Here is a 72,089-nt window from a genome sequence, read left to right on the forward strand (position 1 = left end):
GGGAGATTTTCACAGAACGTTTGGCCCAGATAAAGTTCCTATTACAGTTTTTGCTTACTGGAGTCTCATAAAGGAACTTTTAGAACATACAACAAATGATTCTGATATAGCAGCAACAGTTACTCAGACAGAGGACATTTTAAGAGCAGCATCAAAACAGGATCTTCCGGGAGAGCCCTCCAAGGATAAAGAAGAGGGAGATCTTATTTCCCTTGAGAGTGAAGATGAGGAAGTTACAAGTCCTCTTCCAGATGCAGGCAGCACAGATGTTAACATCAGAACTAAGCTCCACCTAAATTTTATCCTTCATTGACTCGTTTTAAGGACCCTTCAAACGAGAATAAAATAGATGATGAGGAAGTTGATTTGGACCTCATAAATGAGGAAGCCTCAAAATATCATAATCCTGACTGCCCGCTTAAACAAGGACAGTCCGTTTTCTCATATCCACCTCCCTATTGCACACCCTCTGCTCCTATGGCAATGGCGGTGATAGATCCAAAGGAAGACCTTAAAGAAAAAATTAAACATTTGGAGGAACAAATAAATCTAGAGGAACAATACCAAGCTCTGATTACCAGGTTACAAAAATTAAAGACAGGCAATGAATCAGTGCCTAGTCCTGATGGATTTAAAAGGGATATTCACCCTCAAATTCTTTCTGGACAACAGTGTCCAAGAAGAGGAGTTTCCTTAATCAACAGGGATTTAAAACCCCCTACTCTAAGTGCTTTCCCTGTTACTGAGACAAGGGATAACCAGGGACAACCCTGGAGGCACCACACTGGCTTTGATTTTACTATCATAAAAGAATTAAAAACTGTTGTTTCTCAGTACGGAGCTACAGCACCATACACCCTTGCTATTTTAGACTCCATAGCAGGAAATTGGTTAACACCACAGGATTGGAATACTTTAGTTAGAGCCACCCTGACTGGAGGTGACTTCTTGCTTTGGAAGTCTGAATATTTTGAAAATTGCAAAGAGACAGCTAAAAGAAATCAACAAGCAGGAAATGGGTGGACTTTTGATATGCTCACTGGAGTAGGTGATTATGAAACCACAGACAATCAGATGCAATATGACCCTGAAGCATATGCTCAGATACAGGCGGCAGCCACTAAGGCCTGGAGAAGATTGCCTGTTAAGGGAGACATCAGCATGTCTCTTACAGGAGTCAAACAAGGCCCCGATGAGCCCTTTGCTGACTTTGTTCACAGACTTATAACAACGGCTGGTCATATTTTTGGCAGTTCTGATGCAGGTCTTGACTATGTCAAGCAACTTGCTTATGAAAATGCCAATCCTGCATTCCAAGCCACTATAAAACCTTACAGAAAGAAGACAGATTTAACAGGATATATTCATCTGTGCTCAGATATAGGACCTTCTTATCAGCAGGGCTTAGCAATGGTGGCTGCTTTTAGTGGACAGATAGTGAGGGACTTTCTTAATAATTAAGACAAAAACAAAAAGGCCTGTTTTAAATGTGGCAAGGGTGGACTCTTTGCCAAAGACTGCAGATCAGATTTACAAAAAACTCTTGATGCCAAAATACCTGGTCTCTGCACTAGGTGCAAAAGAGGGAAACATTGGACTAATGAATGCAAGTCCAAAAGCGACAATCAGGGAAATCCCCTTCCTCCACATCAGGGAAACGGGAAGGAGGGCCCACCTCAGGCCCCGAAACAAGCATATGGGGCAATCAGTTTCATTCCAGCCAACAGCAGCAACAACAATCCATTTCAGACCTCAGTAGAGCAACCACAGGGAGCGCAGGATTGGACCTCAGTTCCACCTCCCATGTTGTATTAACTCCTGACATGGGCCCTCAAGCCTTGAATACTGGAATTTTTGGCCCATTGCCTCAGGTTATTTTGGCTTAATTTTAGGAAGAAGTAGTTCTACCATGAAAGGTTTACAAGTACTCCCAGGAGTTGTAGATCAAGATTTCTTGGGAGAAATTAAGATCATGGCTAAAACAGATAACAACATTATTACTGTTACTCAGGGAGAAAGAATAGCACAGCTGATACTGTTACCATTAGTTCCAACCAAACACCCAGTTCAAAATCCTAGGAGAGGAAATGGAGGTTTTGGATTCTCTAATGTATATTGGGTACAACACAAAACTGAGCGAAAACCTTCTTTGACCTTATGGCTAGATGGCAAGTCCTTTACAGGTCTAATAGATACAGGAGCAGATGTGACCATAATTAAATAAGAGGATTGGCCTTCTTCTTGGCCTACTACAGAAGCTGTGACTAATCTTAAGGGTATTGTTCAAAATACAAATCCAAAGCAGAGTTCTAAATACCTCACTTGGAGAGACAAAGAAAACAACACAGGCCTCATTAAGCCTTATGTCATACCTCACTTGCCTGTTAATTTGTGGGGAAGAGACCTACTATCTCAGATGAAAGTAATCATGTCCAGCCCCAATGAAATTGCTGCTGCCCAAATGCTATCTCAGGGATATACACCAGGAAAAGGGCTAGGAAAGGCTAAAAATGGTATTTTACATCCCATTCCCAATGTAGGAGAGATAGACAGAAAAGGCTTGGGAAATTTTTTATTTCGGCCATTGACATGCCTGCACCCCAACTGTGTACAGATCCAATAACTTGGAAATCAGATGAACCAGTTTGGGTTGATCAATGGCCTCTAACTTCTGAAAAACTTGAAGCTGCTTGAATGTTAGTGCAGGAACAGCTAACAGCCAGACATATCATAGGGACTACTTCTCCTTGGAATACTCCTATATTTGTAATTAAGAAAAAATCTGGTAAATGGAGACTATTACAGGACTTAAGGGCTGTCGATGTCACTATGGTGCTCATGGGAGTCCTACAACCAGGGCTGCCATCTCCTGTAGCCATCCCTCAAGGATATTTTAAGGTAATTATTGACCTCAAAGACTGTTTTTTTTACTATCCCTCTACATGTAGATGATCAAAAAAGATTTGGTTTTAGACTACAATCAATAAATTTTAGAGAACCTATGAAAAGATATCAGTGGAAAGTATTGCCACAAGGAATGGCTAATAGTCCAACTTTATGCCAAAAATTCATTGCTCGTGCCTTAGAGCCTATTAGAGATTCTTGGAAACAAATGTATATTATTCATTACATGGATGATATACTCATAACAGGACAATCAGGAGAACAGGTATTACTATGTCTCACACAGCGTAAACAGCAGCTGACTATAGTAGGATTACAAATTGCTCCAGTAAAAGTTCAGCTACAAGACCCTTATACTTACCTAGGTTTCCTGCTCAATGGGCCTAGGATTATTAATCAAAAGGCAACAATCAGGAGAGATCATTTAAATACACTTAATGACTTCCAGAAGCTTCTAGGTGATATAAATTGGCTTTGGTCATATCTTAAATTAACCACAGGGGAGTTAAAACCATTGTTTGAGATATTAAAAAGAGACCCTAACCCACAATCATCCAGGACTATATCTCCTGATGCGTTAGCTGCTCTTAAAAAGGTGGAGGATGTTATTGCAGGTCAATTTGTTACCAATATTGATTATTCACATCCCTTAACGCTCATTATATTTAATACTTCCATCACTCCAATGGGTCTTCTGGCAAGATAATCCTATTATGTGGATTCATCTTCCTTCCTCACCCAAAAAAGTGCTATTGCCTTATTATGATGCAGTAGCTGATCTGATTATCATGGGGAGAGAAGATTCTAGAAAATATTTTGGAATAGAACCATATAAGATTATTCAACCCTACACCCGATCTCAGGTCAATTGGCTGTTACAAAATACTGACACCTGTCCTATAGCTTGTGCCTCATTCACGGGTTATATAAATAATCATTATCCAGCAAATAAATTGGTTCAGTTTTGCAAATTACATCCTTTTGTGTTCCCTCATATTATTAGAAGGGATCCCTTACATAATACTCTTGTTGTCTTTACTGATGGGTCATCCACAGGAAGAGCTGCTTACACCTTCCTTGATAGAACTGTCACTTTCCAGATGAAATGTACATCTGCCCAACTTGTTGAATTACAGGCTCTTATTGCAGTTTTATCTGCCTTTCCCAATCAACCCCTTAATATCTACACAGACAGTGCCTACTTAGCGCACTCGGTGCCACTCCTTGAAACTGTCTCTCAGATCAGACATGTTTCTAAAACAGCATCACTGTTCCTTCAATGTCAGACATTCATCCATAATAGAGGGGAACCTTTGTTTATTGGACACATCAGAGCTCACTCTGGCCTTCCGGGGCCATTAGTTAAGGGCAATAGAATTGCTGACACAGCTACCAAATTGGTTGCTGTAGCTTTGTCAGAGAATATTAAGCAAGCTGGATACACTCATAACCTACATCATTTAAATGCCCGCTCTCTTAGGTTATTCTATAAAATCACTAGGGAACAAGCAAGGCAAATAGTAAAAGGCTGTACCATGTGTGCTACTCATCTACCAGTTCCACATCTAGGAGTTAATCCTAAAGGCCTTGTTCCTAACATGGTATGGCAAATGGACGTTACCCATTTTTTAGAGTTTGGTAATCTAAAATATATTCATGTTTGCATAGATACATTTAGTGGATTTATATTGGCTACACTTCAGGCTGGAGAAGCAACGAAACACATAATTGCCCATCTATTACATTGTTTCTCAGTCTTGGGCATACCTAAACAAATTAAAACAGATAACTGCCCTGGATATACAGCAAAAACCCTCCAAACATTTTGTGAAAAATTACAAATTCAACATGTCACCAGAATTCCTTATAATCCTCAAGGCCAAGGAATGGTCAAGAGAGCACATCTCTCTCTTAAAACTACTATTGATAAAATAAAAAAGGGGGAATGGTACCCAATCAAGGGTTCTCCCATAATATACTTAATCATGCTTTACTCATTCTCAATTTTTTAAAAATGGATGATCATGGGAAATCTGCCGCTGATGATTTCTGGCACCCGTAATCTCAAAAGCATTTTGCCATGGTAAAATGGAAAGATTCATTGGATGGTTCATGGCATGGTCCAGACCCAGTCTTGATCTGGGGTTGAGGCTCAGTCTGCATCTTCTCTCAAAAAGCTCATGCAGCCAGATGGCTGCCAGAGTGCCTTGTACGCCAAGTTAATGAAGTTACCTCCTCCAGGGATAAAAATCATTCCTGAGAGTCCTTTCTTTTCCTTCCACAGGAATGAGCAAAACATTCCTTCTCTGGATGATGGCTGCCTGTTCACTGCTCTCCTACAGCCATGCAGGGTTTGAGGACCCTGCTAAGCCTCATGAGTATTTACTGGAGCTCAAAAACAAACCACGTGTGAGGGAGGATTTATAATGAGTACTGATGAGGCAAGTTACAAGCCGTCATACATCGGTAAACTCCTGAAACAACACATAGAGATAGATTGTGGCAGTCACATCGCATTTTGGACGACACATACACTGTGGTACTGTATCGAAAAGCCACAGATTATTCCCTCAGTTAATGGCAAATATGCACCTTGCTCGTGCACGACCTTTCACACTTCCTTCCATAGCTCTTGTTATTCCTCAGCTCAGACCTGTTATTCAGGGAACAAAACCTATTTTACTACTACCTTAATAAAGTCCCATCCAGGATCAACTGGAGGGGGTTGGTCTAATAACCCTGGAAAATTAAGTGTTGCCTCATGTCCTGCAGACCTAGTGGGGAAAACAGTTTGCTGGTCTACTATGGCACCCCTACCTGTGTCTGATGGAGGAGGCCCCCAATATTCTAATAGAGCCAAGCAAGTCCATGAAAAAATTCAACGGATGTACGAGGAACTGCATCCCAGTCTGTTATATCACCCACTAGCATTACCCAACCACAGACCTTCTAAGATAGAACCTGCCACTTATGATATCATTGAGGCCACTCACGCCTCGCTTAATCAGTCTAACTCTCCCTTGACTGTAGATTGTTGGCTTTGCCTTCAGCAAGGATATCCTGTTCCACTAGCTATACCAATTGATTATAGAAATAACTCTGCTACTGACCTCACAGTGATAAGTTATAAGACTATGACCAATCTTGATGCGTCTTAGTCCAGTTTTGCTGGTAGAAATGGCTTACCGACTCCACCATTTCTAGTACAGCCATTCATGTACTCCAATACTACTTGCTTTTTTTCATCTGGCTATAATAATACCTGGGATTTAGATGTAGAGACTATAACCTTTAGTGGTTGTTCTGAAACATTCAATCTTTTGCAGCTATTGTGCCCCCCCTAATGGCACTGTGTTCATTTGTGGAGGTAATAAGGCTTTTACTCAACTGCCTATCAACTGGACTGGACTATGTGTCTTAGCTGCCTTACTCCCAGATGTAGACATTATTCAAGGAGATGAGCCTGTCCCTATACCAACAATTGACTACATTACAGGGTGACCTAAACAAGCTGTCACTTTCATTCCTCTACTTGCAGGACTTGGAATAACTACAGCAGTGGCCTCAGGTACTGCTGGTTTGGGGGTCTCTCTTACTCAATATAATAAATTATCCAGACAATTGATTTCTGATGTACAGATACTCTCAAGCACCATACAAGATCTTCAAGATCAGGTAGATTCCTTGGCAGAAGTGGTCCTACAAAATAGAAGAGGTTTAGACCTTCTAACTGCCGAACAGGGAAGCATTTGTTTGGCTTTGCAGGAGAAGTGCTGTTTCTATGCCAACAAGTCAGGAATTGTTAAGGACAAGATCAAACAGCTGCAAGAAGACCTAGAAAAACGCCGACAAGCACTGGCTGATAATCCACTATGGACTGGATTCAGTGGACTCCTTCCATATCTCCTTCCTTTCTTAGGTCCCCTCCTTTGCTTGCTGCTAGTCATATCTATAGGTCCTTTGATATTCAACAAGATTATGGCTTTCATCAAAGCTCAAAGTGAGGCTATACAGGCAAAAACTATTCAGGTTCATTACCATCGACTGGAGATGATGGATTGTGATGGTGCAACATTTGATCAATATTAGATTGTAATAGACCATCACCCCTGTGCGCTGAACTGGTTAGCCAATGATGGGTAAGATTCGTGGGAGCGAATACCAACTTAAGACAGGAAAAGTGGGCTAGAGCCTCATTATCCAATGGCAGGTAAGGATGATGCTCTGCACGGACAACCTAAGACAGGCGCAGTTCCAGAGGGATTGACACTCCAGCTCTATAAAATAAAAAAGGGGGACCTGTCCGGAGCCGGCAGGTCACACGCCCTGCCTTGCCTCAAGGTCACGTGCCCTGCCTTGCCTCATGGTTATGCCCCCTGCGTCACCTCATGTTGAGCTAAGATGGCGTCTGCCAGATGCTGGTGGGGCTTGCCTCTACCTGTACACACAACTGTCAGACTATACCAGGTGCATCAGACTTGATTGCGTGGTGCTTCATGATTGGCCAACTTCACTTCCTTATTCCAGTTCTGGCACGAGGACTAGTCTTCCCTTCACGCGCTTTCCCCTGATTGGTTTTTGTACTTTATATTAACTGTGTTTACTCCCCTAATAAATGAGACTTGATCAGGCTTTTGTCTTGTCTCCATTTCCCGTGTCTCCCCCAATCCCCGCTCCCCCCTCCAGTTTCCCATTGAAGTCCTGCGGGTTGGGACAAGTCTCCTCCGTTAATTTGGTGAGGATTCGCCAGCACCATCAGCGGAAGAAGTCTCCTCATCTTCTTCCTGTTTTTGGATTTCTGTTGAGGCCTTGACCAAACTCTCTGGCACCCAAATTGGCGATTGTGTGTCCTGTAGGAAATCACAAACAGATCGTTGGTTCCAGATTAATACCAGATCTGGGCCTTTCCATTGTCCTGATAGAATGTCCTTCCAGGGCACTTGAGATAGATGCTTTTTATTAGGCTCTGAATGATGGTCAGCAGCCGATTGGCCCTCAGAATCAAGATTTAAAAAATTTAAAATGAACAAGACAACAGACAATTTGCCCTTTGGGGATCTGTATGATGCCCCTATTCCACCCTTTTGTTTATAAATTATGTTTTTAAGCGTTAAATGGGTACACTCAACAATGCTTTGTCCAGAATTCCCTTTGTCACAGGGAATTCCTGTGACATATTGAATATTAAAGGTGGAACAAAATTTTTTAAAGGCCTGGGACATATATCCAGGACCACTATCTGTTTTAATTTGTTTGGGAAATCCTAGGATGAAGAAAGAGTGTAAACAGTGTGTTATTACATCTTTGTTTTTTTCTCCAGTAAGAGCAGAGGCCATAATAAATCCTGAAAAGGTATCAATAGACACATGAATGAATTGTAGTTTTCCAAATTCTGAATAATGGGTTACATCCATTTGCCAAATATGATTAGGCTGAAGCTCTTTTGGATTTACTCCTAATGAGGGGTTAGGAATAAATATAACACATTTAGCACAAGACTTGACTATGTCTCGAGCTGTTGCCTTAGTAATTTTAAGCATGTGCATAGAGTGGAAGCATTTACATGAAATTTAGAATGAAAAGTTTTTGCATTTTCAAGCATATTAAAGATGTGTGGGTCTCTGGTGGCCATGTCTGTTAAATCATTGTGTAAACTTAAAGGACCTGGAAGGTCAGTATGAGCCCAAACATGCCCAATAAAAAAAGGATTTTTTCTGTCCCAAATAAGTTTTTGTAAACTATGCAAATATTTAGTAATAGTGGAGGTGAGGGAAATCATACCAGTTGATTCTAAATTTTGAACAGCATTAACAATGTATTTGCTATCAGAGAATAGGTTAAAAGTTTCATGGTGGGTTTTGATACTTCTATAGCTACTAATAGTTCCATTTGTTGTGCAGGTACTCTTATTAAACAACAATGTTTTTTTAACATTATCTATAGTAATAGCACTCGTACCATTTTTGATCCATCAGTAAATATAAGGGTAGCTCCTGTAATAGGTTCTTTTCTGGTGACTTTAAGAAAAATTATAGGATGTTGACTACAAAATTGGAGAAGAGGATCAGATGACAAATGATTGTCAAACACAGCAGAAGTACTAGGAAAGACTACTGCCCATGAATTTGAATTATTAATAAGATACTGTATCTGATCAGTAGTATATGGAATAGTGATAGTTGAGGGATGTGATCCAAAGGTGGAAAGGGATACTTTTAATGCCTTAAGGATTTATTCTGCCACAGATTCAGTAAACAAGGCTAAGACCTTGTTAGGGGCATAATTTATGTGAACCCATAGAATAGGACCCTTTGCCAAAACACTCCTGTGGGTAACTTATTTGTGGCCAAGACAATGAATGATAAATGCTTAGTTAGGTCAATATGATCAAGATGAGCCTTTTCCATACCTCTTTCAACAAGTTTGAGAGCTGTTCAAGCCTCGGGGTAAGCACTCGCTTAGAAAGAGGGTCAGAATCACCTTTAAGAATATCAAACGGAGAACAAACTTGAGGTGGGTAAATGAAGGTAAGGTCTAATCCAATTAATATGACCCAAAAGTTTTTGAAAATCATTTAATGTTCTAAGCTCGTCCACCTGAATGGTAATTTTTTACAGGTTTAACTATAGTTTGATTTATGATAGATCCTAGGAAGTTTTTGGTGTCTGTGATTTGTACTTTATTAATGGCAATATGTAAGCCCCATCTTTCAAGTGACTTTAGTAAGGAATTATAACATTGCTTTAAGATAGGTTTTTCCTTATGAGCTAGCAAAATATCATCCATATAAGGATAGATTAAAAGTTGAGGGTTAATTTGTTGATACACACCAGGGTGGAAATTAATCTGATTACCTTGCCCTTCATATGGTCCTTGGCCTGTCAGCATGTTTAGATTCCATTGAGGATTGCTCACAACTGCATTATGTTGGGCAGTATCAGATCATAACTCCTGGTCAGCCACCTTCCATTTTCATATGGCTATGCTTTTGTTAGAATTGGAAGCCATACCCAATCCCCTTAAAGTCTGATCTGCCTGCTGAAGTGGCCAGGCATTTGGCCATTCTGTAATTTTGATAATACTTTTGTCAGCCCCAGTATCTAATAAGCCCTCAAAATTTTGCCTTCTATCACTAACTTTGTCATAGTCCTATCTTTTTAACCCCATGTAAACATGACCATATTTTGGCCAGTAGAACCTTACCCTTTATTTCCCCTAATTATTTTTTTGATGGATATTGATCATAGCAACTGGGTAAGACCAACAATTGTGCTATGTGATCACCCTGAGCTATTATTGCTACAACTCTTGGTGAAGAACAAGGATTTTTATTTCTCCTGTAAAATCAGGTTCTATAACTCCACAGACAATATTTAATCCTTTTGAAGCAGAAGAACTCTTCCCCAGAATTAGTCCCACTGTTCCTGTAGGTAATCGCTGACAACTGAAGTTGGTATTGGCTGTACTTCCATCTCTGGAGTTAATACTGCTCTAGCAGAGGCATAGAGATCTAAACATCTACTTTCTCTTTCAGAAGCTTGACTTGATTATTCTTTTTCTACAGTTTTTAGTATCTTTTACCCTTCTCTTAACTGTTTTTGAAATTTTGATTTTTTGGAAGTCAGACAAAAATGAACTAATGTACACAATGCTATAAAAAACAACAACCAGAAACCAAACACGAAAAGGTAACACAAACCTTAATTTACACATATTTGTTATGGGACGTCCTTTGCTGTCTCTTGAGACAGTCTTTCAATATATTCTCTCTCTAGGAGAATCTTCTGTTAATAATCCCTCTCTAGGGGCCTCTTCTGTTAAAAACTTAAGGCCATCATTTCCTCAAATAGGGAAACCTTCACGTTAATTACACTAGCGAAACTGTATTTTTTTTTTTTTGTACCTGAGCGCTCACGAATTTCCAGTTCCATCCTCATCTGATCCCAGTCCGCGCCACAACATTCGGAACGACATGGCTTATTCCCCGGTCAGGCCACCACTTGCAGATATCCACGGCTGCTTGCCAACAGGGCTGCTCTAAGCAGCTCGCTGCCCAGCTTCTCTTAGGGGAAACTGCAGCTTCTTTGCCTTTTCGCTTACCAAAAACTGCCCCTCCTCACACTTATGGTCCTACCTGGGGGACAGAAGACACGTACTCTTCAGAAGTTCATGAAGCAGCTTCCCCTTTATTCTAATAACACCCTCAATATATATGCAGTCTCATGCATAAGCAATTGTAACCAGGTATGTCCATCAATTCTGTTAAAGGTCAACCAGTCACTCGCAAGAGCATACATGTATAGTATATATCTCATGGGATAGGCAGTTGAACTGATTATAATACAGCCAATTGTAAATGTGTTGTGCCTTTCTCCATCCATATTCAGAGGCCATTTACTCTCTGCCAGTCTCCTTCTTCGAATGGACCTGGTGTAACCCTGGGCCCGGGGTTCTGCTCTCCACAAGTATTCAGCTACAAACATTTTCATACATCAATAGACAGGGATCAACATTTCACCTCAGGATGCACCAATTGATTGTGTGTCTTGATGTACAGGAAAGGTTCCTTGCAGGATTTCTGTGGAAAGGAAGAAAACATTTTCTAACAAATTTGGTGGCTTTGTTTGTGGCTGGGTTGTCTGCAGTGGATATGACAGAGTCAGACCACTAGAGGGTCTAGAGGGTACCAAGAAGCAGTTCCTGGGAAACTGAAGAAATGGCTCCTCTTGGAGAGTGCTCACCTAGCATATGCAAAAACCAGGATTCGAGTCCCTCCGTAGAACCTTAGTGCGGGAAGTGATGGAAGAAATCTTGAACACGCCAAATCTCTCTCATATAATATTTTCCTTCTCTTTTCATCAACTCAATGGGCACAGTTGAAATAGAACAAGTTGGACATGCAAAGCCATTTCCAATCAGACTTTCAGCATGGAGTTGCACTCAAACTTAGCAGTGCTTTCCCGGTCACCTGCATTTCCGAGCAGGAGATGTTCCTTGACACCGTTCAACTCACAGCAACCCATGGGTTAGCCCCTTCTCATGACATGCTCATGGCGTTATATCATCAGCAAGCTTTTCAGGAAGAAGATGCTCACCATTTTGCAAATGGCAGGAACTTCAAAATGAAAACTGCAGTAGTCTTTGGGATTATCAGGCTTCTTGGGCACACTCCACATGCTGTGCAACTGAAGGGGACTTGCATTGCTCTGCAGCTTTCATGTCAACCTCAGGGTCATCTAGAAAAGAAAGAGATGAGGACCAAAGACAGCCGCCCATGCCCATGCCTTTTCTCACTCAGTATTCCTCGACATTGTGTTGCAAATGACTTGGAGCCCAATTGTATGATTTGGGGATGCATACGTATTAGCTGCTGCTGATAGCAATCAGGAGGAACTGGGGGAATGTGCAACCTAGTCTCCCAGTATCATTGGAGGTCCAGTCTCAAGGGAAATGAAGCCCTTTTGTAGACTATTGTTAATTAGGATGGAGGATCTGAAGAGTTGCAATGCAGACTTGGTTGAAGATGAAGGTGTGCTCATGTGCACCATGGTTCTGAAAGTGAGTGACTTGTGCTTTGCAGGCTTAAGAATGACACAAGAAGCCTTATAGGAAAGAAGTCACACTGAGAGAGGGAAAACAGAGACACAAGGCTGCTGATGGGATGGCAGTAGATATAGCCAGTCCTGGAAATAATAAAAATGCTCCAATTTGAAAATGCATGAGAATACACTCTTCCTGCTCACTAAGGACTATCACACTTTTGCATGTTCCCAAAGTGTCCTCTTTTGATATTCAGGTTTTGCACATTCCATTGGGTATTGACTTTTGCTTTTGAACAGGAGCATTTGAACCAAACCTATGATATTGAGGTGAACTCATGATTTCCAGAGCCATGGTTCTCTGCTGCATATCACAATGAAAATTCATTTCCATTGAAGGTCAATGGAGAAGAGTGTGTGGTATAAGGAAGGCCTGTCCTAAGAGGTCTTGTGCTGAAAAAATCTAAAAATCAGCATATACATCATCTGATGTCCCTTACAATCAACAGGAAAAAGCCAGGAATCAGCAAAGGGTATTAGGGTCAGTCATGATGCTTGCCCAGAGAATGTCCTCACACTGACTACAACCTGTACCTGAATGGTATATTGAAACTAAAGAAATGTCTGGGATTTGGGACACAGACCTTAAGCAATGCCCATTTATTTAGTGTCCCTTCACTGAAGTTACTTTTCAACACCAACACACTTCTACTTCTCATTCCCCTCAAAAGTCTTTACTCGTCCTTTTAGAGTATTCAGCCTTGAAGCTCTGTGTCATTCCTCTATCTGCCAGATGTCTCTTCACCTCTGCTATTCTGCCCTGTGAAAATGTGTTCATCATGCCAAGAGCAGGCTCTTGTTTCATCCACTGGCTTTTTCTCTGAATCTTATGAGGTCTGATAATAGGACTGTTGGCCATTTCTCAGTGGGCCTTGTGCCACAGAGACAGCAGTCTTGGCAAGGGAATGAACACATGGGTGAACAGAGAACGGCTGGATATTTCTGCCTCTGAAGGTCAGTTGCAAGACATGTGGAAAAATCATGGCAGGACAAATTCTGAGTGCAGCCCAATTGTAAGGCAGCAGCCAAGGTGGTTAGCAATGACATGTGGAGTGAGAACAGAACATCTCTGCTTGTGTGGCAGGTCTCTCCTTTCCTCCATACAACATGATGACTGAAAATCACCCTGGTCTCTTCATAGCCACTAGAGCAGCCACACACCTGCAGTTGGAAGAACAACACACCAAGTTCCAGCTGTCTCCTGTTAGGGCTATCTAACAAATGAGGGCAACCGACAAGACAAGCTGTATTGTTTCCAAATTCAAGGAGCACATAATTCAGGGAGCTGTGCCCCACGCTCCCCAGGCCTGAGCTGTCTGCAGCCATCATGCCCTGTGGCTGCTAGGACCCTAGGCGAGGTACCTGGCTCTGCCAAATCCTGGGTGTGCCCAGAAATGGAGGAGATTTTTCGGAGGGCAATGAGGATGGGGCTGGTGCTAAGCTGAGTGAACACGTGACCTCCTGCGGCCCTCTGCCCCTGCCTGGTCCCCCAGAGCTGGTGGGGGCTCCCTTCCCAGTGCAGGAGCTAGGTGACCTCACTGACATGATGCCTGGTGCGGCCAAACCATAACATCACCACCTAGCAGGCCTGAAGAGTGTGAATTTTCAGGTTTCAGCGGGGTACCCTGACCTGCTGGAACCGGAGACATTGTCAGCCCACTCGCCTTCACCCCATAAAATGCATAGATTCACATCACTGGGTCATCAGATTCGGATACCATTTCTTGAAATATCAGGTCTCTGACTCTGAATCACTTCCTCTATACTCTCACCATCACCATGCAGCTGGTGCTTTTTTCCAATCTTGTTCTGAAGCCACAGGATCAGAAGCATCTGTGGTTGCCATGGGAACCGTGATGACACCAAGCTCTCATGCAGCCCCTCTGTGACCTCAGGTGCTGTCTGAGGTGCAGGCAGGAGTTCACAGAAACCACTTCTCAAAATCTAGGAGACCCAATGCACGGAGAAAGCCTCTGCGGAAAGAGAGAAAGTGCATGATCCTAGGCAGCCTCGAAACTCTTGCTTCCTTCACACCTGCCATGCCCAAAGCCAGCCCTGTCCACTGAGAATAGAGTCGCTCTCCAATCCTTTTTTCTTAAGGAATGGGAACACTGGAACCAAAAGTGAGGCCATTTTCAGAGGGGAACAGACTGAAGTTGAAGGATTGAGAGGTCCAGTATATGACTTTCAGCCACTTATCTCACTCCATTTTACCTTGATAGAGCGAGCTACAAACCTAAGGAGCGGCAGTGGACATTGTATGAAGAATTTGTGTTTTCTTCCTGCCAGCAAATATTGATCCTGTGACCCCAGACTGGTGAGCCATCACCACTTCCCTTTTCCTCTTTAGTAGTACTAACAGGCCTGGCTGTGTTCCTGAGGAATTCCCTCAGTTGGGGAATAAGGGTTTGCCCAGGAGAAATAACTTTTCTTTCTCATCCATAAATCACATGGTACACAAGATCCAGCACCTCCACTTGGTTGTGCCTTTTGCCCTCATATCTCCTGGTAAGAAAATGTCCAAGGAAAATGCCAGAAGGAAAAAGAGGAGTGAGGAAGGCATCAGTGGTTTGTAATTTGAATGTCCAGGGATCCAGGTTTGAATGATCCCCGATATGAAAACTTTGTACTGACAAACTCTGCATATTCTGATTCTCCCATGTGCTTGCCTCTCCTTCAGCCTCGCCCCACCTGGCCTCCACGCTCACTGACATCATTCTCTGCTCAGTACTAAGCTACAAATCTTTTCCTCCATCAATAGACAGAGATAAACATTTCAACTCAAGATGCACCAATTGATTGTGTGTCTTGATGTACAGGAAAGGTTCCTTGCAGGATTTCTGTGGAAAGGAAGATGAATATTTTCTAAGGAATTTGGTGGCTTTGTTTGGGGCTGGGTTGTCTGCAGTGGATTTGACAGAGTCAGACCACTAGAGGATCTTGAGGGTACCAAAAAACAGTTCCTGTGAAGCTGAAGAGATGGCTCCTCTTGGAGAGCGCTCACCTAGCATATACAAGGACCAGGCTTCAAGTCCCTCCACAGTACCTCAGTCCGGGAAGGGACGGAAGTACTCCTGAATATGACAACTCTCCCTCCTCTCATCTTTTTCTTCTCTTTTCATCAACTCAACGGGCACAGTTGAAACAGAACCAGTTGGACATGCACGCCATTTCCAATCAAGTTTCAGCAAGGAGCTGCACTCAAACTTAGCAGTTCTTTCCAGGTCACCTACGTTTCCTAGCAGGAGATGTTCCTTGACATGGGTTAACTCACAGCAACTCATGGGTTAGCCCCTTCTCATGACATGCTCATGGGGTTATATCCTCAGCAAGCTTTTCATGAAGACGATGTTCACCACGTTGCAAACGGCAGGAACTTCAACATGACAACTGCAATAGTCTTTGGCAATTACCAGGCTTTTTGGACACACTCCACATGCTGTGCCACGAAGGGGACTTGCATTGCTCTGCAATTTTTATGTAGACCTCAGGGTCATCTGGAAAAGCAAGAGTTGAGGACCAACGACAATCGCCTTTCGCCCTGGCTTTTCTCACTCAGTATTCCTCGGAATTGAGTTGAAAATGACTTGAAAGTCAGTTGTATGATTTGGGGATGCATTCGTGTTAGCTTCTGCTAATAGCATTCAGGAGGAACTGGGGGAATGTGCAACCTAGTCTCCCAGTATCATTGGATGTCCAGTCTCAAGAGGAATGAAGCCCTTTTCTAGACTACTGTTAATTAGGATGGAGGATCTGAAGAGTTGCAGTGAAGAATTGGCTGAATATTATGGTGTTATCATGTGCACCATGGTTCTGAAAATGAGTGGCTCGTGCTTTGCAGTCTTAACAATGACACAAGAAGCCCTATAGGAATGATGTCTCACTGAGAGAGGGAAAGCAGAGACACTAGGCTGCTGGTGGGGTGGCAGTGGATATAGCCAGTCCTGGAAATACTAAAAATGCTCCAATTTGAAAATGCATGAGAATACACTCTTCCTGCTCACTGAGGACTATCACACTTTTGCATGTTCCTTAAGGTGTCGTCTTTTGATATTCAGGTTTTGCACATTCCAATGGGTATTGACTTTTGCTATTGAACAGGAGCGTTTGCACTAAATATCTGATATTGAGGTGAACTCATGATTTCCAGAGCCATGCTTCTCTGCTGTGTATCGCAATGTGAAGTCATTTCCATTGAAGGTCAATGGAGAAGAGAGTGTGGTGTAAGGAAGGCCTTTCATCAGAGGTCTTGTGCTGAAAATATCTAAAAATCAGCATATACATCATCTGGTATCCCTTACAAGCAACAGGAAAAAGTCAGGAATTGGCACAGGAAATTAGGGTCAGTCATGATACTTGCTCAAAGAATGACCTGTCACTGACTACAACCTGTACCTGAATGATATATTGAAACTACGGAAATGTCTGGGAATTGGGACACAGACCTTAAGCAATGCCCGTTTATTTAGTGTCCCTTCACTGAAGTTGCTTTTGAACACCAACACCCTTCTACTTCTCATGCTCCTCAAATGTCCTTACTCTTCCCTTTAGAGTATTCAGCCTTGAAGCTCTGTGCCATTCCTCTTTCAGCCAAATGACTTTTCACCTCTGCTATCCTGCCCTGTGAAAATGTGTTCATCATGCCAAGAGCAGGGATCACAGGCATGTGCAGTGCCCAGCGAACCTTTCCTCCTGTGATTTAATGGCTCTGAGTGTTTCATCATAGCAGGTGCAAAGCTGACTGACACCCACTCGCACTATCCCAGAAGCCTCCACATACACTAGCACAGTCAGCGGGGTTCCCACTCACCTCCCACCATGGTGTAAACACAGGGCGGGCGGCTCCCCGGATCTGGAAGCACAGGGCCTCAGGGTGGTCAGGTTCTTTGATGGTCCTGAAGCAGGCACCAGGCACAGGTAAGGCATAAGCAAAACAGCACACTTTCTAGAACCCAGGGCCACCTGGGGGCCCCACCTCTGAGGCTTCTGGGAAGCTCGGCCCAGTCTTGCCACTCCCACAGGAGGAGAAATGCAGTTGACCAGAGTCCAATTGACCAATCCTGTGCCTGAGTGTCCTAAAATTCCACTAGGCCACCCGCACCACTCCCCATCACAGGAGCCCATGGTGACCAGACCAGTACCCCACCAGCACGTGCTGACTCACTATGGAAGAGGCAGGGTGACAAGTGGCCCAGCTCCTCTTGGTGCTGTCCCCAGAGAAACACCCACTGGGGGCCCTAGTGAGGGGCTGGAAAGGCCTGTTGCAGCCATACTGAGGCCTGTTCCCCACCATGGCAGAGAGGGCCATACCTGCCAGGGTGGGTGGCAGGTGTCCTGTGTCCAGGACACCCCTGCCCAGGATGTGTCCCCAGTCCTGCCTTCGTCCATCCTGTTCCCACCTGCCTGATGAAGCAATTCCATGATCCTGTGCCCCAGCCCCAGGTGCTTCAGAACTTTGAAGAGATGGTTACAGCTGGTACCCTTTGCCACTGGCACAGTCAACCACACAGGGACTTGACTACCTGAACCAGCTCAACTTTGACTGAAATAACCACATTCAAATGCCCACATTCCCACAGGGGAACACTGGCCTCAAGTAAAAGGGAGACTTGGACACCAGGTGTGTGATTTGAAAGTAGAGGACTCACCCTGAACCTTGACCTACCCAACCTGCAGCCACTGAAACCCAGAACCTCCAGCTGCTCTCCAGAGGGCTCACGTGGGTGCAGGGCCCCCTCAGGCCGGCCCCCACAGGCCATCCCCCACTGCCTGGTTGGTTTCCTTATCCTGTCACTTGGTTGCACCCCTCAGCTTTCTTGCTGGTCCTCAAACATGCCAGGGACAGCCCTACCACAGGCCTATGCATCTCTGCCTAGAACGTCCTTCCCCAGAATCCCTACAAGGAGTCCCAGTTCCTGGCAGCCTCTCTGTGTCCACCACACAGCCAAGTCCACTCACAGTTCTGTCTGTTCACAGCTTACTAGTCACACAGCTAGACATATCTCACACCCCTAACTGTGTACTTTTGTCCCTGGCCCTGTCCCCCAACTTGATCAGAGGCCCACAAAGGGTAGAAACTGTGTCCTCACAAACAGGTCCACATGCCCAGGGCCTGAAGGCCCCTAGGAACAGCCAGAGCTCATGTGCCATGATGGCTGCAGGAACAGGACACCAACAGGGCCACGGCTCTTGGCCCACCAGCATCCCAGCATGGCACCTCCTCAGCACACCAGCAGGGGTGGGGGACACTCACTCTTTTGCTTGGTGGTGCAGGGGGCAGTGGGAGCAGAAGCTCTTGTTGAGGAGGGACTCCACCTTGGAGAAGGGCTGCAGCAACACCATGTCCTTGTTGTTGAAGTACATGTTCCTGCCCTCCAGCAGGCCAGTCATCTTGGGGACCACAGAGCAGAGAGGCATGTGGTTATTAACCATGCTTTCCACAGTGAAGGACAATCCCTGTCTTCGTTAGGACAGGGCAGCCCTGCAGGCCACAGCAGCTCCCCTGCAGAAAGCACTGACGGCACAAGGTCTGGATGACAGCTGTGGAGGGTGACCTGAGCAGCAGGGTCAAGCTTGGCATCCAATGGGGTGGCCACCTGGTGACTGTTCCTCTCATGGGGGCTCCTGGCATGGCAGGTGCAAACCCACCTCCCACCAAGGAGAAGCTTTGACTTGCGTCTCAGTCCTGCCTCCCACCGGACCCTCCTCTGGTCCTGTCCAGGAGACACTGCCTCCTCCAGGGCACAGCAAGGAACTCCTGCTTGAGCTGCTGCTATTTGAGCTTTTTATCATCAAAGCTCCTTGGAAAACTAACTCAGAACATGAGCGTTCCCAGTACCTCTGCGTAGAGCCAGCAGTGGGCACCAGTGGGCCACATAGGAGCACACTGAGTTGGGGGGTATGCTCCCACTCCCTGGTACTTGCAGGAGTCCTGGGCCCAGTTTCCCCAAGTGAATGAAAGGAGCAGCACTGGTGTCCCCAGATCTGCCAAGCTCCCCACTCCCACCTGCACACAGACACTGCCAGCAGCTGGGAGGCCTTACCTCTGCCAATGAGCCCCTCTGGACTAACTTCACCACCACGTCCTTGTTCTTATTCTTGATGTTGAAGTCATAGTCTTCCTCCTGGGGCAGGATCTGAGGGCCTGAAGCAGACCTGGTGAGGCACCCCACCCTGACGCCACGGCACTGAGATCCTTCACATCTCTTCATGTGCCAGGGACACCAGGGTGAGGTGCAGATTGGGGTCTGCAGGACTGAAGACAGACTAGGCCAACTGCATACAGTAGGTGCTCAGTAGATACCTGAAGTGAGACCATCACCCCACTCCCACCAGAACCTGGTATATTCATCCAATCTGCCACCCCTTCCTCCTGCCAGCCTAGGGGACAGTCTCCTTCCTTCCATGTTACTGTTTCCCATCCACTGGCAAATCATAGGTGCTCAACAAATGACTTAATGAATAAAACAGAGGCAGAATATAGCCATGGATGTGGAAAAGCAGCTCAGAGAGCAGCAGCCCCTTTCCTGCTGGAAGAAGGTCCTGGGGCTCTTTGGGGACAGAGCCCCTGCCCCTCATACATTCCAGGTCTGCACAGGGTGGGAGATAGCTACTGGACATGGCAGACTCAATGGCCCTGCCCACTCAGCTATGCAGCTGATGGTCACAGGGGGCCAGACCTTGGCATGGAGGCATGTGCGGTCCAAAGTAAAGCAAAGCAGCTACAGGCCAGGGTAAAGTTGTGGGGCCACAGGGCTGCCCTGGGGCAGAGAGCTGGACACCACAGTGGGGAAATGCACCAGGCAGCAGGCCAGAGTGCCACTGCCCAGAGTGAGAAGCAGGATCAAAGTGGCTCGCATTGAGATGGAGCTGGGGAGGCAGGGTCTCCCAGGCCACTCTGATCCCTACATGTGCTGGGGAGCCCTGGAGGAATTGGGGAAAAAGCAGCCCCCACAAAGAAGGAAGTGGGCATCTTCCCATCAGGAAGACCAGCTCTACCTTGGCAGGAGTGAGCGACCCACTCTGAACCCCTGTCCACCACCAAATGGAGCCACACATTACGAGGGGCTAGTGTTCACCAATGGGCAGGCAGAGAACAGGACTGTGGGGCTAGGTGGGCACAATTTCTGCACAGCTGTGAGACCTTCCTGAACTGCAGATAGTCACAGCCACTGAACACTGGCAGCGCATGTCACACCTAAGGCCCTGGGGCGCAGGGAAGTGACTGCCTTGTGACCTGCAGTCACAAGGCAGGCCACAGGGCCGGAACAACACAGCCCACACCTGTTTCCTTAAATAAATTTTATAGGCACATAGACATGCCCACTTGTTTGCACATTATCTGTACCTGCTTTTTCCTGCAAAGGCAGAGGTGAGCAGCTGTGCCAGAGACCTCAGCATTTATCTCCTAGCCCTTCACAGAGCTAAGAGTACCAAGCTCTGAGACAGATCAGAAAAGCAGCATCTGGCAAGGACCCTGTGAGGCCTCTGGATGCAACTCTTCTCCCACCTCTGCTACTACGGCCCAGCCTGAGCCATGACTCCTCAGCCCTAGACCTCCTTAAGGCCACTACCTCTGCCTTCCCACAGACCACACTCCACCTGTATGACACAGAAGGATCTAGGACACAACAGAGTCATCATGTCCCTCCTGTCCAGAACCTCCTGGGACTCCACCTTATTTAGAGTAGCAGTCCAAGACGCCTCACATGCCACCATCCTGGAACATTCCAGAAGACACAGTTCTTTGTGTCTTACTGGTACACACATGACTGTGGTCTGTCCTGTTCACTGCTGCCCCAGCACTTAGCACCAAGCCTGGAACACAGTGGGTACCCAACACAGTATAGAAGGACATGCAGGCTTGGCTGCAGGGAGGAAGGCCCCTTGAACCCTGGCCCCACAGGGAACAGTGCAGGGGGCTGGCTGGCAGCAGGAGCCTCACTCTGGTGCCAGGAGCAGAAGCTCCAAGTGACAGGCAGGGCAGACAGGGCAAGCTGGGGCAGAGGAACAAGGAAGGGTTACCATGGTGCATGAAGCCATTGTTGCACAGGCCCACGCCGAGCACCACAGCCTCTTCCTGTGTCTGGCAGTCCCCCTCGTGGGGAACAAGAAGGGGACAGTGGCATCAGGTGAGTTGGCAATGCTGAGTTGCAATCCCGCCCAGAGTCACCCGTACAACCTCCACACACACCACATACCTTTAAGTCACCTTTCACTTGGGGCATTGTTCCTACAACTGAAAACCTGCCAAAGTGGCACCATCAGAACCAGGGATATGGGTCCTCTCAGGGTTGCCAGGGAATGACCCACTTCCTCCCAAGGAGCCCTGCCCCCTACACGACCACCCCACTAAGTTATCCAGCATCATTTCTGTTGCTTGCAACCCAAGTAATCTCAAAACTGTTGGCAAATGGAGAGTGTTGAAGGGTAACAGATGGAATAGCAGGGACAAAGAAGCAGAGTGGGAAGGAGCTCAAAACCACAGGAGAAAACAGGAGCAGCAGGGCCAGCCAGAGAGCAGCCAGGCCAGGGCCATGGGGCCTGGGAGCCTGCAGTGAGTCCCAAGTGCTGGGAACCAGGCCTGCAGAGTCCACTCAGCACTGTGAACTGAGAAAGGGGCTGCCAGTGGGGGAGCCCAGGTGCTGGCTGGAGGCCCCTTCAGCCTCCCCATCAAAACCACCAGCCCAGTGAGCAGCAGAGTGCTCTGCCACACCTCTCTGTCGGCAGCCTGAAGGTGTGAAGGGCATCTTCCCAGGTGCAGGGTACACAACTACTCTTTCAGAGGCTACTGCTGCCAAGCACAGGCCAGACCCTGAGCAGGAGCTGGGTCAGCTCTGGCCTTGAGGTTCACTGAGCTGCTGCAGTGCTGACACAAGAGACAAACTACTCCACAGGTACTCCAAGTCAGCCAGTAGCTGGAGAGCCAGTGAGCTCAGAGCCAAGCCAAGGAAGGCACCCAGAGGAGCCACACCTGGAGCAGCCACCCTCAGCTGTGTGGAAGAGCAGGAGGGACAGCTGGGACACAGGTGGTGCTCACAGCTCAGCATCCTGGGAGGCCAAGGCAGCATCTGGAGCCCACCTGGCTTCTGAGGTGCTCATTGCTTGGGGCCCCCCCTCAAAGGACCTGGGTCAGGTGAACAGCAAGGCCCTCACCCCAGCAAAGTGGACTCAGGTTAGAGCGGCAGGCCCTGGATTCCTCACCTGGAGAGCAAGCCCACATCTCTGGTTGGCAGCCACTACTGGTGGTGTTTTCTCCCCTCCAGGGTGAGGCACAAGCTGTACCAGGCTTACCAGGGTCCACAGCCCTGTCTCCCCACTCGCTTGCTCATCCCCAGGCTCCAGTCACCTGGTCCCTGCTGCTCATGCCACATACGGAGGGCCTGGGGCCTTGCTCTTTTCTCCAGCTGGAGTGTCCTACCCGAACTTTCCAGACCTGGACACCAGGTCACCTGCTCTGAGTCCATCCCCTAAATTCCCTAGAGCATCCCCCATGCCCTTCCCAGCATGTCCTCCCCAGGAACACTCAGTCCATCCCTCTCAATGCCACCACATTATCTACACTGCACAATCAGAAATGAACACCTGTCTGCTCTGTTTAAAGTCTCTCTCCACTGAGGGGTTGGTGCTGTGCAGGCACAGGCCTGGTGCCTTGCCTGTGCACCCTCACCACCTAGGATAATTCTATCCCTGGATTTGCATGACATGTGGAAGCATGTAGCAGGAAGGAGGGTAAAGGAGGAAGGCAGGAGTGGGGGGAGGCCGGGCAGCTGACCCTGAGGCCCCCTCTATGTGGCTTCTGTGCCTCTAAAACAGGAAACATTGCATAACAGCCCAGAGCTCTTGGCAGGATGAAATGAGCCACTTCAGGGGGAGCTGCTGGGATGGAGGCAGCGAACATACAGCAAATGTCACCATGGGGCAGTTGGGGAAAGAACCTTGGTATGAATCTGAGGACTCTATAAACATGCTGGAGTCCACTTGCTGCTGAGCACCTCCTGGTCTGCCTGCTCAAGCCAAAGGTCATCACTCTGATTTACCCACTTGATGGGGGGAAACTGAGGCACAGGCAGGTTGGGCAGGCTGTCCCAGATGCACTGAGGCATGAAGGCCTTTCAGGGCAGGGTTCTCCTCAATACCAGGTCATGGCTGGGGACACAGGACCTTAGGCAGGTCTGGTCTGTGGACCAGAGCTACAGCCAAGACTCGCATTCCCATTCAACTCTCCCACTCTGGCCCTCACTACCCACACTGGGAGCCCTGCTGCCATCAGTACCCATCTTCTGTCTGGAAGAGTGGCCGGTGGGCTGATACAGTCTTCTGGGTCAGTGCAGGCATCAGCACATCTGTGCCCTCCGTGCCTGGCTCCATGGCCTGGCCCTGCTCTCTCCAACTGCAGCCCACCACCCCTGCTCCCACTGGGTGTCCTAGAGCCCAGGCAGTGCAGTGGTGGGAGTGAAGGAGTGTGACCTCCACCTTGACCTGGATATGGCCCTGGTAGTCAGTTCCTGGGCCTTTCTATATGATTGGGCCTCACCCACATTTGTGTTCAAATTTGGAGTCTGCACTGGAGGGGTCCATGTGTAGATCACCAGAGCCTTCGTCAGTACAGAGCATCTTACAGTTGAATTATTCTGAGACTGGTATTGTTGCTTTTAACAGGAAAGGAAAAAAAGTCAGGCTACTATCAAAAGTCACACTTGGTCAGAGTGTACCTATTCATATGGTAATTTACTTTTCACTATAGATTGGCTTTGCACAAGAACCAGAAAGACAACTTCTCTTCAGACACTAGTAACAATTCATAGAGGAACTATATTTCTTCCCATACTGTACCTCATCTTTTACTCCCCAAACAGCATTTCAACCAATGATTTTCAAATAGAGGGGGTAAATTATCAAAATTGGACATTGACTTAGGGCAATGTCCAATTCTGATAGGATTTTCTTATTATATGAGGGGAACCTATTGGGGATGATGTAATAAGTACCACTATTTCAGTCCCTTGATTTAAGTATTCTAATTGAGAATCACAAAGCTGTATTAAGTGACTGCCAGACACAGAGAAAAACAGATCCAACATCCTAAAAGAGCTAACTAATGATTCAGTGGAAGAGTCAGTGTGTGAACTGCTGACTCCCACAAAGCAAACTGATAATTTGCCTGCTGACTCCAAAGCACTGTACTGAAATGTTTTATCAGGCCATGTCTAGGACCTTGGTCAGAAGACCTTGTTAGTACCAAGGTCAACCATGAGCAAACAAACAGAAAAAAAGGTCCATGTACTGTGGATTTTTATGATGCTCACCATGATATAGTGTGATAAACACTGTAAAACAAGTACAAACAATGATGAGGTCTATGTGTTTGTACCCCCATCCCCATGATGTCTAACTGAAATTCTAACTCCCGAGGTGATAGTATTGTAGGTGAGGTCTCTGGGAGGGCTTAGGTTATGAAAGAAGAGTCCTTTTAGATGGGAAGATTGCCCTTATAAAAGACCCCAGAAAGATGTCTCCACTCTTCCACTTGGTGAGGTAGCAATGGGAAGAGAACATCTGCCTATATGGAAGAAAGGGTGCCTCATCAGATACCCACTCTGTCAGAGCCCTGATCGTGGACATCCACCTCCAGAACTGAAAAAAGTAAAGTTCTGTTGTTTGTTAGCCACCCAGTCTACAATATTTTGTTACAGCAGCCCATGTTGACTCAGGCAAATTTAATAAAATGAAGAAAAGAAAAGAACAATTAATTTTAGGAAGTTTTTCCAAAAGGGAAATATCTGGTAGGCCTTACTGGATGAACACAATTTTGCAAAAATGACAGAACTCACAGTGTGAGCACACATTCCACTATGGACATGGTTTCTTACCTCACATCTACTGACTACTTTGACCTCACCAATAAACTATGAAGTAAAGGCTGCTGTTGTCCCTATTTTATAGGCAAATAAAGTGAAATATTAAATAGTTAAATATCTGGTTCAAAGTTACATAGAAATTTGTTAAGTGGCAGAGCCAATATCTGAATCCATTTTGCCTGACTCTATAACCTGGGGTTTTAAACCACCTTTCTAACCAACTACCTTCCAGCAAACAGGTGATAAAACTCACAGGCTTAATCTGGGTAGAGATGATACAAAGCTAATATGACGGACAGGGGCATGACTGGGAAGGGTGTGTGATGCAACTCTCCTGTGGACAAATTGAGGTCTTAAATCAGTGTACAAGTGTCATTCAATCTATGTTTCAGGAAGACATGTAAGGTAATTCTTCAATATAAGGAGTCTTCTCCACAGAAGGAGGAAAATTTAAAAAAATTAAAATTTTCACCTCACAAAACTGGAGGTGCCAGCTAGACAGTAAACAGCTAAATACAATTTGCAAAATTTAAAGTGAAAAGATAATAAACCTGTATATAAACCTGTATATAAATGTGCACAGACAAAACAAAATATAGACTGATGAATGATTTTTATCTACTTGATTTAAGTATGTTTTATAAATAAATCAAACATGTAACCTACCTTGCATAAGGGACTCAAATGAGTCCATGATACTATGGCCTTGACAAGATAGCCAATATTTTCTGTCCCTTTTTATACTTCCTACCTTAATTTATGGCAATAGTGAAGTGGCCATATCAGTCTAAAGTGCCAAATAAATACATGAATCAGCAAACAGAGATTTTCTTCCCTCTTGTCCAACTAAAAACACTTAACATGGATGGAAAAGAATGTACCTATCCATCAAAGAATCAGCACCTCCTTACCCTAACATCCCTGAAAAATATAAGAAACTTTGTTCCAAAAGAAATTTACTCTAAGGAAATATTATAAAGTGAAAAGGGAAGAATGTTTCACACAATTCTTTTCATATTAGAATGATTTACAACAGAAGAAAAGAGAAATTCTAACAATCAGAAAATAGCTGTCAAGTATGTGAATCCACTCAATGGAATACTATGGAGCCCTTAAAATTATGTTCACAAAAACTACATAATAATTTTGAACAGGGTTTGGGGCATAACTCAGCAGTGAAGTGCTTGCCTGGCATGCAAGAAACACCATACACACACAATTAAAAAAAGTCCTTTGTAGCCAAGCTTGGGAGTGAATACCTGTAATCTCCACAACACAGGAGGCTGAGGTAGAAGAATCACAAGTTGCAAGTCAGCCTCAGCAATCAAGTGAGACCTTCTCCTCCTTCTCAAAATAAACAAAAATAAAAGGACGAGGTGTATAGCTCAGTGGTAAAGCACCAATTTTGTTCAATACCCAGTATCAAAAACTTAAAATAAATAACTTGGAGAAAACTATAAGCAAAATATAAATGTAATACATGACATGAACAATTGTGTACATATACTAAAGTAACAGTGGCTGAGTCTAGAAGATCAATTCTATTTTTCTAAACTTTCCCAAGTTTTTTAGTGAAAAATTATAATTCTTTTTTTAAGTCCTTCTATGCCAACATTTACTAACTATAAAACACACACACAAAGCAATTCATGAGCTAAAGACATGTATACACTCTACTCAGAAGTCAGGTTGACTTCCCCTGTGCTCCAGTTCTTGAAGTAATAATGATGCAGCATAAGACTGGGTTCAAATTCAGAAGTCTTTCCCATGCAGTCTCTCCCAAGAGGAGGATTTCTACTTGGTCTGCTAGAAGATGTTCTTATAATACCTAGAAGATATCCTTATAATGATCTTCCTTAGATATGATATTCCTTATTATTTAAAAGAAAAAAAAATCAAGGAATATTTAAATACTTCCAAGAACTGTGTAATCCACTTCATATTTAAAGAACACCTAATTAGCCATGGCATTCTTTCCTCCATGGCCTCATCAAATAAAGAAGCATGTAATTTTCCAACTGTGTGAGTGACAACAATACACTCTCCACTACTCCACAACTTACAAATCCCAGCTTCCCACAGGAAGTTCTAAAGGACAATTATTCTAGCTTGTGTCTGAAGGTACAGTTGGCAATCAATGCCCTTGGGATATGTACTTGTGGATTCAACCAACAGTAGATAGAAAAGAAAGAAAATACTGTACATGCTTTCAACATATATATGTTCTCTAAATGATACAACTATTTGCACAGCACTTACATTAAATGAGGTGTCAGAGAGATGATTTAAAGCATAGGGAATGAGGGGCATGGGTTACATGCAAATTCTAGGCCCTTTTATGTATGAACCCAGGCATACATATTTTGGTATTCTTGGGAATCCTGGATCCAACCACCCAAAGATACCAGGGGATAACTGAAGCTTTAAATAAAGATGAGTGGAGAGGAAGGCAAAAAATGGCCAACACTCTCTCAGCTTCTGCAAGAGCTGTTTTATGATTCTTGCAATTGAATGGAAACCAGGCAACTAGACAGAATGAACAAGTCCATTAAATAATGAGGACACAATTATTCAGTAAGATAAAACATGGATCCAAAATATGACTAGGGAACAAAAACCAGACTCATACCTTATTTAAAAAAAAGGAACTGACCAAAGATGAGTGGCCTACAGTCACTGAAACAAGGGGCTCACCTTTCCCCTCACTTGTTCTTTGGTTCACTACTCTGACCTAAATAAGGGTATAATATCATGGCATAAAGATCAAAAGAACTAAGAAACAAAAACTCATGTTATCAATTAATTTGCTTTGAAACTGTTTAACAGCTGGATAAGTTATTCAAGAAAAACAGACAACTTCATACTAACTCAGTAATCCATTTGAACACATATAACCAGGCTTATGTCAGGGAGCTACCTTCTTAAACAGATAAGACTGAAAAAGAAAGCCTGAGCCCCTACAGCAGATGAACTTGTTCAGGCACAATGGCCAACAGCCAGTGCTGTTTCCTTTGCTACCATTGCATTCCATGCATCCCCAGCTTTGTGTTGCTCACCTTGCAATGGAAATCTAAATGAGTTCACTTAAATATCAACCAGTCACACTATGGGATATGAAAAATGGAATGGATATTCCCAAGAAGCTTCAGTAAAAATCAAATGCTGCTTTGGAATACATTATGACTTAACCAAGAAATCTTTTAACGAGTTCTACTTGTCTTAGAATGATAATAAAGCTGCTATGTAGCTATGTAGACAAAGAAGACAGTAAATTTGACAGAACTGCCTGTTGGATATTCAAAACTTGTTGTGGAAAATGATGATCCCATGATTTATAAGGCTTCAGCGATGCCTCCATTAGCCTTGTAAGACTACACAAATGAGTTCTTTTATACACACACAAGTTGGCCTTAATTATGTAGGCTACTGCAGCTTAAATGTGCTCCTCTAATTACACTCATTTATTCTTTTTCCACTCTACCAAGTTTTTAAAATTTATCTTTAACTCAGAATTGCTAAAAATAAAAATTACAAACTGAATTTTTTTAACTAAAAATGTAGTAAATGTTGCTTGAAAAATGAAACTTACTTCCTCTTAATGTTTTAATTAACTTAGCAGGAAAAAAAATTACTTAAGTCTCAAGAGGTCTAAGAGGTTAACATTTTTAATTACCTAAAAACTGTCATTTCTCTAAAATACAAAGATCATCAGCTCTGAAAAGGAAAATAAAATGCAAAAGGAAAAATGTATTTCATTACATACCTACGGTAATAGGGGTCAAAACTAAATCAAGGACAAATCTCTACCCTCAGAAGAAATCTGATCCTGTCTAGTCCCTCCAGATACTTTGGCATCACCATCTTCAAAAAATCACCTCTCAAGATCTGGGTTACAGTTTCCTAAGAATTACAGTATTATACAAATGGTACACCACCCACACAGAAATACCAAATAAGTGCAAATAGTAATGAGAGAGGGAGAGTGGAGTACAAACACTTTGATTAGTACAGTATATTTAGGCCTGGCACCCACATTGGAGCAATGCTGATGCAAAAATATTTACACCCATTGAAAATGCTAGGCAGTGAACACAGGATCTGCCTTGATTCTTTTTAAAATACACTTGTTCCAATACAGCACACCTGCCACCAATACAAAGTTGTGTTGTAGTTATAAACAACAGGTAAAATCAACCTGGGTCAGGAAGTTTTCTCCTGGTATTCCTGAAGTGTGGACACATTATCCAACACAGGCAATTTGAGCAAAATATGTTCTTTCAGAAAAAGGCATTCTGTAATTCAGCCACTGAGAGCTTCAGCAACAGGAAGACAGAACAGGAATCATGCACCCTTTCTATCATTCCATACTTTGGGGGGAACCAAGGAAAGAGAAAGGGCAGGCTGTCAGCGCTCACGAAAATGATGCTTTCTCCAGAGATTTCAGTCTCACTGGTTATCTTAAGGGAGTATTTTACAAAATTGCATGTACCTCAAAATTAAAGCCTCCGCTGCAGTAGTTTTGATATCTGGTCGGCTTCTGTTCCTGCTGTCTCCCTGAAGAACATCAAGGAAACGTGCTCCCTTTAAGCCTGCACAGGCATTCAGCAACCAGAAAAGCAGATCCCCATTAGTCTCTCACAACCACCAACCCACCTTCCTTCAGAAACAACCCGAGAAACACTAACTAAGAGGGTCGCAGGGTAAAAAAACTTGCAGACAAAGGTGTAGTGAAGCCAAGGAATCCAGTAATGAGAAGGGATGAGAGGATTAGGAGACTCAGTGTTGTAGGCTGAAAAGGGGGGAATTACATGCTGCCACCAACCCTTTGGATAAATCAAGAAGAATTTTGGTGTGAGCTTTCACCAACAGGGACCCCAAAGAGGTCGGTGGGCACGGAAGGGAACCCTTGCAGGACGCCTGGGACAAGGGCACCAGGTGTCCCCCTCCTGGGCAAACCGCTTGGTGGGGCGCGGAAAGGGCAGTGCCCACCAAGGTCCTCCCACCCCCGCGAGGGTTGGCGGATCAGCGCGGGACAACACTGGCTGCAGACACTGCACAGGCCTCAGCAGGTCTGAAGAAATGGAGAGGATAATAGAGACATGGACCACGAGGGTTGCAACCTGACAAAGTGGTGTGGGGAGCCCGCAGCAGGGGCCCAAGTGGAAGCAAGCTGGCGAGTCTGTACCTGGAGCAGCCTGGAGGTGTCTTCATAGGGAAGCTCCCCTCCTGCGCAGCTCGTGTCCGCCCGAGTTGACACCAAGGCACTGGGAGGCCCAAGCGGCCAGGCAGAGGGCAGGAAGGAGAGCAGGGAAAATCAGGGTTCTGGCCCTCTCTATTTTACCAGCTTGGAGGCACCCGGTCCACGCGGACACAGGAGTGGTGGGCGAGCAGGGTTCCTCCCCTTGCCTGGGCCTGGGATCAGCCGCTGAGTCTCTATTTCCTCCAGCCACCAGTCAAGAGCCTGGAATGAACTGCTTCTGCTGGCATCTGGGGGTCTCACTTGAGCAGGTCCAGTGACCAGGGATCCTTTCCAAATTCCGGACCAAACGGAGAGGGCAGGGAATCTGCGGGAGCCATTTTCCCCAGTCCTCAGGCCCAGGCTCATGCCCAGCTCATTCCAATGGGGGATAAAAAGCACACTGGCTTTCTGGCTTTCCCAGCCCCAACTCTAGTCCTGGTGGAGCAGGTTTGGTGCAGTATATGCAAATAAGGCTCGCTGTGCTGTGTGTTTATTTCTGACATGGTCCTTAACACATCACATCCACCATGAGCACTGTTCTTCCTTAGAATGCAGATCACATTCTCTCACTCCATTTTTATATCTAGTTTTCATTTCCCCTCATTCTCTTCACAAAGATATGCAGCCCCAAAAGTTGCTTGTATACAGAATTGGATAGCCTATTAACTATTGCAAAACCCCAGTGCATAAATGCATTTCCAACTCAGTATCCAATGATTTGAATAGGACCTTGTTGCTTCAAATAATGACAGAAGCCACAAGGAGGTAGCTCTTCATACTCTGCTTGTTTAGTTTAATTTTTATGACCTTATAGATGTCACAAACGCCTTCAGAACAAAAGTAAACATGTCTACCTGATTTGCATAGACATTGAAAAGATTTTTGTCCAAGAATCAAATTTTTTCATGGACAGTTTCTGAAAGGTGGAATGGAATCTTGAGTAATTATCATAATGTTGAGTTGTGTTTAGAGAAGGATTATTCTGAGGAGTAAATTTCATATCAACCAAAAGAATAACTTCCAGCAATATTATCATCAAAAACCATGGTAAATGAATGTTCCTGCAATTATTCCTGTACCTGATGCATCAAGCATCCCATCTAAAATTATTTTTAATTAATCAATTATTATTTATTTCATATTTAATTATTCAAAGTAAGAAATCATATAAAACTCATAAAATGTCTTTTATAAGTTATATATCAGAATATGTCTTCTAAGTAAATTTTGAATCCCTTATTTGTTAAACTATTTGAGCACTTACAGGTCAATTCTTGGATCTCATCTTATTTTTTCTAAAAGCAGCATTTATCAGAGTTGCTCATTTTCTGCTTCTTGGAGCAGAGCTGGAGTTAGCCTTGTAGAATGCCCCTGAGATTAGGTCTCCTATTCAGAACCCTCCTTTGGTAAATAAAATGAGATATATCTAGTCAAGGGAACATTATTTAGTCAGAAAAAGAAGCAGAATACTGACATTTGGTACTTGGATGACCTTTTAAATTATTGCAAGTGAAAGAAATTAGACATAAACAACCACATTTTGTTTGTTTCATTTATTTGAAATATCTAGAGGAGACAAATTTACAGAAATAGAAAGTAATTGGGAATTGAATGACCTGGGGGTGATAGCCAAAGGTTGTAGGATGATGAAATTATTCTAAAATCAGTTTCCAGTAGTGGTTGCACAACTTCGAGTGTATAGCTATTGCATTTTATGCATTAAGTGAGTGGATTATATGGCATGTGAATTTTATCTCAACAAAGCTATTAAAGGAAAAATGGAATATTTAACCAAACGCAGTATTATGATCCTTGATTGGATCCTGATGAGAGAAAAGTAATATATTGGCATAATAAAGCTGTTAAATTTTCTAAATCTATACATGGTCTTTGTTAGTGCAGCCCTTGTAGCCTCAAATGGTAATTATTATATAACACACACTATGAAATTTGATTTCACCCCTTATGGAAGTTATTGTCTTAAGTGACAGTAAATATTTGGATATTCTATTAAAATGACATTATTGAGACAGTTATAAAAGCTTGAATATGGAGTATATGTTAAAGTGATAAAAGATTCTTCTTTGGTTCCCCAGTTCATTCAGAATAAAATTCTCCCAATGTGTAGAGATCCTACATGATCTTCCCTCCCTAACCTCCTTTACCACTCCAAACTAGTCTCCCACTTTCCCTCTTGCTCCACGCCTCAAGTCACCCTGGTCTCCTTATTCTTGTGGAGCAATATGGGTACACTCCACCCTTAGTTCTTATTCATTAAGTATTCCCTCCCTGGAAGGAGATCCACATGACTAACTCCATTTCTCACCCATGTGTTTTTATTTTTATTTTTTTTGTGGTGCTTGGGATTTCAACCCAGGGCCTTGTGCTTACAAGGAAAGCACTCTACCGACTGAGCTATATCCTCAGCCCCTCTCCCATGTCTTTAATCTACATCTCAACAAGGCCCCAATCTAAGGTTTCTCCTACACATACACTTTATATCCTCTCTCCCTATTTTGTTATATATGTTTCCTTCTTCTAAACAGTACATGTACTGATTAGCTTTCCATTACAGTAGCAAATGCCTGAGACAATGTACTTATAAAGAAAAAAGTTTCACTTTGAATCATGGATTCAGAGGTTTCTATCCGTAGTCAGTGGGACCTATCATTATTGAACCTATTGGTGAGGCAGTACATCATGGCAGGAAGTCTATGGTGGAGCAAGCTCCTCACCCCATGAGAGTTAAAAGTGAGGAAGGTAGGGGAGGGAAGAAGAAAAAGAGAGACTAAATATTGACAATTCTCTTGAGATCATGCAACCAATAACCTAAAACCTCCCAGTACAACCCACCTCTTAAAGTTTCCTACCCCTCCCAATAGGGCTAAACTGAGAAACAAGTCAGGGAGGTCTTTGGGAGTTATTCCAAATTCAAAATCTAGCATGACCTAACTACCTCCTAAAGAAAGCTCAGTTCTTGGCCTGTTGTGTTCATTGCTATAGCTTCAGGGCCTGAAACTGCCTGGCATCTAACAGAACCTCATTAAACCCCTGCCAGATGAATGAAGAAATGGAGTGAGTGCATGAACCAATTAAGCCTTGTTAGTTTCAGGGGATATGATGACAAAGAAAACCAATGAAAGCCATACCATCTTCAAGGGAGACATAATAAATACAAGGTCATCGTTGGTTCAATTCCTCGTACAAAAAGGAAAAAAAAAAAAAAACGTAAAGGACATCTCACTCTCAAGGGATTGTATTTCTGGTTTCCTGAAGAATTTTTCCACTCTGCATCAGTGCATCTTCTGAGTTAGCTCATCTTTCAAAAGCAAAGCTAATGTTACACTTTTCTATTTGAGACAAGGTGTTCGGGTTTGCTGGCCCAGTTAACAAAGGGATTCTCCACTTTACCTAATAAAACTCCCCTTAAGTTTGCACTTTGGGAATGCCTGGCAGAAACCAAGTTTTATCCATTTCAAATTTGCTGCAGTTAGGTTGACACTGTGCTCCACCATCCATGGTTATTAAATGGGAGCACTGCTTTTAAAACCATAGGACTGAGAACATGGAACACTAGCTAGAAAAGTTGTTGAGATGTGAAAGAATATTAACTTAGCCAGTATTTACTGAGCACCTACAGTGTGCTGGGCACAGTTTTTGGTACTAAGATGAGTGTAGCAAATAGGACCTTTCATTTTAGGCTGACAATTATATTTCCATTGGGGAGAGAGCCCAGGGGCACAAGATAAGATTTGATCATTGAAGCTGTGAATACAGTAAAACAGGTTAAGGTGACAGGAAAGTTAGGAATGGGGCAGGGTTCTATTTTAGACCAGATGGCCACAGAAAGCATCTCTGAGGAGACCTTTGAGATGAGGTCAATAGGAAAGATGCTGAGGAGTTAAATCCCATTTGTTACTCTCTCCAGAACTTCACATTTTATTCTGACTGCAGTAGAAAATCGTACAATGGATCCAAGTGGGGCAAAGGCCTGATGGGGGTTCCCTTTCCCTGGCTTCTCAGTAGAAAAGTGGGAGCTAGAGGAGGATCTAGAGGGGAAGTAGGTAAATCAGGGAGGAGGTGACTGCAGTGGTCACAAGAGAAGATGGTGGCTTGGACAGCATTGGTAGTGAGAGAATGGACCAAAAATGGAAGGTTGCTTCTTGGACCATGAAATTCAAGAGGACAGGCCAAGGATAGTGTGGTCCCTTTCCTATAGTACTGAGGTTCCATGAATTTCAGGAAAAATGTATTTTAAAACATGCTTTTCTCATATTTCTATTTCTCAATGCTGCTCTCAAGAATTGCAGGTATCTTCAAAAACAAAGAATTGCAGAATTTCCCCACCAGCAGTACCTTTTGTTTTTCTGTGGTCCTAACTAGAGTTGGTTTTGTCACCCAAATAATGAATATACTCCAATATCTTCAATCCTCAAAATACAAACACATGAATATTCATAAGCATATAAAGACACAAAAATAGAGCCACTCCTGGCCTTAAATATTTCCCTACTTATACCCATTTTGTCATTGTCTTTATCGTCCACATTTCCCCCAAAAGTAGTTTACACCCCTGGATATCTCATTTGCAGAAATCTCATTGACAACATCACCCACTCAACTCCATACCTAAGTTTTCAAAGCACATTGGGAGGATTCCAGGTCTGTTCCCTTGACTGATTTTCTTACATATCCAGTGTGTGGCTAGAGACAACACAATGCCAGAGATCACCTAAATTTTGCACAGACAAAATCAACGGAAATTTTTAACTTCTGGCCTGGATTGGTTCCAGGAGCCCCATAGATATCCAAACCCAGGGATGCTTAAGTCATACATACCAAATGGTACAGCATTTGCATATAATGCATGCACACCCTCCTGCATGTTCTAAACCGTCAGGACATTCCACAGAATACCACATAGAACAAAAACACTATGTAATAAGTTAGGCAGTAATAACCAGGAAAATGTACCTATTTATATAGTACAGATAAAATTGTTTCTGTTTTGTAGCTGATTGTTTGAATATGAGTATGTGGAATTGGCATATATGGAGGACCAGCTGCAACCTAAACCTCTGAGAGACATAAATATCTAAACATTTAATCTCAGCAAAAGCAGGAGGGTGACCCATAATAAAGAAAGTGGTGCTCATTTTCCTCGCATCCCAGTGCCGGAGCTGAGTCCCATGGTTGCAGCCCCTGAGACATCTGCACAATCTGGTTGCAGCTGAGGTGTGTGATGAAGTCAGGTGGACCCAGTCCATCCCTTCCTAGAGGCTGGCCTTCTGCATACCTACAAATTTATTGAAAGTGGACAAGACTGGCAGTTTTCTTGGGATAGGTAACATTCAGCCAGAAACATCTGGGTTCTGTCACTATGTGCTGCCTGATCCTGTGTCCCTAATTTTGTCCTCTTCTGTTCCTGGATTGTGAATCATCCTTTTTTTATTTTTTAACTTGTACAATTAATTGCTTTGTTTGACTTGTGGAAGGCTTTTCATTTAACAATGACTTTGGGATCTAAACTAAAATTTTATTAATTTCAATATAATTAGTGGTCAGTGATATATCCTTGATGTTTATAACCTATTTGCATGCTTAAGAAATTATTAATGTTTAAAAAAACTTGCTTATCTGACTGTGAAACATACTATGATTTTGAAAATTTTGCCTTTTAAAAATTAGCAATATTTTATTTGAACAAGAAATTCAAAAAATAACATCATGCAAATCTTCTGAAAGTAATCCAAATCTTATGAAGATTAAAAATTTCACTATTCAGGGGCTGCAGAGAGATAGCTCAACTGGTAAAGTACTTGCCTCACAAGCACAAGGCCCTGGGTTCAATCCCCAGCACCACCAAAAATAAAAAAATTCACTATTCATTTTTACAAATTCTAAGGGGGAAATAAATTTGAAACAGGAAATTACAGAAAATAATGTTGAAACTTGTCTTTGCTTTTTAGGACCCTGTTACTGACTTTGGCAAGTTTTATGCCAAATGCCATGCTAGTAGCATTTGCATTGCATGATTCATCATTTTACATGTTTTCTTATGGAGATTGGACCCAGTTCTGTGTGCATGCTAGGTGATCTAACATTGAGCTATACCTCAGTTCCTGATGTTATCTTTTAAAACAGATTCTGTGCATTTCACCTAATATCATTTTACAAATCCTAGGTACTTTCCAGATTTCTATGTTTTAAGAACTTAAGTTATAGCACTTAAGCACCAACATTGCAATAGAAACAACTCATAAGTTCATGAAACAAAAAAGGAAAGAATGGAGATTGCAAAGGCAGTCTTGAAGCAGAATTCATTATTAAATCAGCATTAGTATTGTTTGCATAAAATAAGATTACCTGCTTGATGCCCTAATGATTAAATTTAGGACAAAGGGGTTTGGGTAGACATCTAGATTAAAGATGTACCCAAAAGCATCTTTCCATTTCCCTTCATCCTGTTTCTTGTTGTTCCACTTCAGTTAGTTTAATTTGGAATCACTTTGTAATTAGCTCCTCTCTTCAAATTGTATTTGCAAAACTTACATTTTCCTAGGTTAACTTTGCACAGTTCCAGTAAAATACAAAAAAACAATTTTTAAATTGTTTTACTAAGAAACCTAATTTCCTGTTTATGTAATTTCATTTAAATAGTTATTACTAATATATCCATGTAAAGTTATTTTTGATGTTCTAGCTAATCATAAATTGTTCCATTTAAAGATATTTTATTGATTAATGTCAGAAGAATTTAGATCTTGTTTAAATCATGATAATGTGCAGAATTTTTTGTAAATATTGTGCTAATATAAAATCAAGAAAAAATATGTTTCCAGGCAAAGTAAGGGCAAGATACTTCAGAAATCTCCTAAAATTAAAAAAGCAGTCAAGAAATAATAGATGAGTAAATATTTCCTAAACATGGAACCACACAAACCTCTACCAAAAACACTAGACTATTTCTCCAAGATGTGACTATAATCTGCACAGTGCTAGCAATGCCTAGGAGGCCCTGGTTTTGATGGTGTCTGCAGGACATACCAAAAATGCAGGTCTGAGTGGCAGCTCATGTGGATGTCCTTTCCTCAGACTATTGCTATAGGACCATGAAATTCGATGGATAAGGAGCATGTCATAGATGCAAAGTGCACTTTGTGATTTTGTGTCTCCAAGCAGCCTGAATATGTTACACTTATTCCTCTGTGGTTTTCTCTCCTACCATTCACTCTCAGGATGTTGCATCTTGGTGACTGATCTGCATGTCAGCAATTTCCCATACATACTTTGCTCTCATCAATGACATTAGTATATGCTATTATCCCCAAATCACTTTAGCTCATCATACTGACACATTTTGCACATCACACCTGTAAGTCCAAGGTCAGTAAAATAGGTCCATCCCAAGATCTTGTCAATCACTGACACTGAGACCAGACTCATGCCTGCAAGAAGAACTTTCCTTTTGAAGACTGAGTGAAAAATCATGAGCAAAGGAATATCTCTCTCCCTTAATTCTCCTTTTCATTCATATTGACTGAAAAAAGAACAGTATCACTGAGGGTCCTCTAAAAGGAAAAAAGTTGGAAGAAAGGACATGATAAGAATAAAAAAAAATTTAAGAAAAAAATTATATTTTGACACTTATTAGGGCTTTTAACCCTTCACCCTCCCAGAAAAAAAGACAATGGAAAATCCTCTGCCTTTATATTCTAACAGTATGATCCAGCCCTGTCTGCCTCACAGACCTGGAGGAGGAAGAGAAAATCAACAAGACAGTAGCCTCCTAGACATTAGAAAGGCAAGGTCAGCAGGTAACTACACACCATTTTTCTTCCACAAGTCAATTTTGTGAATATGAAGATGTGCCCTTGAGGTCCCAGTGTGGAGGACTCCTAAACTATTTATGGGGCTTAGTCACCTGGATGGTTAATATTCTGAGTGTGCCTTTACACAAGGGATACATTGCACTAACCAGAATTCTCAGGGGTACATCTATGCATGTGACATGCAGCTCCTGGAAGTTTTTCATGAGGGCCATAAAGGAAAAATGGTATACAATGATAGAATTCACAGGAGATTGTAGTGTACCTGTTGTATGGAGCTCTCTGGTGATTCTGGATGAGGTTTGTAGAGAAAGAATGGGCTGCATTACACAGAATCTTGAGTGTGCCTTATAAGCATGTGACTTTGGCTGATGACTGAATTAGAAGATTGAGTAATACTGCCCAGATTTCACAAGGGTGTGTGTGGTGAGCATGTGGCCTGCAGCTTCTAGGAGTCTCTTCATGGGGCCTGCTGGAGAGATGGACTGCACTGCACAGAATCATCAGGGTCATGTGGTGAGCATGTGTCCTGCACTCACTGGGGTCTACAGGTGATGCCTGCAAATGAAGGATGGTCTGCACTACCCAGAACTTCAGGGTGCCTTATGAACATGAGGATTGCTGGTCCCTAGAGCATCTGGGTGAGGGCTACAAATGAAGTATAGGCTTCATTACACAGAAACATATGGAATTGTGGGAGTATGTGGCTTGAAGCTCCCTTGATACTCTGAGTGAGGTTTGCCCAGGATGTTTTGGTAACACTGCCCACAAACCTAAGTGGTGCCTTATGACCATGTTGTCTGCAGCTCCCAGGAGCCTGTACATGAGGACAACACAGGAGTAATGGGCTGCACTACACAGAATCCTTGGGAGTGTATGGTTAGCATGTGCCCTACAGATCCCATAAACCCTGGGTTATGGCTGCAAAGGAAGAATTAACTGCACTACCCAAAATCCTAAGTCTTCCAGATAAGTATGTGACCTGCACTTCCCAGGAAACTCTTTGTGAAGGCTGCCAAGAACGTTTGGTTCCACTATCTAGAATCTTCAGAGGTGTGGGGTGACCATGTGGCCTTCAGCTCCCAGTAGCTTCTGGGTGAGATTTGAAATGGAAGTGTGGGCTGCAGTAAACATAATTCTCTGGGTTCCTGGTGAGCCTCTATCCTGAAGTTCCCAGCATCCTCTGGGTGAGGCTGAAAAGAAAGGATGTGTAACATTGCCCAAATATCTCAGGGGTATATGGTGAGCATCTGGTCTACAGCTCCCTAGAACTGCTGGGTGAAGGCCTCAGGAAAAAGGGGACACTAATCAGAATCCTCAGTGTGCCTGGTAAGACTGTGTCCTGCAGCTTCCTGGAGCAGGAAAAATAAGCTGCACTATATAACATTAGGGCTTTCTGGGGGTATGGGGCCTGCAGCTCCATGGATTTTCTGGGTGATATGTGCCCAGAAAGGATGGTTTACCCTGGCCACAATTCTCAGGGGTGCCTTATGAGCATGTGGTCTGAGTTTGCAGGAATGTATGCATGAGAGCAGAAGAGGAGATGTACCACAATACCCAGAATCCTGAGAGCAGTGTAGTGAGCATGTGGCTTGCATGTGGTTATATTTTAATTTTTTCCACATCTTTCATAAGATTTTTCATTACCTTCCTGTGTTCTGAAATATTCCTCACAGTGGAAGAACCAGGATGGGTTTAACTTTCTTCTACATTGCACATTTAGGATGTATGTAGTTTTTCAGCATCTTGGATCATATTGATGCCAACAGCTGGCCACCAGGCAATTTCCTATCCCTCCTTCTGTCCTGCTTTCCCTGCTCCATTCCTTCTTGCCTTCCTTCTTCCTTCCTACTACCTCCCATATCTACTCACCATCCACCATCAACAGGCTCTAATATAGGCATTGGGCAAAAGTCTGTATAAGGCCAGCACAGGCTTAAGAAAGTTCACTTTCTGGAGAAAATGAGGCAGTTTTTAAGTCCTTAGGCTTAGACCCAGCCAGTATGCTAGAGATGTTTGGTGAAACACAGGGTGTGGCAGGGCTGTGCTCCCAAATTGGGTTGTGGGGAGTAGTTTGCAAGGGAGAGGGTCCTTGGATGCTGAGGACTGCCCATGTCCAGGACAGAACCCTAAGTGTGGGGTGTGTGCCTGTTTTCACTTCAGATCACCTCTGGGCAACCATCCCCTGTGTCAGAGTAGAACCTCTCTTGGTAGGCAGGCCATGGTGCCCCCTTCATCCCAGAAGAGCCTCCAGGTACATTCCAACTGGTGCATTCATCCTGCGGCTGTGCAGGCCTCCAAGGTGGTCTGCACCCACTTCTTGCTCCATAGTACTTACTTCTGGTTCTTTGTTATTTTCTCATGGCTAAGTCATGGTACTTCATTGCTCAGGACTCTTGAAGGAGAATGTGAAACACAATTGAAGCCCAGCTCCAGGGCTCCCCTCAACCAGACCTTCCTGAACCTAGGGACAGGGCAACCTGATGGTCACCTGGGACCCAGTGATCCAGGTGAACCTTCCTACACTCCTTGTGATGGGCAAGGAACAATGTGAATGCCTGAAATTACCTTGACTCACCCCAGGATTTAAAATCAGAGTGTGACCCAGACTTCTGAGACCCTTGCCTTTTCCCTGCCCCACACTCCAACACCCACCCTCCATTCTTACTGCAGAGCCTCTGGAATTTCTCCAACATGCAGCAGGACCCTGAGCTTCTCCCATGCTGTCCTCTGGAATAATCCTCTCCGCAATTTCCCCAATTTGATTTGCCAATTTCTGAAATTCCTTCAGGACACAGCCCAGCTGATCAAGTGTAGGGAACACATCCCTGAGTCTGCACAGCATCCTGTCCTCTCTCTGCTTAGCAGGCTGGATGATATTTGCCTGGTATTCCTCCTTCTCCCTTGTAAGATTGTGGCTCCTGAGGACCTACACTGCTTGGTGTTCTAGGCTCCTAAATATGGTTGAAGTTCAATAACTATTTGAGAATGAAAGCCTCAGCAGGAGTGGGAGAGTCATGTCTCCAATTAAAGTTGAAATCTGGAAGATGCTTCTTGTGATGGCAATATTCTTTGGATGATCCCTGGGCAGAGGAATGGCTCAAGAGCAGGGAAACCCTTCTCCTATCAGATGGCAGAAGTTGAAAGACTCACTCCCAGTGCACTTCTCTCCAGTGATCTTGGACCCCATCTGCTGAAGTGATTGACCCCAGACCTGTAGGGCTCCCTGATATTGTCCACTAAATGAAGGATACTTATAAAGGTCAGGGATGTTTACTGACAGCACAGTACAGGTGACCAGCCACACACAGGTGCTGCAGGTAGCTGTAGGAGGTGTTGTGTTCTCAGGTTGGCTCACACTGTAACTGCTCAATACAAGGGCTCTTCCCCTGTGTGACACAGGCACAGAGTGGAGGAAAGAAATCGGTTAGAGAACACTGGCCTGAGGTCAGTTTGCTTCCAACCTCAGAATACATCACAAAGGTTCGGGATGTAACTCACAGATCAGCATGTCTCTGGAGAAGTGTCTAACCTGTGCTTGGATGTCAGGAAGCCTTCTAGGACATGGGACTTCTGCCTTTCACTAAGGTGCTGTGAGAAGGTCACTGTACCCATTCTGACAGTATACTCTGTCCTGAAATTCCACAGTATGGATGCATCCTCTCTCTCTGTAAACCCTGCTAGAATACAGTGGTCTGACAGGCTTTGCCTGAAACCCATCAGTCATCTGTACTTATGCATTGAAATTATGCACTCATAACCTCAGATTAGTCTCTCAGTTCGGGAGTAGAGAGACTCTGAAGATGATTTCAAGTCCCAAATCAAAGTCACCACCTTCCCCATCTAATTGTTCCACTCCAATAAGTTTGGATCCATGGCAACCCAGAAATCCAGTGATCCTTACCATATGATGCTTCTTTACTTTTTCTTTCTCCAAATATTCTACTTTTATTACTCCAATTTTTTCTCTATTTTCATGCAGTTTCTTGTTTCTTTTCCTACTCCACTGCTGCTGAGCATGAAGGAGAATGCAGGTGCATGTTCATGGGCTTCTTTAACATGAAGCAGCAATAAACAGGACAAAGACAAACACCAGGAATGCTCACTTCAAATCTCCCTCTGTTAAGTAGCTGCACAACTCTGAGGAGGTCACAGCTCTGTCCTCCCTCTTCAGAAAAGGGGAATCTGCCAACCCATAAGGGAGTTGTGGAACACAAAAGTGGTACCACCAGTATGTCTGGACCTAGAGGCCATCCCTCCAGCCCCTCTCCATTGGTCTATGGGTAGCAGGTAGCAATCCACACAGCTGCTTTGCCGTGCAGATTACACTCTTCATTTTCCACTACAGCCAATCTTATCATTTTACTCTTCCCTTGGCTTTAATTTTGCCCCTAGAACAGTGATCTCAATTGAATTTCAAGGAGTCTGCCACTTAGGCTAATCTTCAAAATACAAATTCCCTTTCTGATCAATTTGTGAAATTTCAATTGGAAATCCTACAGCATTAGAATAAGTCTTCTCCAAAACTCAGAGTCCTGTTCTAATGCACCATTATCTCCAGGCCCATAAGGAAAAGTGCTGTTTCTTGGTTCCCATTGCAGAGCTCCTCAAGAGATATGGGGACATGGCCTGGAATCCAAGTGTTCTCCCAGTACTCCAGGTGACAAGACAGGAAAGAACTCATCAGCTCCATTCACAACAGTAGGATTATATTTCTTTCTGGCCACTGAGACCCTAGGAAGTTACTTTACTGAATGCCCATCACTGGTCACTGGTAGAGACAGAATGAAACCAAAGTTGGATGTGCCAAGACCCAACCCTCTCTCTGGTGCCCTCACTGTCTCAATTCTAAGAGTTCCCACCACCTAACAAAGTGACCCCAACAGTCCCAGAATCTGCAGGCAAGAGAGTAAAATAAGTGTGTGTTTGTGTTTCTGTGTATGTGTGTGAGAGAAAGAGAGAGACAGAGAGACAGAGAGACAAAGCAACAGATACATATAGAGAAATGGAGGCTAAGAAGTCCCCCTCTTCTCCTCTCCATCCTGTTCTCATTATATTCTCTCCTATTTAAAAATTCACCATAGTGCTGAAATGCCTGATATGTTCTCCCTAAATTCCTAACAATGCAGCCCAGTTGAGTGTAATACACAGATAATCACTTAAACTTTAGCCACATCTGACAGAGAAATGAATGTAATGAGGTCTGGGTTGAGTGCAGTTCAGAAAACAGAGGTTCCAGAACAAGCAGGGCTGAAGCTCCTTCTCATGGGACCAGTTGTGACTTTTTGGGTGAGCTGCTTGTCCTCTGGGCCCAACTTTCCTCCTTAGAATTAGAAGAACATTTGAATGCTCCTCAGATCACAAAAAAAATCCCTTGCTACACTGGGGCTCCCCCCTGGGGCAAGCTATATCCCCACATACCCTTATGGAGTCTCACACATGTTATGATGAAGGCCCTGAAAGGTTCTGAAGAGAAGCATCCAGAAAATCTTCTCATCTTTCACCTCCATATCCACACATTTCACCTCCATCTCTGCCATCTTCTTATCCAGTGTTCTCCTCTTGGGATGCATCACCATCAGACTCACCAGTTGGCTATTCAGAGCTGATTTTCTGTCTTCCTGCTTCAAGACAGGATCCACAAGAGCAAGGCCAATTTGCTTTCTGCTGATTCAATGGTGCCCAGAGAGCATAGTCATAATTTAACTGCAAATGCAAGCATTCCTCTTCCTTTCAACACTTAAGCAAAGACAGACCACTCATGCAAGCACACCACACACGCCCTCACTAGCACAGACTCAGGAAGACAGGGCCTCAGGTTTTGAAGGACACAGACTGAGGAGCTATAAAGAATGCACAGTTCTGTTTGATACAAGTACATGTCAGAGAGACGTTTAAAAAGAAAAACTTGTCTTGAGCCAGGTGCTCAAGTACTTTCACCATGGCAGATGTGGATGGCAGGAAGTCTATATGTCCCTGTGCAGGATGATCACTTCTCTCCCCAAGAATCCCCTCTCCTGCAGTCTTCCCAGATGGCTTCTCTGCAGTCCACTCCATGACACCTCCCTTTGGGACCTTTCTCTTCTGAACACTTCAGGGACTCTTCACTGGGTGGTGTGTCAGACCTCTGCAGTCCCTTCACCTGTCCACAGTAACTCCTCCCTCAGATTGAAAACTTTCAAATCCCAGGAGCAGGGCTAGGTTATGAAAATGAAATTACTTTTGATTACTCAGTTACTGAAAGACTATTTGGGAATAGAATTTTTTTCCTAAGTAAAGAATGTCCAGGAAGTTCTGAGACATGCAATACTATACATAATGATGCCTCTTTACAGATGAAAACATCTGGACCTCAAGAGAAAAAGCCAGGGTCACATTCCTGCCTCTCTGCACTCCTCCATCACATCAGGCCTCCTCTGCAGTCTGTGCATATTTCATTGCTCTGTGTTCACCCTTGTTGCTCTTGGCCACCCTGCTATTGGGATTCAGTCCAAAGGATCTGATTGGCTCCCACAACTGTGGAGAAGGCATGACAGGCAGGAATGTCTCCTCTGAGGCGCAACTGCAGGCCTCCTGGTGTTCCCTGTCTCTGTCATTTTGAAGTCTTTTTCTCTTGTTCCTCAGTATTCCCTGAAAAATGTCCTCAGAACCCAAACCCCAAAGAGAGAAAGGGAGTCACACCTCTCAAGGCCCATGGGTATGACACAGTTGGCAGGGCTAACAAGGCAGTTGTGAGCTGGAGGCTGTGGTGCAGTGATAGGTATGCCTTGGCACCCTCCTGGATGCTCCTTGCCAGGCCCATGTTAATTAATCAGGGTGCAAGGCCATCTCTGGGCATTTGCTGGCTCAAGGGTGGATGTGAGGGAGATTTAGAACTGCATGTTCAGCCAGGACAGGTGATGAAGGAGAAAGGCAGGGCCAGGTTTAGGTCCAGAAAATAAGAGTAAAGATGATTCACCAAGAAGTTAACTACCTAGCTGACAGAAGTGTTTGTGGATATGAAGGGGGAATCCAACAGAAAGACCAAGATGCATGGTGTTATGGTTTGGATGTGAGGTGTCCCCCAAAAGCTCACATTTGAGACAATGCAGGAAGATTCAGAGGAAAAAGGATTGAGTTGTGAGAGTCTTAACACAAACAGTGAATTCATCCCTCATGGGATGTGATAAGGCATGGCTGGATCAGGTGGGAATTGGGGCATGGCTATGGGGTATATAATTTGTATCTGGAGAGTAGAGTCTCTCTCTGTTCAATGATGAGGCAAGCTGCTTCCCTCTGGCACAATCCTCCATCATGATGCCCAGCCTCACCTTGGGCCCTGAGGAATGGAGCTGGCCTTCTATGGAGCCATGAGCTCTCAAATAAGCCTTTCCTCCTCTATAATTGTGCTGCTCAGATTATTTAGTCACAGCAGCAAACAAGCTGACTAGAACACTTGGGCTTGGTGGTTTAAGTGAGTGACAATATGAGGAGTGTTGAGGGGTGGTGATAGAAAGAGGAAGAAGCCTCTGAAGAGAACAAGTCAGTAATTTTTCTGTTGACTACTCTGCTCTTGGTAAGAGTCTGTTACTTTGCTATCTTTGCTTTGCCATAAACATGCTGCTTGTTTGTTACATTTGTATCCTGTTCTTTATTTCTCTTCTGAGTTTAGCCTCAGTACCAAAGGCAGGAAGATCCCCTGAACTCTGGAGTTGGGGCCAAAGAAATAACACAACACCCCCACCCCCCACCACCTAAAAACAGGAGATGAATGCAGGCTTTGGATGCCACAGTCAAGGGAAGTCAAAGGTGCAGGGCCTCTGGAAAGTATTTTCACAAGGGCTCAAAAACAGGATGGTGGGCAAATAAAATATTTTAATCAGTAATCTCTGGCCTAGGGATATTTTATATGTTGAGTAAATGGAAAACAAAAAAGTAACCGATTTTATATCAATGAATTAAAATAATAAAATGTGTTGTGCTCATTTCAATTTAAAAATGTGCATACTTGGATGTTCTAGCTCCTAAATTCATTCGTAGTTAATGCAACTATGTTTCCAGGTTTCCCAGGAAGGTTTGCCTTCTGAGTGAAATATTTAGATATTCTTTAAATTCTTTCTGAGTGAAATATTTACAGATAGTGATTCCCCACCTGTTTTTCACTAAGTCAGGGTGACTCCAACAATAGGCTGAGTCAGTGATTGACCTGATCTGCCTCAACCCAATTCTGTCTTTCTGTTTTCTCTTTCCATTCCTTAAAAAGAAGACTAAAGATAGAAGACCACAAAAATGTTCTCTTATAAAAAAAAATGAAGAGAAGCAAAAAGCAAACATCCATTCATTAAATTATATTTCCCAGGGGTATTCAAGGTGTAACTATGTGACCTAAGTAATGTATATTTGCACATCTAACTTATTTTGGGTAGAGATTTTCTCATAGTAAAGAAGAAGATAAGATGGCATTATTAGTGTCAATGTGATCTTTCCATATCTTAGTTGGGACATTGCTGCTAGTCTTAGACAGAAAGAGAATGCTCAACAAGGAATGTCAGTAATTTCCTACAGGAGACAGAGAACTAGTATGTAATGGAAATTAACAAAATTATACAAGGCTATGTTCCTTGTGCCAAAGGCTCAGCCTTTGGATAAGAATCCACTGAGCCAGGGCTGACACATAGAAACACTGCTTCCTGCTGCCATCCCTGGTGTCTCATGTCTCTGTTCAAATATACTACAACAATTTCAGTTGGGCTGCTACCCCTCACTGTTCTGAAACACACCATTGGTTTGAACTCCAAATCACAGCAACCCAAACCTTAACCTAATTATAACAAGCTTCCAGGGGCCAATCCTTGACACCATGGTATGTTAATGATTTCTTCAATAGGAACATGGACTGCATTCAGTCCTTCCTGAGTGCACAGTGCTTGTCTGTCTCTGCCTAAGGGTTTTGCATGAGCCTTGCACACATTTCTTTCCCAACAGACTTGGACTCACTTTTAGGGTCAGCTCCAGGTGCCCAAGCCTTACAGCTTCCAAGACACTGCATCATACATTTTTGGACAGTGAGTGTTGACTGATGCACCCCTCACAGGACAGTGCTCAGTTCTGGACAGAGGCATCCCCTTGCCAGGGCCTGCAGGAGGGGAACAGGGCTAGTGAAGCATGGCAATGGGAGGGGGGTTGACCAGATCAAGCTTCCACCTTCCTGTGGCCCCATTCAGGTCCCACATCTCCAGCCCCATGTGGACTGGCCACAGTGTGGATTCTTTGCTGTGTTCACAACATGCTCTTCATTCTCTGCATGTCTGGCACCTCTTCCCTGGTCTGGTTGGTGACCACATGTGGAAAGGTTGGGCACCATGGGAGGATTCAGGCAGGAGCCTTGGATGAGGTGTAGGGAGCAGGCCTGGCAGAAGCCTTGGAAGGGCACCTGTGGTGCAGAAAATAGAACCTTTCTGAGTACAGATGTTGGGCTTCAGCTTGGAGAACTGCACCAAGAAAGGTAGGGGCACTGGACTGTGTCTGCTTCAGTCAGGTAGCTCAGCAACCCACTGGCCTCTGGTCTCCCTTCACCCAACATGCCCTCAGTGTATAGTCCAGGAAACATTTTCTTTCCAAATTTTAAGAGTCTCATCCAACCTGCACCCAGCCCTGCCTCCCACATAGCTGCTGGTACTGTGCAGGAGGAACCTGGGATCCTGAGAGGTCTCTGTCCTCCCTCTGGAAGCTCTGGAGCCCTTTTAGTTGAGGGACAGATGAGTCGTGCTGTGAATCAAAGGGCACTTGGGTTCCAGCAGGGGAGAACCTGAGCAAGCCAGATCCACAGCTAAGGAGCACAGGCAGGCTGAGGTCCCTGCCTCTGGAATGGCATGTCCACAACCTCATATTCAGGAGAGTGCTCTGTAGAATTGATTTAGGTGGCAGTGATTAAGATGTTCTCTCTGAAAGTCCAAAACCAGCAAGCTGGCCCAGGCCCCATGTGGGGAGTTCCTTCTTTATTAAGAGTGCTCTGCAGTAAGAGCATTGGTCCAGAAAACATGTCTATCATTCTAGGGGGGCTGGTGTTGGCAGAAGCTGTGTCTCATATGAAAAGTGTGTATGCATGTGAAGTCAGGTGGACCTCATCTGGAAGCCCAGGACATCTGATGAACCAGAGGATACAGCAGGTGTGAGAGGAAAGTTCTCAGCAACTTGAGAAGTGTTGAGGAGAAACATGATGACTGGGGTGGGTCTGTGGATGAGTGCAGGGGAGAGGGGAAGCTCAGGCCCAGGTAGATGGTTGCAAACAGCACTGATCTCAGTGCTTTGCACATAGACCCTGTGGCTAAGGATGATACCAATGGGGTGTTAAGAAGGAAATCTCTGTGGTTGTGATGTATGTCTCCTCTCTCAGGTAAGCTCTTACTATTCTAATGTGCAGTTGAACAGGGCTCTGTACTCTATGCTCTGGGTTCTGGGCTTTGTATAATGAGCTCTGGTATTTGGTCATTGTGCTCTGTGCTCTGTCTCTCTTCTGGCTCTGTCTCTGATCTCAGGGGTCTGGACTCTGTATTCTGTCTCTGTACTCCAGGTCTGAGCTCTGGGCTCTGTGCTTTGTGCTCTGGTCTCTGTGCAATGTACTCTGTGCAGTGTGCTCTGTGGTTTGTTCTCTGTTCTCTGTGCTCTGTGCTCAGTTCTCTGGGATTTGTGCTCTGGGCTCTGGCAATTTTCTCTGTCCCCATACTCTGGGTCTGTGCTCTTTGTTCTGTCTCTGTCCTCTGGGTCCTGACTCAGTGCTCTATGCTCTGCCTTCTTCTCTCTGTGCTCTGTGCTCTGTACACTGGCTCTGTGCTCTGTGATATGGACTCTGCTCTCTACACTCTGGGCTCTGGGTCTGGGCCCTGTGCTCTGTGCACTATGCTCTGTGCACTGGCTCTGTTCTGTGGTCTGTACTGTGTGCCCTGGGATCTGTACTCTGGGTCTTGGCTGTGTGCTCCATGATCTGTGATCTGCACTCTGGGCTCTGGGCTCTGTGTTTGGGGCTTTGGCTATGGGAATTTTCTCAGACTGTGGGTCTGGGCTCTGTGCTTTGTGTACTGTGTTTGGCTCTGTGCTCTGCACTCTGCACTCTTGAATCTGTGCTCTGTGCTCTGGAGCTCTGCTCTGTGCTCTGGTACTGTGCTGTGCTCTGTGCTCTGTGCTCTGGCACTGTGCTCCGTGCTCTACTGTCTTCTCTCTGTGCTCTGGGTTCTGGGCTCTGAGCTCTGCACTCTGAGCTCTGGGCTCTGGGTCTGTAACCTGTGATCTGTGCACTATGCTTTGTGCACTGGCTTTGTGCTCTGTACCTGTGGTCTGTTCTGTGTGCTCCGGGATCTGGACTCTGGGCTCTGACTCTGGGGTCTGTCTCTGTACTCTGGATCTTGGCTCTGTGCTTTCTGATCCATGCTCTGTGCTCTGTGGTCTGTGCTCTGGGCTCTGGGCTCTGTGCTCGGGGCTCTGGTTACAGGCATTGTCTCTGACTGTGGGTAAGGTCTCTGCGCTTTGTACACTGTGTTTTATTCTGTGCTCTGCACTTTGCACTCTAGGCTCTGGCTCTATCCTCTGGCGGTTTGGTCTGGCTCTGTGTGCTGCACTCTGCATTCTGGGCTCTGGCTCTGGGCTCTGTCTCTGTGCTCTGTGCTCTGTGCTTTTGGCTCTGGTAACTGTGCTCTGGGCTCTGGGCTCTTTCTCTCTACTCTGGGTCTGGGCTCTGGGCTCAGGATCTGACTTCAGGCTCTTTGCTCTATACTCTGTTCTCTGCACTCTGCTCTCTGGGCTCTGGCACTGGGCTATGTGTCAATTGCCTGGGTCTGGACTCTGAACTCTGTCTTTGTACACTGGCTACTGGTTCTCTGCTTTGTGCTTTGTGCTCTGCATTGTGCACTCTAGGCTCTGGATCTTGGCTCCTGCTTTGTTCTCTGTGCTCTCTGCTCTGTGCTCTCTGCTCTAGCTTTGTGCTCTGCAGTGTGCTCTCCTGACTCTGGGTCTGGGTTCTGGCTCTGTGCTCTGGTCTCTGTGCTCTTTGCTGTATGCACTGGTCTCTAGTCACTGTGCACTGTGCTCTGTGCTCTGGTATCTGTGCTTTTTGCTGGGCACTCTGTGCTCTGGGCTCTGGAGCTGGGCTCCTGCTCTGTGCTCTGTGCTCTGGCACTGTGATCTATGCTCTGTGCTCTGTGCTCTGTGCTCTGGCTCGGTGTTCTGTGTCCTGTGCACTGCACTTTGTGCTATGATCTCTGGCTCAGGGCTCCTGCTCTACATTCTGTGCTCTACACTGTGTGCTGTACACTCTGGGCTCTGGGCTCTGGGCTCTGTGATCTATGTTCTGTGCTCTGCACCCTGGGCTCTGGTTCTCTGCTCAGTGCTCTGCACTCTAAGCTCTGTGCTCTGACTCTGTGCTCTCCTCTCTTTGCTCTATGCATAGAACTCTTCCTCTGGCTCTGGGCTCCTGCTCTGCTCTCTGTGTTCTGTGCATTGTGCCCTGGATTCTGGGCTCTGTGCTCTGTGTCCGGACTATGTGATCTGGCTCTGTGGTCTCCAATGTGCTCTCTGGATCAGTTCTCTGCCTCTCTGGTCTGTGCTCTGTGCTCTGCACTATGCTCTTTGGGCTGTGGATCAGTGCTCTGTCTTGTTGCTATGTGCTCTGCACTCTGTGCTCTGTGCTCTGGACACTGGTCTCTGTGCTCTGTGCTCTGGTCTCTGATCTTTGGTCTCTTGCTATGTGCTGTGTCTGTTCTATGGTTATGTGCTCTGTGCTCTGTGCTCTGTGTCCTGTGCTCTGGGAGCTGTGCACTGGACTCTGGCTCTGGGAACTCTCTTTTTTACTGTAGGTCTGGGTTCTATGCTTTGTGCTCTGTGCTCTGCATCTGGGTTCTGGATCAGGGCTCCTGCACTGTGCTCTGTGCTCTGTACTTTTTGTTCTCAATTCTGTGCTCTGTGCTCTGGCTATGGGCCCTGGGCTTTGTCTCTGTATTCTGGCTGTAAGTTCTGTGTTCTATGCTCTGCACTATGCACTCTGGGCTCTGACTCTAGGCTGTGGCTCTCTGCTCTGTGTTCTGTGCACTATGCTCTGTGCTCTGGCTCTGTGCTCTATGCTCTGTGCTCTGGCTCTGTGCACTGCAACCTTTGCTCTGTCCTCTGTTATGGACTCTGGCTCTGTGCTCTGTGCTCTGTGCCCTCTGCTCTGTGTACAGAGTTTTGTGTTCTAAGCTTTTGCTCTAGGCTCTGTCTCAATCCTCTGGGTCTGAGCTCTCTGTTCTGTCTTTCTACTCTGGGTCTTGGCTTGGTGCTCTATGCTCTGTACTCTGCTGTCTAAGGTATGTGCTCTGTGCTCTGGAATCTGAGTTCTGTCTATGTTCTCTGTGCTGTGCATTCTGTGCTCTGGATTTTGACGCTGTGCTCTGAATTCTGGCTGTGTGCTCTGGGATCTGTGCACTGGCCTTTATTTTTTAACTCTAGGTCTGGGTTCTGTGCTCTGAGTTCTGTGCTCTGTGGTCTGATCTCTGAGCACTGTGATCTGCAATTTGTGTTATGGGCTCTGACTCTGGGCCTCTGCTCTGTGCTCTGTGCTCTGTACTTTATGTTCTCAGTTCTGTTCTCTGTGCTCTGGCTATGGGCCCTGGCTTTATCTCTGGGTTCTGGCTCTGAGCTCTGTACTCTGTGCTTTGCACTATGCACTCTGCGCTCTGGCATTGGGCTATGGCTCTGTGCTCTCTGATCTGCACTTTGTACTCTGGGCTCTGTGCTCTGTGCTCTGTGATCTATGCTCTGTACCCTGCACTCTGGACTCTGGTTCTCTGTTCTGTGCTCTGTACTCTAAGCTCTGTGCTCTGGCTCTCTGCTCTGTGCACTTTGCTTTATGTTCTGTGCTCTGTGCTCTGGCTCTGAGCTCGATTTCTGTACCCTGTGCACTGTGCTCTGCGCTCGGATCCAGGCTCTGTGCTCTTGGCTCTGTGCTCCATACTCTGACTCTAGCTGTGGGCTCCTGCTCTGCTATCTGTGCTCTATGCACTGTGCATTGTGTCCTGGGTTCTGGGATCTGTGCTCTGTGCCTGGGCCATGTGATCTGGCTCTCTGATCTCCACTATGCACTCTGGGCTCTGGATTAGTGCTCTGGTTCCCTGGTCTGTGCTCTACACTTTGCTCCTTGGGCTGTGGATCAGTGCTCTGGTTCTGTGCTCTGTGCTCTGTAGTCTGTGCTCTGGGCTCTAGATCAGTTCTCTGCTCTATGCTTTGTGCTATTTGCCCTGCACTCTGCACTATGGGCTCTGGCTCTGTGCTCTGGCTATTGTTTCTTGCTCTGTGTTCTGCACTCTGCTCTCTTGGCTCTGGATCACTGCTATGACTCTGTTCTGTGTGTTCTCTGCTCTGCACTCAGTGTTCTGGGCTCTGACTCTGTGCTATGTGCTCACTGCTGTGGGATCTGTGCTGTGGTCAGTGTGCTTTGTGCTCTGTGCTTTGGTCTCAGAGCAGGAGCCTAGACCCACAGCCCAGTGTACACAGTACAGATAAAACAACACAGAGCACAGAGCCAGAACATAATGCAAGGGGAACAGAGTCCAGACCCAGATTCAGAGACACTGCCCAGAGCCACAGCTCAGAGCTCAGAGTCCAAAGACCAGAGCCCAGAAAACAGAGTACAGAGAACAGAAAACATTGCAGAAATGCAGTGCCAGAGTCCAGAAAACTAAGTGCAGAGCACAGAACCAGGAACCAGAGAACAGAGAATTCAGAGCCCAGACACAGAGTATTGACAGAGAGCCTAGAGCCAGAGCCCAGAGCATACAGCCCAGAGGACAGAGCACAGATCACATGCCACAGCAAAGAGCACAGAGCACAGAGCAGAGAGCACAGTGTGAAGAGCATAGCAACCAGAGACCAGAGCACAGAAAACAGAGCACAGAGCAGAGAGCCATTAGCCCAGACCCATAATACAGAGCCAGTATACAGAGATGGAGCACAGACCACAGAGCACAGTGACCAGAGACCAGATCACAGTGCCCAGTGCCCAGAGCCAGAGCCTAGAGCACAGAGTGCAGAGCACATAGCAGAGAACACAGCCAGAGTAGAGATTCCAGATCACAGAGCCAGAGCTCAGAGCCCAGAGCACAGAGTACAGAGTACAGAGTCAGAGCCCAGAGCCCAGAGCTCAGAACACAGAGCAGGAGCCCAGAGCCAAGAGCACAGGGTACAGAAAACAGAGCCCAGAGCACACAGCACAAAACACAGAGCACAGAGCACAGAGACCAGACACCAGAGTTCAGAGAGAGAGACAGATCACAGAAATGAGAGAACAGAGACCATGGCACAGGGCACACAGCACAGAGCACAGTGAGTAGAGCCAGACCCCAGAGCTGGAGCCCACAGCACAGAGCACAAAGCACAGAGCAGGAGTACAGAGAACAGAGCACAGAGGTCAGAGTGGATATCAGGAGTACAAAGCACAGAGCCAGAGCACAGAGCATGAGCTCAGAGCACCAAGCCCAGAGAAAAAGCCCAGAGCACAGAGCCAGTGCACAGAGCCCAGAGGACAGAGCGGAGAGCACAGAGTAAAAGGCACAGAGACCAGAGACAGAGCACAAAACAGAGCATAGAGCTCTTAACTCTGTCTCTCTTCTCTGGGTCTTGGCTGTGTGCTCTGTGTTCTGTGTTCTTCACTGTGCGCTCTGAGGTCTGTTTCCTTACTCTGTCTCTATTCCTGGTCATCTGTTCTGTGGGACTGGGATGTGGGCTCTGTTTTATGTCTCTATACTCTGCATCTATCCTCTGGTCTCTGTGCACTGGGCTCTGAGCTCTGGGGTCTAGAATGTGGGTTGTGTGCTATGGTCTCTGATCTCTGAGGTCTGTGCTCTGTGCTCTGTCTTGGAGGTCTGGACACTTAGCTATGTGCTCTGTACACTGTGCTCTGTGCTCTGGGCTCTGGTCACAGAGCAGGAGCAAAGACCAAGAACCCAAAGCACATAGCACATAGTCCACAACCCTCAGCAAGAAAAGAGAGCAGGTGCCCAGAACAATGAGTGCAGAGCTCAGAGCACAGATAAGAGAGCCAGTACACAGAGAATAGAGAAAGACTCCAGAGCCCAGATGCAGAGTATTGAGAGAAAACTTAGAGCCAGAACCCAGATCACACAGCCGAGAGCAGAGAGCACAGAGCATAGAGCCAAAGTACAGAGCACAGAGCAGAGAGCATAAAGCACAGAATGCAGGGAACAGAGACCAAAGCAATGAGCATAGAGAACAGATAACAGAGCAGAGGAATGAGAGCCCAGACCAAGAGTACTGAGCCAGAACACAGAGCCAGAGCAGAGTGCACAGCTTTACAAACACTCTAGGGAGTGCCATTAAGTGATTTCTACTTTCAAAGCCTTGAAAACCCATGACCTTCACAACCTAGCTGACCAATGCATGCTCCTTACCATTTGATTAGAGGAATACTCTCAGGTGGGCCTCTCAGGTCACAGGAGAACTGGTAAACAATAGTTACGCTTCTCTGAGTGGAAATGATGGCAAAGAAATGAATGAGGGATCATTTATAGGTCTTCAGCCACTTATCACTCTGCTATAAATCTTGAGAGTAATAACTAAAAACATGACGAGGAAAAGATAAAAATTGAATGAGGAATGTTTTGTTTTTGCCACCATGTTTCAATTCTGGGACCCCATATCATATGAGCCATCACCACTTGCCTTTGCCTGTTTTCATCTCCCAAAAGCTTCTGGCAGAAGCAATTTTACTGAGGGATACAGGCTTGGAAAAGGAGTAAAAACTTCATCTGGCTCACCAATTTTTGAGATTGCAGGCATAATCCAGCACCTGAACTGCCTTTTGTATCACGCACAGCTCTCTGCTCTTTCAAATTTTTCAAAGAAATGGTCAAAAAAATAAGAAAAAAAATAGTTTCTGGGAAAGTGTCAATTGACTTTGAATGTAATGGCTAGGGATTCATGTTTGAATGATCCCAATATCTCCATTTGTAGTCACCAATTGAGCATCTTCTCAGTCCTACAGAGTCCTGCCTCTGCCCCTGTTCCTGGTGTCCTTGGATCTCTGATCTATTTTTCTGCTCACAGATCAATCAGCTCCTTCCATTTTCTTCCTTAATGAAGAGGGGAAAAATCTTTCCCTCTGGACACAGGGCCACGCTTGTGTTGGACAGGAAAAAAAAGTTCCTTTCTGGATTGATTGGAACACGAGAATTAAGAATTCCATTGACATTGTTTGGATTGGTCATGATGGCTTAGGGGTATACAACTTCACAAATTATGTCTGTAGGTGATCAAGTGTTGTAACTCAGAGAAACCATTTAAGTGCAGCCCATATAGCCCAACTCCTAGAGTGCCTGCCTCTCATGCTGGAGGCCTGAGTTTGAGTCCGCGGGACCATGGAATTGTGGAAATACCAAATGAATGGAAACCAGCATTCCATCATCCCTTAATCTTTCTTTTCTCCTCTCCTCACAATAGAAACACCACAATAATACAGCAACAATTTCAATGCAAACCAATTCCACCAACAACTCTCAGCAGGTCACTTTGCTCCAAGAGAGCCGTGCTGTCCAGTCACCTCCATTTCTTCAGAGGACTTGTTCAATGAAGTCACTGTACACTACTTAGAACAGAGATCACCTGTCTGGCATGAATATGCTTTAGTGGATATTTCTTCAGCACTTTCTTCAGGTTCTCCTAGTGCAGCTGCTTTCAGGAAATTCACAAATGACAACCGTACTTGTACGAGGCACTTTCCAGGCTTCATGGACACACTACCATACTCTTTGACAGTGAAGAGGACCTCCACACCAGAGTCTTTCCACGTGTACCTCAATGTCTACTGGAAAACCGTGATGTGCACACAAACAAGAGCCATTCTTGTCCCTGGAACTTCTCTCACACACTTGCTTTGGAGAGGTTGCCTGTAATTTCTTCTTGAATAAAGTTAGGTTTTGGGGCAGAATCGACGGTAGTGTCTATTGATAGCATTCATGAGGATGACAGGGCAATTACAACCTACTCACCCTATATCTTTGGAGCTCCAGTGTCAGTAGGAAAGGAGCCCTTTCATAAACTCTTGTTAATATTGATTATCATCTTCAAGGGAAGCAGTGCAGGAATTAGTGTTGCATATTCCAGGATCAACTGGCTTAAATTATAGATCATGGGGGAAAGGGCTGTGAAGTTGGGAAGGCCTATGCTTATGGTTCATGAACCAGAAAAAATAGGAATCATGATTCACATATTTGGCTGTCCCTTGAAAGTAACAGAAATGAGACAGGAATTTGCAAGGGCATTGTTCTCAAAGTGGGAATGAGGTTCCGTATTGATGGTTGTCTTGAGAATGAGCAGCCAATATCTTCTTCCTGTATTTGTAGTGTATGATGTGACTCACTATATGTTCTAGAGATTTGGGTTGACCATGATTGGTGGTGAGTTTCATAGGGTCTCTTCCCCAACGGTGTTTTCCAGCGCCAACACACTTGAGTGCTTGTGGCCCCTCAAATATCCTTCCTCTCCTCCTTTGAATATTCAGCATGGAATCTTTGCAAAATTCCATTTTCAGCACAGTCGAAGTTCAAACCTGCTATTATGCCCTATGATACTGTGCTCATCATGCCATCACCAGCCTGTTAATTAATCCCCCAGGTTGTGTTCTGCTCCATGCTGTGGCTGGTTACAGGAATCCTGGCAAAATCCCACAGGCCATTTCGACAGAGTGGTGTTTCTCTGGTTACGAAGATGAACCATTTTGTTCATAATGATTGGCAAGACATTTCTGCATCTTGTTTAGATTTGATGTGACCCTAGAGAAACCCAGCATGCTGTTTCAGGGTGCAGCCTAGTTGTAAGGCAGCGTGAACCAGGAGGAGTCTGGCCAATGGAGTGAGCCGAGAACAACTCTCCTTGCATGTCAGGTCCATGCTGTCCCCCTTCCAACATGCTGAGTGAATGACTCACTTGTTTCTTCATGACCCACCAGAGGAGCCACACAACTTCACATGGAACGTGGACATCCTGTGTTCCATCTGTCTCCTCTCCAGACTTTGTTGGATAGGGGGAGAAACCCAACTGATGGAATGTGTTGTGTCCCGATTCAATGATCACCCAAACCATGACACTGCACTGTATGCTCTACTGAGGGTCGCACTCACCACACATCTCTCCGTGTGACTGCTAAGCCCCTAGGCTATTTTCCTGATTCTGAAGGAAACCCTGGTGGTACCAGTACTGGAGGAGTGGGGTCGGAAGGCAAATCCAGTGGTGAGTGTGCTAAGACTGTTGAACCACGTGCTCTCAAGCAGGACTCGGTCACACCTTGTTCCAGTGGAAATTTGGATTGCTAATAGCCTGCATCAGAAGCTAGATGACCTGTCTATCAGAAAGGCCTGTGTGGAGCACAGCGTCATGTAGTGCACCTGGGTGGAACTGTGAACTATCAGACTTCAATGGGATCCCTTGTCCTGCCTGGATATGGGGGAATTTATTGCTCACGGGACTCTCTACAGCTTAGAGCCTGTTTCCTTATCACCCGGGAAAAAGGATAGAATTATTGCTTCAAAAACGCAAGACCCTGGCACCTGCTCCCTTCATCTAGAACCCTCACACTGTGCGACCACATGTGTTGAATGTTGAATTGAATTGGTCAGGAGCTGAATGGTCTCTGATGGCTATGGAAACCGTGATGCTTCTGTGTTCTGAGCCCACTTCTCTATGACATCAGGTGGAATCTGGGGTGCAGGTGCAATTCAATGGAGCCAGTCGTGAAAGTTCATGTTGCCCAAGGCTTTACAAACACTCTAGGAAGGGCAATTAAATGACTTCTACTTCCAAAACCATCACAACCTAGCTGACCAATGCCTGCTCCTTCCCCTTTGATTAGAGGAGAACTCGCAGGTGTGCCTCTCAGGTCACAGGAGAACTGGTAAACAATAGTTATGCTTCTCTGAGTGGAATTCATTGCAAAGAAATGAATGAGGGATCAGTTATATGTCTTCACACACTTATCACTCTTTAATAAATCTTGAGAGTAATAACTAAAAACATGACAAGGAAAAGATAAAAATTGGATGAGGAATGTTTTCTATTTGCCACCATGTTTCAATTCTGGGACCCCATATCATATGAGCCATCACCACTTGCCTTTGCCTGTTTTTATATCCCAAAAGCGTCTGGCTGAAGCAATTTTACTTAGAGATACAGGCTTGGAAAAGGAGTAAAAACTTCATCTGGCTCACCAATTTTTGAGATTGCAGGCATAATCCAGCACCTGAACTGCCTTTTGTATCACGCACAGCTCTCTACTCTTTTAAATTTTTCAAAGAAATGGTCAAAAAATTAAGAAAAAAAATAGTTTCTGGGAAAGTGTCAGGTGACTTTGAATGTAATGGTTAGGGATTCATGTTTGAATGATCCTAATATCTCCATTTGTAGTCACCAATTGAGCATCTTCTCAGTCCCACAGAGTCCTGCCTCTGCCCCTGTTCCTGGTGTCCTTGGATCTCTGATCTATTTTTCTGCTCACGGATCAATCAGCTCCTTCCATTTTCTTCCTTAATGAAGAGGGGAAAAATCTTTCCCTCTGGACACCTGGCCATGCTTGAGTTTGACAGGAAAAAAAGTTCCTTGCTAGATTGATGGGAACAGGAGAATTAAGAATTCCATTGACATTGTTTGGCTTGGTCATGATGGCTTAGGGGCATACAACTTCACAAATTCTGTCTGTAGGTGATCAAGTGTTGTAACTCACAAAAACCATTAAAGTGCAGGCCATATAGCCCAACTCCTAGAGTGCCTGTCACTAATGCTGGAGGCCTGGGTTCGAGTCCGCGGGACCATGGAATTGTGGAAATACCAAATGAATGGAAACCATCATTCCATCATCCCTTTATCTTTCTTTTCTCTTCTCCTCACAACAGTAACAACACAGTAATACAGCACCCATTTCAATGCAAACCAATTCCACCAACAAATCTCAGCAGGCCACTTGTATCCAAGAGAGCCGTGCTGTCCAGTCACCTCCATTTTTTCAGAGGATTTGTTCCATGAGGTCACTCTACACTACTTAGGACAGAGATCACCTGTCTGGCATGAATATGCTTTTGTGGATAATTCTTCAGCACCTTCTTCAGATGCTCATTGTGCAGCTGCTTTCAGGAAATTCACAAATGACAACCGTACTTGTACGAGGCACTTTCCAGGCTTCATGGACACACTACCATACTCTTTGACAGTGAAGAGGACCTCCACACCAGAGTCTTTCCACGTGTACCTCAATGTCTACTGGAAAACCGTGATGTGCACACAAACAAGAGCCATTCTTGTCCCTGGAAGTTCTCTCACATACTTGCTTTGGAGAGGTTGCCTGTAATTTCTTCTTGAATAAAGTTAGGTTTTGGGGCAGAATCGACGGTAGTCTCTATTGATAGCATTCATGAGGATGACGGGGCAATTACAACCTACTTACCCTATATCTTTGGAGTTCCAGTGTCAGTAGGAATGGAGCTCTTTCATAGACTCTTGTTAATATTGATGGTCATCCTCAAGAGAAGCAGTGCAGGAATTAGTGTTGCATATTCCAGGATCAAATGGGCTAAATTATAGATCATGGGGGAAGGGGCTGTGAAGTTGGGAAGGCCTATGCTTATGGTTCATGAACCGGAAAAAATAGGAATCATGATTTGCATATTTGGCTCTCCCTTGGAAGTAACAGAAATGAGACAGGAATTTGCAAGGGCATTCTTGTTCTCAAAGGGGGTTGAGGTTCTGTATTCATGGTTGTCTTGAGAATGAGCGGCCAATTTCTTCTTCCTGTATTAGTAGTGTATGATGTGGCTGAATATATGTTGTAGAGTTCTGGGTTGACCACGATCGGTGGCGAATAGGGTCTCTTTTCCGAATGTGTTTACCAGCATCAATAACTTTGAGTGCTTCTGGCACCCCAGATATCCTTTCTCTCCTCCTTTGAATATTCAGCTGGGAATTTTGAACAATTCCATTTTCAGCTCGGTCAAGTTCAAACCTGCTATTATGCCCTGTGAAACTGTGCTCATCATGCCATCACCAGCCTGTTAATTCATCCCCCAGCTTGTAGTCAGCTCCATGCTGTGGCTGGTTACAGGAATCCTGGCAAAATCCCACAGGCCATGGCGAAAGAGTGGTGTTTGTCTGGTCAAGAAGATGAACCATTTTGTTCATAAAGATTGGCAAGACATTTCTGCATCTTGTTTAGATTTAATTTGACCCTAGAGAAATCCCTGCATGCTAGTTTCAGGGTGCAGCCTAGTTGTAAGGCAGCATGGAAGGAGGAGTTGCCTCGCTGTTGGAGAGAGCAGAGTACAACTCTCCTTGCATTTCAGGTCCATGCTCTCCTCCTTCCAACATGCTGAGAGAAGGAATCCCTTCTCTTTTCATGAGTCACCAGAGGAGCCACTCAACTTCACATGGAACATGGACATCCTGTGTTCCACCTGTCTCATTTTCAGAGTTCATCAAATAGGGGGAGAAACCTGACTAATGAAATGTGTTGTGTCCCGATTCAATGATCACCCAAACCATGGCACTGCACTGTATGCTCTACTGAGGGAAGCACTCACCACTCATCTCTCCCTGTTTCTCCTAGGCCCCTAGGCTATTTTCCTAACTCTGAAGGAAAACTGGGTGGTACCAGTCCTGGAGGAGTGGGGTCAGAAAGCAAATCCAGTGGTGCCTGTGGTAAGATTGTTGAACCACAGGCTCTCAAGCAGGACTCGGTCACACCTTGTTCCAGTGGAATTTGGGGGTTCTAATAGCCTGCATCAGAAGCCAGATGAGTTGTCTGTTAGAAGTTGGCCACTCAGAAGCCAGATGAGTTGTCTGTTAGAAGTTGGCCACTCGTGTGGCCAACTGAGAACAGCGCCATCTAATGGACCTGGGTGGAAGTGCGAGCTATCGGACCTCAATGGGATCCCTTGTCCTGCCTGGATATGGGGGAATTTATTGCTCACGGAACTCTCTACAACTTAGAGTCTGTTTCCTTGTTGCACGGGAAAAATGGATAGAATTATTGCTTCAAAAACGCAAGACCCTGGCACCCGCTCCCTTCATCTAGAACCCTCACAGCTGTGTGACCACATGTGTTGAATGTTGGATTGACTAGGGCAGGAGCCAAATGGTCTCTGGTGGCCATGGGAACCGTGAGACTTCTGTGTTCTGAGCCCGCTCCTCTATGACATCAGGTGGAATCTGGGGTGCAGGTGCAATGTCACAGGAGCCTTTTTTGAAATTCCATGTTGCCCAAGGCTTTATAATCACTCTAGCGAGTGCAATTAAGTGCTTCTAATTCCAGAGCCTTGAAAACCCAGGACAATCACAACCTAACTGACCAATGCCTGCTCTTCCCCTTTGATTAGAGGAGTACTCCCATGTGTGCCTCTCATGTCACATGAGAACTGATAAACTATTTTTACATTTCTCTGAGGGGAAATGATTGCAAAGAAATGAATGAGCGATCAGTTATATGACTTCAGCAACTTATCACTCTGTAATAAACCTTGAGAGTAATAACTGAAAACATGACGAGGAGAAGATAGAAATTGGATGAGGAATGTTCTCTTTTTGCCACCACATTTCAATTTAGGGACCCCATATCATATGAGCCATCACCACTTGCCTTTGCCTGTTTATATCTTCCAACAGCGTCTGGCTGAACCAATTTTACTGAGGGATACAGCCTTAGAAATGGAGTAAAAAGGTCATATGGCTCACCAATTTTTGAGATTATGGGCAAAATCAAGCACATCAACTGCCTTGTACATTACGCACAGCTCTGTGCTCTTTCGAATTTTACAAAGAAATGGTCAAAAAAAATCAGAAAAAAATTCCTTTTCAAGAAAGTGTCAGTTGATTTTGAATGTATATCTAGGGATTCATATTTGAATGATCCTAATATCTCCATTTGTTGTCACCAATTGAGCATCTTCTCAATCCCACAGAATCCTGTCTCTGCCCCTTTTCCTGGTGTTCTTGGATCGCTGATCTATTTTTCTGCTCAGTATCAAACGGCTACTTTCATTTTCTTCCTTAATGAAGAGGGAAAAAATCATTCCCTCTGGACACAGGGTCACGCTTCTGTTTGACTGGCAAAAAAGTTCCTTGCTGAGTGGATGTTAACAGGAGAATTAAGAATTCCGTAGACATTGTTTGGCTTTGTCATGATGTCTTCGGAGCATACAACTTCACAAATTATGTCTGTAGGTGATCAATGGTTGTAACTCAGAGAAGCCCTTGGAGTTCAGGCCATATAGCCCATCTCATTGAGTGCCTGCCTCTCATGCTGGAGACCTGGGTTCGAGTCCCTGGCACCATGGAATTGTGGAAATACCAAACAAGCGGAAACCAGCATTCCATAGTCTCTTTTCCTTTCTTTTCTCCTCTCCTCACAATAGAAACAACACACTAAAACAGCAACAGTTTCAATGCAAACCAATTCCACCAACAACTCTCAGCAGGCCAGCTGCCTCCCAGAGAGCAGTGCTGTTCAGTCACCTGCACTTCTTCAGAGGACTTGTTCCATGATGTCACTCTACTCTAGTTAGGACAGAGATCACGTGTCTCTCATGAGTATGCTTTTGCGGATAATTTTTCAGCAATTTTTTCAGGTGCTCATTGTGCAGCATCTTTCAGGAAATTCACAAATGACAACCGCACTTGTACCAGGAACTCTCCAGGCTTCATGGACACACTGCCATACTCTCTGCCAATGAGGGGGATTTCCACACAAGAGTCTTTCCACCTGTACTTCAATGTCTACTGGAACATCTTGATGTGCACACAAAAGACAGCTGTTCTTGTCCCTGGAACTTCTCTCATACACTTACATTGGAGAGGCTTGCCTGTGATTTCTTCTTTAATAAAGTTAGGTTTTGGGGCAAAATTGATGGTAGTCTGTATTGATTCCATTCATGATGATCACGGGGCAATTACAACCTACTCCCCCTATATCTTTGGAGCTCCAGTGACAGGAGGAAAGGAGCCCTTTTGTAGACTCTTATTAATATTGATGGTCATCCTCAAGAGAAGCAGTGCAGGCATTAGTGTTGCATATTCCAGCATCAACTGGCCTAAACTGTAGTTCGTGGGGAAAGCAACTGTGAGGTTGTGAATGCCTATGCTTATGATTCTTGAACCAGAAAAAATAGGAATCATGATTCGTATATTTGGCTGTCCCTTGGAGCAACAGAAAAGAGACAGGAAATTGCTTAGGCATTGTTGTTCTCAAAGGTGGAATGAATTTCGGTATTCATGGTTGTCTAGAGAATAAGAGGACAATAACTTCTTCCTGTATTTGTAGAGTATGATGTGGGCTGAATATATGTTGTAGAATTTTGGGTTGACCATCATCAATGGCGAGTGTCATAGGGTCTCGTCTTTGAAGATGTTTTCCAGCATCAACACTATTGAGTGCTTCTGACCCCCAAATATCCTTCCTCTCCTCCTTTGAATATTCAGCTTGGAACACTTGAACAATTCCATTTTCAGCACAGTCAAATTTCAAACTTCCTATTATGCCATGTGAAACTGTATTCATCATGCCATCACCAGTCTGTTAACCCTTCCCACAGCTTGTGGTCTGTTCCATGTTGTGGGTGGTTACAGGAGTCCTGGAAAAATCCCACAGGCCATTGCGACAGAGAGGGGTTGTTCTGCTCAAGAAGATGGACCATTATGTGCATAAAAATTGGCAACACATTTCTGCATCTTGTTTAGATATGATATGACCCTGGAGATATACCAGCATGCTAGTTTCAGGGTCCAGCCTAGTTGTAATGCAGCAGTGAAGCAGGAGGTGCCTGGCCATTGGAGTGAGCAGAGAACAACTCTCCTTGCATGTCAGGTCCATGCTCTTCTCCTTCCAACATGCTGAGAGTATGACTCCCTTCTCTCTTCATGAGCCACCAGAGTAGCCACTCATCTTCACATGGAACATGAACATCCTGTGTTCCATGTGTCTCCTTTCCTGACTTTGTTGGATAGGGGGAGAAACCCAAGAGATGGAATGGATTGCGTCCCAAATCAATGATCACCCAAACAATGGCAGAGCACTGCATGCTCTACGGAGGTGAGCACTCACCACACATCTCTCCGTGTGGCTGCTAGGCCCATAGGCTATTTTCCTGATTCTGAAGGAAACCCTGGTGGTACCAGTCCTGGAGGAGTGGGGTCAGAAGGCAAATCCACTGGTGCCTGTGCTAAGATTGTTGAACCACGTGCTCTTAAGCAGGACTCATTCCCACCTTGTTCCAGTGGAATTTGGAGGTGTTAATAGCCTGCATCAGAAGCCAGGTGAGCTGTCTGTCAGTAAGACCTTTGTTGCCAACTGACACAGCGCCATCTAGTGGACCTGGGTGGAAGTGCGAGCTGCCAGACTTCAAAGGGATCCCTTGTCCTGCCTGGATATGGGGGAATTTATTGCTCAAGGGACTCTATACAGCTTAGAGCCTGTTTCCTTGTCGCCCGGGAAAAAAGGATAGAATTATTGCTGCAAAAACGCAAGACCCTGGCACCTGCTCCTTTCGTCTATCCTCCAACCCTCACAGCTATACCTACACATGTCTTGAATTTTGGATTGAAATTTCCAGAAGCTGAATGGTCTCTGGTTGTCATGGAAACCGTGATGCTTCTGTGTTCTGAGCCAGCTCTTCTTTTACATCAGGTGGAGGCTGGTGTGCATGTGCAATGTCACTGGAGCCACTCGTGAATGTTCATGTTGCCCTAGGCTTTACAAACACTCTATGGAGTGCAATTAAGTGACTTCTACTTCCAAAGCCCTGAAAACCCACGACCTTCACAACCAAGCTGACCAATGAGGGCTCCTTCCCGTTTGATTAGAGGAGTACTCCCATGTGTGCCTCTCATGTCACAGGAGAACTGGTAAACAATTGTTACATTTCTCTGAGTGGAATTGATTGCAACACAATGAATGAGGGATGAATTATATGACTTCAGCCACTATCACTCTGTATTAAATCTTGAGAGTAATAACTGAAAACTTGAAGAGGATAAGATAGAAGTTGGATGAGGAATGTTTTCATTTTGCCACCACTTTTTGACTCTGAGACCCCATATTATATGAGCCATCACCACTTGCCTTTGCCTGTTTGTATCTGCCAACAGCGTGTGGCTGAAGCAATTTTACTGAGGGATACAGGCATAGAAAAGGAATAAATCTTCATCTGGCTCACCAATTTTTGAGATTGTGGGCAAAATCGAGCACCTGAACTGGCTTGTGCATTATGCACAGCTCTCTGCTCTTTCGAATTTTTCAAACAAATGGTCAAAAAAACATAAGAAAAAAAATCTAGGAATGTGCCAGTTGATTTTGATTGTAATAGCTAGGGATTCATGTTTGCATGATTCCAATATCTCCATTTGTAGCCACCAATTGAGCATCTTCTCAATCCCACAGAGTCCTGCCTCTGCCACCATTCCTGGTGTCCTTAGATCACTGATCTATTTTTCTGCTCACATATCAATCAGCTACTTCCATTTTCTTCCTTAATGAAGAGTGGAAAAATCATTCCCTCTGGACACAGGGCCACGCTTGTGTTTGACAGGCAAAAAAGTTCCTTGCTGGATTGATGTGAACAAGAGAATTAAGAATCACATTGACATTGTTTGGCTTTGTCATGATGGCTTCGGAGCATACAACTTCACAAATTATGTCTGTAGGTGATCAAGTGTTGAAGTCAGAGAAGCCGTTGCAGAGCAGGCCATATAGCCCATCTTGTAGAGTGCCTGCCTCTCATGGTGTAGACCTGACTTCGAGTCCCCAGCACCCTGGTATTTTGGAAATACCAATCAAATGGGGACCAGCTTTCAATCGTCTCTATTTCTTTCTTTTCTCCACTCCACACAATAGAGATAACACAATAAAACAACACAAATTTCAATGCAAACCAATTCCACCAGCAACTGTCAGCAGGTCACTTAGCTCCAAGAGAGCAGTGCTGTCCAGTCACCTGCATTTCCTCAGAGGACTTGTTCAGTGAAGTCACTCTTCACTACTTAGGACAGAGATCATGTGTCTTGCATGAGTATGCATTTGTGGATAATTCTTTAGCACTTTCTTCAGCTGCTCATTGTGCAGCTGCTTTCAGAAAATTCACAAATGACAACCGTACTTGTACCAGGCACTCTCCCGGCTTCGTGGACACACTGCCATACTCTCTGACAATGAAGGGGACTTCCACACCACAGTCTTTCCACGTGTACCTCAGTGTGTACTGGAACACCATGATGTGCACACAAAAGACATCCGTACTTTTCCCTGGAACTTCTCTCACACATTTGCTTTGGAGAGGCTTGCCTGTGATTTCTTCATGAATAAATTTAGGTGTTTGGGCAGAATCGATGGTAGTCTGTATTGATAGCATTCATGAGGATGACGGGCAATTACATCCTACTCCCCCTATATCTTTGGAGCTCCAGTGTCAGGAGGAAAGCAGCCCTTTTGTAGGCTCTTGTTAAAACTGATGGTCATCCTCAAGAGAAGCAGTGCAGGTATTAGTGTTGCATATTGCAGGATCAACTGGATTAAATTTCAGGTCATGGGGGAAGGGGCTGTGAATTTGTGAAGGCCTAAGCTTACGGTTCTTTTTCCAGAAAAAATAGGAATCATGATTCGTATATTTGGCTGTCCCTTGGGAGCAACAGAAAAGAGACTGGAATTTTAAAAGGCATTGTTGTTCTCAAAAGGGAAATGATGTTTGGTATTCATGGTTTTCCAGAGAATGAGGGGCCAATTACTTTTTTCGGTATTTGTAGTGTATGATGTGGCTGAATATATGTGTAGAGTTTTGGGTTGAAAATGATCGATGGCGAGTGTCATAGGGTCTCTTCTCTGAAGGTGTTTTCCAGCATCAGCACCCTTGAGTGCTTCTGGCCCCCTAAATATCCTTACTCTCCTCTTTTGAATATTCAGCTTGGAATCTTTGAACAATTCCATTTTCAGCATGGTCAGTATTTAAAAGTGCTCTTATGCCCTGTTAAACTGTGCTCATCATGCCATCACCAGGCTGTTAATTCATCTCCCGGCTTGTGATCTGCTAGATGCTGATGCTGGTTAGAGCCATCCTGTCAATATACCACAGATCCTTGCCACAGAGAGGTATTTTCTGGTCAGAAGATGAACCATGTTGTGAATAAAGATTGGCAAGACATTTCTGCATTTTGTTTAGACTTATTGAGATCCTGGGAGAATCCCTGCAGGCTAGTTGTGGTGTGGAGCCTAGTTGTAAGGCAGTAGCCAAAGAGGATGTGCTTGTTCATTGGAGTGAGCAGATAATACCTCTCCTTGCATGTAAGTTTCATGCTGTCCTTCTTCCAAAATGCTAAAAAAAAACTACCTCCTCTATTCATGAGCCACCAGAGGAGCCACTCAGCTTCACATGGAACATGCACATCCCATGTTCCATCTGTCTCCTTTCCACACTTCGTAGGAAGGGAAAAGAAATCCAACTGATGGAATGTGATGTGTCCCAAATCAACGATCAACAATGGTGCTGCAGTGCATGCTCTACTGAGGTGAGCACTCAGCACACATCTCTCCATTTGGCTGCTTGGCCCCTTGGCTAGTTTCCAGAATCTGAAGGAAAATGGTTTGGTACCAGTGCTGGAGAAATGAGGTTGGAATGCAAATCCACTGGTGACTCTGCTAAGATTGTTGAACCACTTGCTCTCAAGCAGACCTCGGTTCCAGTTTTTCCACTGGAATTTTTGGGGGCTAATAGCCTGCATCAGAAGCCAGATGAGCTGCCTGTCAGTAAGACCTGTGCTGCCAACTGAGCACCTCGCCATCTAGTGGACCTGCGTGGAAGTGCTAGCTGTCAGACTCAATGGATTCCCTTGTCCTGCCTGGATATGGGGGAATTTATTGCTCACAGGACTCTATACTGCATAGAGCCTGTTTCCTTGTCACCTGGGCAACAGGGATAGAATTATTGCTTCAAAAATGCGATACCCTGGCTCCCGCTCCCTTCATCTATCCTCTAACCCTCACAGTTGAGCGGCCACATTTCTTGAAGTTTGGTTTGAAGTGACCAGGAGCTGAAAGGTCTCTGGTGGCCATGAGAACTGTGATGTCTCTTTATCTGTGTCTGCTCCTCTATTACGTCAGTTGGAATCTGGGGTGCAGTTGCAACGTCACTGGAGTCACCCACAAAAGTTCATGTTGCCCAAGGCTTTACAAACACTCTGGGGACTGCAGTCAAGTGTTTCCTACTTCCAGAGCCTTGAAAACCCACGACATTCACAAACTATTTGACCAATGCCTGCTCCTTCCCCTTTGATTAGAGGAGTATTCCCATGTGTGCCTCTCATGTCTCAGGAGAACTGGTAACCAACTGTTATGTTTCTCTGAATGGAATTGATTGCAACAAAATGAATGACGGATCAATTATATAACTTCAGCCACTTATCACTCTGTCATAAACCTTGAGAATAATAACTGAAAACACGACGAGGAGAAGGTAGAAACTGGATGAACAATGTTTTCTTTTTGTCGCCACGATTTGATTCTGGGACCCCATATCATATGAGCCATCACCACATGCCTTTTCATGTTTATTTCTCCCAACAGCGTCTGGCTGAAGCAATTTTACTGAGGGAAACAGGCTTAGAAAAGGAGTCAAAACTTCATTCGGCTCACCAATTTTTGAGATTGAGGGCAAAATCCAGCACCTGAACTGGATTGTGCACTATGCACAGCTCTCTGCTCTTTCAAATTTTTCAAAGGAAAGGTTAAAAGAAAAATAAGAAAAAATACTTTCCAGGGAAGTGTCTGTTGATTTTGAATGTAATGGCTAGGTATTCATGTGTGAATGATCCCAATATCTCCATTTGCAGTTACCAATTGAGCATCTTCTCAATCCCACAGAGTCCTTCCTCTGCCCCTGTTCCTGGTGTCCTTGGATCCCTGATATATTTTTCTGCTCACAGGTCAATCAGCTACTTCCATTTTTGTCCTGAATGGAGAGGGTAAAAATCTTTCCCTCTGGACACGGGGTCATGTTGGTGTTTGACAGGCAAAAAAGGTCCTTGCTGGATTGATGTGAACAGGAGAACTAAGAATTCCATAGACATTGTTTGACTTGGTTATGATGGCTTCACTGCATACCATTTAATGAATTATGTCTGTAGGTGATCCAGTGTTGTAACTCAGAGAAGCCGTTCCAGTGCAGGCCACATAGCCATCTTGTCAAGTGCCCATCTCTCAGGCTGGAGGCCTGGGTTCGAGTCCCCAGCCCTCTGCGATTGTGGAAATAACAAGCAAAGGAATCAAACCCTCCATCGTCTCCCTTTCTTTCTTTTGTCCTCTCCTCAGAGAAGAATTCACACTCTAAAACAGCACCAATTTCAATGCTAATCAATTGCACCAACAACTTTCAGCAGGCTACTGGGCTCCAAGAGAGCAGTGCTGCCCAGTCACCTGATTTCTTCAGTGTACTTGTCCCATGATATCACTCTACTCTCCTTAGGACAGAGATCACCACGGGTCTCCCTTGAGTATGCTTATGAGGATACTTCTTCAATAATTTCTTCAGCTGCTCATTGTGCACCAGTTTTCAGGAAATTCAACAATGACAACCACACTTGTACCAGGCACTCTCCAGGCTTCTTGGACACACTGGCATACTTTCTGCCAATGAAGGGGACTTCCACACCAGAGTCTTCCCATGTGTATCTCAATGTCTCCTGGAACACCATGATGTGCACACAAAAGAAGCGGCGCTTTTCCCTGGAACTTCTCTCACACACTTGCTTTGTAGAGGGTTGCCTGTGAATTCTTGTGAATAAAGTTAGGTTTGGGGGCAAAATCGATGGTAGTCTTTATTGATATCAGAAGGAGCATGGGGCACTTAAAACCTACTCACAAAATATTATTGGAGCTCTAGTTTCAAGAGGAATAGAGCCCTTTCATATCCTCTTGTTAATATTGATGGACATCCTCAAGATAAGCAGTGCAGGTATTACTGTTGCAAATTACAGGATCAACTGGATTAAATTTCAGGTCATGGGGGAAGGGGTTGTGAAGTTGGGAAGGCCTATGCTTACGATTCTTTTACCAGAAAAAAATAGGAATCACGATTCGTATATTTGGCTGTCCCTTGGAAGCAACAGAAAAGTGACAGGAATTTGAAAGGGCATTGTGATTCTCAAAGGGGGAGTGAGGTTCAATATTCATGGTTGTCTAGAGAATGAGCGGCCAATAACTTCTTTCTGTATTTGTAGTGTATGATGTGGCTGAATGTATGTTGTAGTGTTTTGGGTTGACCATGATCCGTGGCAAGTGTCATAGGGTCTCTTCTCTGAAGATGTTTTCCAGGGTCAACACTCTTGAATGCTTCTGACCCCCAAATATCCTTCCTCTCCTCTTTTGAATATTCAGCTTGGAATATTTGAACAATTCCATTTTCAGCACAGTCAAAGTTCAAACTTCCTATTATGCCCTGTGAAACTGTGCTCATCATGCCTTCACCAGCCACCAGCCTGTTAATTCAACCCACAGCTTGTGTTCTATCTCATGCTGTGGGTGGTTGGAGGAGTCCTGGCAAAATTCCACAGGCCATTGTGACAGAGTTGTTGGTCTTGTCAAGAAAATGGACCATTATGTGCATAAATATTGGCAACACATTTCTGCATTTTTTTAAGATTTGATGAGACCCTGGGAGAATCTCAGCAGGCTAGTTTCTGGGTGCAGCCCTAGTTGTAAGGCAGCAGTCAAAGAGGATGTGCCTGGTCATTGGAGTGAGCAGAGAATACCTCTCCTTGCATGTAATTTTCATGCTGTCCTCCTCCAAAATGCTGAAAAAATGACTCCCTCCACTATTCATGAGCCACCAGAGGAGCCACTCACCTTCACATGGAACATGAACATCCCATGTTCCATCTGTCTCCTTTCCACACTTCGTAGGATAGGAGGAGAAATCCGACTGATGGAATGTGATGTGTCCCAAATCAATGATCACCCAAACCATGGCGCTGCACTGCATGCTTTACTGAGGTGAGTACTCAGCACACATCTCTCCGTGTGGCTTCTAGGCCCCTTGGCTAGTTTCCTGATTCTGAAGGAAACCGTACTGGCACCAGTGCTGGAAAAGTGGGGTCAGAATGCAAATCCACTGGTGCCTCTGCTAAGATTGTTGAACAACTTGCTCTCAAGCAGACCTCGGTTCCAGTTTTTCCACTGGAATTTTTGGGGGCTAATAGCCTGCATCAGAAGCCAGATGAGTTGACTGTCAGTAAGACCTGTGCTGCCAACTAAGCTCCTCGCCATCTAGTGGACCTGCGTGGAAGTGCTAGCTGTCAGACTTCAATGGATTCCCTTGTCCTGCCTGGATATGGGGGAATTTATTGCTCACAGGACTCTATACTGCATAGAGCCTGTTTCCTTGTCACCTGGGCAACAGGGATAGAATTATTGCTTCAAAAATGCAATACCCTGGCTCCCGCTCCCTTCATCTATCCTCTAACCCTCACAGCTGAGCCGCCACATGTCTTGAAGTTTGGTTTGAAGTGGCCAGGAGTTGAAAGGTCTCTGGGTGCCATGGGAACCCTGATGCTTCTTTGTTCTGTGTCTGCTGCTCTATGATGTCAGGTGGAATCTGGGATGCAGGTTCAATGTCACTGGAGCCAC

The 72,089-nt window shown here is 44.8% G+C and overlaps 1 protein-coding gene across 2 annotated transcripts; it reads right to left on the reverse strand.

The window, feature by feature from the left end:
• Positions 1 to 17,622: 17,622 nt before the first annotated feature.
• LOC306652523 (phosphatidylinositol 3,4,5-trisphosphate-dependent Rac exchanger 1 protein-like) lies at positions 17,623 to 30,050 on the reverse strand. Of its 2 annotated transcripts, XM_079125373.1 has the most exons (3): positions 21,528 to 21,842; positions 19,547 to 19,639; positions 17,623 to 18,893 (listed from the first exon to the last, which is right to left on the reverse strand). In XM_079125373.1, the coding sequence occupies exons 1-3, from the start codon at positions 21,543 to 21,545 to the stop codon at positions 18,753 to 18,755; spliced, it is 252 nt and encodes an 83-aa protein (XP_078981499.1). In that variant the 5' UTR covers positions 21,546 to 21,842; the 3' UTR covers positions 17,623 to 18,752. The 2 variants fall into 2 exon arrangements, 1 of the variants encoding a protein (XP_078981499.1); XR_013761430.1 differs by lacking the exon at positions 21,528 to 21,842 and adding an exon at positions 29,853 to 30,050 and having other exon boundaries at positions 17,623 to 19,639.
• Positions 30,051 to 72,089: the final 42,039 nt, after the last annotated feature.

Source organism: Sciurus vulgaris (genome assembly GCF_902686455.1).
Source record: "Sciurus vulgaris genome assembly, contig: HiC_scaffold_261_arrow_ctg1, whole genome shotgun sequence".
NCBI classification, from domain to species: domain Eukaryota; kingdom Metazoa; phylum Chordata; class Mammalia; order Rodentia; family Sciuridae; genus Sciurus; species Sciurus vulgaris.

Coding starts and splice junctions, on each gene's coding strand:
- LOC306652523 (XM_079125373.1), bottom strand. Junction 18,894..19,546: donor AGAGGGGCTCATTGGCAGAG/GTAAGGCCTCCC, acceptor GTGGTCCCCAAG/ATGACTGGCCTGCTGGAGGG.